This window comes from Saccopteryx leptura, chromosome 11 (assembly GCF_036850995.1).
Source record: "Saccopteryx leptura isolate mSacLep1 chromosome 11, mSacLep1_pri_phased_curated, whole genome shotgun sequence".
Classification (NCBI taxonomy): Eukaryota; Metazoa; Chordata; class Mammalia; order Chiroptera; family Emballonuridae; genus Saccopteryx; species Saccopteryx leptura.
In genome coordinates, this window is record NC_089513.1 from 36,148,791 (window position 1) to 36,214,176 (window position 65,386).

The window sequence follows — 65,386 nt, forward strand, 5'->3', positions numbered from 1 at the left end:
ATATTCTCTGATATATCTTGTGGTTTTTATTTTTATACCTTTTAAAATCCCTGTTAGACAAAATTCTACTTGGTCTACTTCAGATCTCATCATGTTCAAAAGCTTCCCTCACTCAGTCCCTTTTCTTGAAATTAATTATTCTTTTATTATTTTAACAGAATTTGGTGCCTCTGATACAGGAAAAGTAGTACTAATTTTGCTGCATTTAAATCCAATGGGAAGAGATAGTATTTAATTCTATAATTTACATGATATCTAGAACATATCTGAATATTATTCTATTGATTTATTAGTTTATAGCAAGCATTTAGTAATAAATAATAATTACATTGAGAAATTCTATTATTGATAAGTAAATAAATTATTCTAAATTTCAATTTACAAATGAATCCATGCTCCTGTATTATACATATAGTGATAAAAATGATATTCACCCAAAACACAATGGGAAGTTTTTTTTGATGTGCGGTTGTGTATGGAATATTACATTTACCAGAGAAAACAAAACAGTTTTTATCACATATTTTTTATTGAAGAAATATATAAAACATTGTTGCATTGGTAATACATTGAAATCAGAAGCATCTAATCCAAAATAAATTTTTTAAAATTATTTTTTATTTCTGAAACAAGTTTATAAATACTCTCTGTCTTCCTGAAGTCTTTCTTTCCCTTCACCTGATAAAACTTTTCTAAGACAACCCATTTATTCACATAATAATGCTATCCCCTCAAGTAAATATACGGGGCTGGAGCTATGACTCAAACTATATTCTATATTTATTTATTTATTAAATCTCATTTTCTGGGTTTCTGGGTTCATTTCTAAACCCGAACGTAAGTGCTATATCACCCTTATCTCTTAGGTAAATCCATACCCTAACTCTTGAGCAGTGAAGGGAAATCTTGCTTTACATTTTGTTTGAGATGATATTTATAAAATATCCTGATTTCGGCAGCTTAAGTCATATATAAATGATACTGCCAGTCTTGGAATGATGGAGGAGTTCCTCCTCATTGATAGTGGTGAGAGGAAAATGAAATGGACCTGGTCTTGTCTCCATGGACCGTGTGGAGGAAGGCATCCATCAGAGGGAGACTGCCCCTTTTGGAAGCACCCTGTCTTAGCATATTGATAGAAGAAAAGGTTCACAGAAAACTTTCCTTCCCTTTATCACAAATGGTTTTTACCATCTTTTAAAAATTTTAATCAATTACATGCTTAGTACTATTTTGTTCATCATTTCTCAAATTGAATAGTATTTATAGTTTTAATACCATTAGGGCCTTACGTTTAATTATTTACTAATTGCTTCACAATTCTTCAATTTACTGACCAAATAGAATGAAAACTTCAAGAAATAGTCACATCAGGAAATGCCACAGGGCTGAATGCATGCAAGATACTACATGGCTGTTTTTTTTTTTTTTTTCTTTTCTTTCTGAAGCTGGAAACGGGGAGAGACAGTCAGACAGACTCCCGCATGCGCCCAATGGGGATCCACCCGGCACGCCCACCAGGGGGCGAAGCTCTGCCCACCAGGGGCGATGCTCTGCCCCTCCGGGGCGTCGCTCTGTTGCAACCAGAGCCACTCTAGTGCCTGGGGCAGAGGCCAAGGAGCCATCCCCAGCGCCCGGGCCATCTTTGCTCCAATGGAGCCTTGGCTGTGGGAGGGGAAGAGAGAGACAGAGAGGAAGGAGGGGGAGGGGTGGAGAAGCAGATGGGGGCTTCTCCTGTGTGCCCTGGCTGGGAATCGAACCCGGGACCTCTGCACGCCAGGCTGATGCTCTACCACTGATACATGGCTGGTTTTGATTGTTAAAATGACCATGGCACCAATGCTCTATGGCTTTTCTACTTATTTTATCAAATTATAGATTAATGAAATATAGCAGAATCTTGGTTGTGAATGACTAAAGTAAGGAATTGCTATAATGACTAGCAATCCATATAATTTGGAAATGATTAGAAGACATGTATTATGTGTTCACTCCCACCCCCCCACCACCAAGTAGAGTCTTCATCCAATGTGTTGTAGAATTGGGCACCTGAAACCTGTATAATTATGTTAACCAGTGTCATCCTCCAACAAATTCAATTAAAAAAAGAAAAGAAAACATGTATATGACATGGAATTATACTAAATTATCCATTCTACAGCTAAACTTCACAAAACCTATTTTAGTTCTATGAGAGAGACTTTCTCTTCCAAGTAGGAAATAGAAAAGACCATGCAACAGAACAAATTAACCTTCTGTGTCTGATGAAGTTACAGTATTAAAAAGCACACTGGCCAGAGTACCTGAGCAATGGTTCAAGTTTTGTACCACAACTGGCTGGTGTGATCCTTTAACATCTCTGGTTCTAGATTCCTTTTCTGTAAAATGAGAGAATTGGGCAAAATATATGTGAGATGCCCCAAATTCTACAATAGTTTTATGTATAATGGAACAAAATAAAAGAAGTAGCACTAAACTTTTTCCTTCCAAAAGGAAAGATCCCTGAAAATAAGTTTATTTCATTGACATTATCTTATGAGTCATAGTGTAATTATTACTATATAGTTTACATATTTTACAGAATTAAATAAAACTATCTCACTAGAATTTCTTTTTTACAAGCCAGCTTTATGCATGCTAAAAATAAGCAATCTGTGCATGTTTTTCCATTCCAGTCATTCAATAGAAGTGGTAGTGTTAAAAGGAAAAACAGAATTTGGTAATGGACATAAATATTTTGTTAATATTCTTGGTAAGAACTTAACCTGTATCCTCAGAGTTTTATTTTAGGTCTAGATATGAATTAGAAGATCTATGAAGACAGGAGTCGTATCTGTCTCCCATATATTCACAGAGCCAAGACCAGCCCTCAACATATAGCAGCTTCTAAGTAAATAGTGTTGAATATATATACATAATTATAGATGTGCTTTTGGAGATGATCTGGTTGCCATATTAAAACTCTATACTCAGGTCAGTGACACTTATTAAATCATATTTCATCTGGTCTTCTGACTTAAGTAGCAAGAGTAAGGGAAAAATTCCCTGTAAGGGGGAGGAACTCTACTGCTTCCCCTAAGAACTGTTTCTACTGTAGTGTTGTCATATTTTCTTGCTATTTCAAATTAATTTACAGTTAATAATATAAATCAATAAAGTAAAACAAAAATTAATCCATATTGATTTATGTATGAATATGCATATTTATACATATATATGTATGATTCCCTTTGATAGACCATTTTCAGTGATGTGTTAGCTGGCAGACTCTTTCCCCATATTATCATATATTAAGCATGCCCTAAATATTTTGTATCTTGAGAAACCATTTGAAGAGACAAGTGACTTTTTTTTTCTATTGATATATGCTTCATCTTCCTTTTCAATTTTATTTCAGATATATATATATATTTATTCACTTTTTCAATTAAAAATATTTAATAGAGATAATTCTCTAAAGATACATATGACTAGTGAATGCAGACAAGACTTCTTTTACAGCCTCCCAGGACAAGGGTATCTTGGTTTGCATGACCAGTTCTACAGGCCTGAAGACCTTTAAGATTTGCCTTATGAGTTAGATGCTATTTATTAGACTGTATCAAAGGATGTTATACATTTGTTCAAGCTCTTTTGGTACATAATTTAAAATAAAAAAATTAAAAATGTCTTATCTAAAACACTCAGCATATTTCCCCCAAAAACATATAATCAAAGAATGCTATTAAATTTTTAAAATTTGAATTTTTTTACTATTAAAATGTTAAATATAGTACATTATACATCTTTGATGGATATGTTAGTGATTACAAGGTGCAAGGAATACTGACCATAACGCACTTACTGTTGGGAGTAATGTATATTACTATACCGTGTTACTCTGTGTCGAGATGTCATTGGGGATGTGGAACCAATGGTTTGGCTTATGTGAATATCTGGACTCATCATCTGTGTCACTTGAATTTCTGGGCCTACTAAAATACTGCCACTCATCACAGGTCCTACACAAGCATCAGTCATGTTACTATTCCTCATGTCAGACATACCAGGACTAGACAGTACTCTTTCAGTATAGATTACATTTTGTGCATTGGCTAACTCAGCAGGCACACAAATATTCCCTTGCACATCATAGACGGGTGCCATTACTGTTTCTGTTACCACAACATTGGGTGGAAGCTGCGGATCAAAAACAATTGTAGTGGGTTGCAAACATTGATCAGCAGTAGTATAAGTCTCAGTCACTACAATATCCCCATGGATCATGGGTTCAGGTATTGTCATTTCTGCCTGGAATTCAGCCTCTGAGAGAGTTAGTCCCGAAGATTCATTAACAAAGTAATTAGGCCCGAGCAAAGGGAGATCAGTACTAATAGGTATACAGGCTTCGTGTGAAGGAAATGGTTCAATTTCTGTGCCTAAGCAGATTTCAGCAAGAGTTCGAAATTTTGGATCTAAAGTTTCCATGCAGCTTTCATCTAAGTCATCCACAATCCAGCTGCAACAACCAATTGAGCCCACAGGTGACCCAAATCCCTCATGGTCATAAATGAGCAAGCAGTCATTGGCTGGTCGACCTTCATCTTCATCTGCATAAGCATATGCTTTCTAAAATTAAAAGAAAAGTGGAAAATTAGACGTTTCTTTTCCCTTAAAATAATCAGTACCTTAGAGGCATCTAGTTTAAGATTTCCTGGAATGAACGGAGAAAAACACTGATTCTTTGCTGTCTTTATGGAATTTTTATTGCTTCTTGGCCTGTTGGCTAAGGTCAAGTCTAACTGATTGGGGTTTTTAAGGAGCTCCCTGTGCATTTTAATGGTGCATAAAGTTTGCATAAATGTGTATTTCTCTTATTTGAAAACTAGAAAGTGATAATTTCTACATTTTATTCAGATTATGAATCAAAGACAATGTGTTAACCATTTGGCTTTGTAGTCTTTTGTTTCTGAGATCATGTAGAAATAACAAAATATATTGAGTTATGTTCAAAATATTATTTAAGGAGTTTGATCAACTTAGAATAAAAGCAAGTATAAAGATGTAAATCTCTCCAAGCTTCAGAGACTTATATCAGAATGTTCGGTGAAGTCCTGTGTGGCCTGAGAGAAAAAAACAGGGCTGTCTCTGGAGTTAGGCTAACAGGAGAAAGGCACTAAGAGTAATCTACTGTGATTCCCAAATTATTTTTAATGACAGGTCCTTTAAATGAAATGCCAGGTAGGAGCCCAACAAGTAGAAATGATAGAAGTGGAACTTCTCTGTTTGAAGGAGGGGGGGTTTGAAGACCTGCCACTGTCTTTCCCTTTCTCTCACCTGCTATGGCCATTGAGGGGGGGTCTCATGAAACCCCACAGGGCCTGCCCGGCACCATCTGAATCACCTGATATACTCTGACCCCTCTTAATTTCATAGATAAGGTAACAAAGGCCCAGGGAAGGAGAATGGCATGCCCCCAGACCAAATAACTATAGACTACCCCTTCAAATCCAACTTTTAAAGAAAAATATTACATTATGCTGCTTTCCCTCTGGTCTATACCAGAGTTTAAATTCTAATACTAGGAATGAATCATTTTATGTCTTCAGGTCTATTATTTATGAGGTTGGAATTCTTTTAAAACTTTGCTGTTTGATATTTTAAATGACAGCTTGGTGAGAGGAGACTCGTCCAGCATGGGGCCCGAGATGGCAGCTGTGGCGGGTGGTGCTGGTGTAGAAAGAGGCAGGGGAGCAGCACTCACTCTGCTCTTCAGAGGTCACGGCAGGGGGAGAGGCTGCGTCTTGTGACTGCTGAAATCTAGGGCCAGTCTTTAAATGTAAAGCTAAAATGTATGGGGAAGGATGACCGTGGTGCCCACAGAGAAAGGAGAATGCATTTTGCTTTCACTTGTCCTATAAAACACCAATTGCAACCATAGAAAAAAATGCCCAGTGCAAAGCTCCTTTAATATTAATGAGGTTTTATAAATGATTTGTTAAGATATTATTTCTATGACATTTCTATGACGCATATTATTTGTTCCCATTTGTGGAATGTATGATACATTGTAGTATTGATTACACATTTAAGTAATCAATACTACTTATGCACAGTCTGCAACGGTATTTGTAACCACCAATTTTAAAATATAGCTAACAATTACAGCAGCACCTTTAGCATTTCTTTCTTAAGAGGGGTGGTGAAATCGATGTATTATCATATGGGGAGTTAAACAGGCTAATTGAAATATGACATAAAATGGACTGCTAAATAAGTGAAATAAACATACTACATAGGAATTCACAAGAGAATTTATTGACCCTTTATGCTACCCCACTAGGCCAGTCCAATGCCCAAGGAGCTTTCCCTATGGAATGCTCATAGGTCCCTGATCCCTTCTCTAAGTGAGGGACACTTGGATGGGGCGCTGGCTAGAGATTAGGAGCCCTGTGTTCTAGGCCCTGATCTATCACCAAGTCATGGTGATGCCCTGTTCTTGAGTTGCAATTCTTCCTTCCCCAATCCTGGCTTTTAATTGATTTTTCCTCCTTTCTTTTGGAGGCACCTGCAGAGTAGTAAGGATATAGTAAAGAGAGGGCATAAATACGTGTTTCTTTTTCTTGACCAGGGCCTTGCTGCTTTGTGGTTGCTATGGGAACCAAAGTGGGAAAACTATAAGGAAACAGAAGACACAAAAGTGGAAAAAGGGAAGTAGAGAATGCTGAGGGATGGTAGCCTTTCTGACACTATTAAATGTTATGTCATTAAATATGAAATGCTTTACCAAATTGACTTTATGTATTTTAAGGAGAAATGATATATATATTTTCTTATTCTGGATTGGGATAAGGCTGAGAATAACTGAAGTTATTTCAGAAGAGCCTACTGCCATTGTTCTTATTATTATTCGGCGTCAAGGCTATTTGGTGTGTCACTGTGCAGGGGAATTACCTCTGTGAAGTAGCTGTCCAGGAAAGCCACGTTCAGGCTGGGGTCCGCATACTCCCTCTGGATTCCCAGCGTGGAGCCCCTCCTCCTCAGTGTTCCCACTGCACCGCCGGCTGCCAGGCCAGCGCCTGTCCCAAGGCCTGTGTTGAGTTCCACTCCTGATATGCCCCCTTCCACTGTTCCTCCGGCCGCGTAGGTGTTGGTGTAGATTTCTGTGGGGAGAGGGTGTTCAGGTAATAGTGCCTAAGTTGTCTTAAGTTGTCTGCATTGTTTATCAAGGAACCACTGGCAGCCGCTGTCTGCTGCCCATCATGACCACCACACACAGCAAGGTGGTACTGGAACATGAGGCAGGGAGGGGTTTAAATTACACCCACCATCTCAGGCTTGCTAATAGAAATAAGTATGGATAGAGCCACCTACCCGACATGACTGTCTCACATTTGCACAAACTTTGTCTCTGGACCTCAAGGTGTAGAACTAGCTAAGAGGAGTGGGCCCCCTGTGCCTGCACCAGTTCCTCCCAGTGTTGCCTCTGGCAAGCTCCCCAGGGTTGGTCTGAGGTTTACACCCATTCGAGAACCTTCCAAACTGAGGCCAGGGATGTGTTTGCAGAAACTGGACCTCCCAGTTCTCATTCACCCTGGTGTTGTATGGAGAGAGAGCTGGCTTTCACGAATGTTCAGTCTCCTTGGGCTCTCTGGATCCAAATCGTCTGGCTTGGGATACTATGGGACCATCTTGGAGAAATCTCATATCTGCTCTAGAATTGGGCAACTTCTCTACTTTGTTCAATCCTTGCCCAATAGCTGGGTATTTTTTAGTAGTCTTATGTGTGCATTGGCTTGGTAAGTTAGCAGAGTATAAGGCTTGAGGTCAATGCATGTGTGAATTTAAGAAAAGTTCTTCAGTGTGTTATTTAAAGAACATATTTGTTGATTTTTTTATTTTGTTTTTCTTTCTGTTTTTAACAACTTCTATTACAAATAATGACTACAGTAGCAATAAAAACATATATTAAAAATAAAGCCTCGTACAGTAAGTAGTGTACCAGGTATTATTGTAATGAATAGTTGTGACACACACACAAACATACATATACATATACCACATATATATTATAAATATATAATACATACTATATATAGTATGCATGATATATATATACATATACACACACATATATACATATGTATATATATGTTTATTTACTCCTCATAGTAACACTTTGAAGTAAGTACTAACATAAACCAAATGTCAATGGTAAGAAAATTGAGACCCAGAGCAGTTAAGACATTAAGTGTTTTTCCAGGCGCTTATTACTAAAAGGAGGCAGAGCTGGGAATCATATCCACATATTCTGGTTCCAAAGTTTGCCATTTTAATTGCTTCACCATACTTCACTGTCTGTAGTTTAAGACAGGAAAATACAGGGGGTCCTTGGGTTGTGACACTGTTCCGTTCCTATGACAAATTTTGGTATAAGTTGAAACACGCCCTAGCCTAAGTCACTTGCCTATTCTAACACAGTTGTAAAATCATAATCTAGAACAGTGGTCCCCAACCCCAGGGCCACGGACCGGTACCGGCCTGTGGGCCATTTGGTACTGGTCTGCAGAGAAAGAATATGTAACTTACATTATTTCTGTTTTATTTATATTTAAGTCTGAGCGATGTTTTATTTTTAAAAAATGACCAGATTCCCTCTGTTACATCCATCTAAGACTCACTCTTGACGCTTGTCTTGGTCACATGATACATTTATCCGTCTCACCCTAAAGGTCAGTCCGTGAAAATATTTTCTGACATTAAACTGGTCTATGGCCCGAAAAAGGTTGGGGACCACTGATCTAGAACATAAAAACATCTAAGTCACAGAAAAAGAATACTGCGTATTCTTCTGCTGCACACAACCAAACTAGTTCGCCCAGGTAGTCCGTAAGTATGATGCTAATGGCATAAGCCAAAACACTCATGTCTCAATTTTTTAAGTTTTTATGGGAGTGAGCGTTGTAAGCTTGGAAGGTCATATGTCAAGAATGTTGCAATCCAAGGACCCCCTGTAAGCCCTGGCCAGGTGGCTCAGGAGATAGAACCTTGTCCCAGTGCACTGAGGTCATGGGACTGATCCCTGGTCAGGGAAAATAAGAGATGCAACCAATAAGTGTACAACTAATGGAACAATTGAGTGGAACAGAACAATGAGTTGATGCTTCTCTCTCTCTCTCTCCCCCTCAACCCCCTTCCTCTCTCACAAATCAATGGAAAAAATTCTACTAACATTTAACCTCCCCTTTCATATACTATCAAACAAGGAAATCAACAGACAGGCTGTTTTTCTTAAGATACTTATATGTGAGGTTTATCTGGTTGAATAATTTTACTAATTTTAAAAAGAAAAACAGAATTTGATGTCCACTGACCGGAGGAATCCATGCGATCCTGGGTGTTAGAAGCTGTCACTGGTACACATATATTTGACACATCCTGAAAATTAAAAAACATATATATTAAAAATAAATGCTTTATGATAAACATTTAAAATTGACCCCTTTTTTTTTTCTGCGTGTTATATAATTGTCAAAACATGCTCAGTTTCTATTGAAACCCCGTGCTTCTCTGGAAAGTGACAGTGCACTCACCCTGTCCTCCGGATGGGCCCCTTCGATTCCCCAGGACTGAATCACTCCTTCTCCCCCCTCCGGCACAGGGGCAAACCTGGTCCCCAGGCCTTCTGGCTGTCTTCGTCTGCAGCAACAAAACAGCAGCAAGAGCGGTGCCACTGCCCAAAGGAAAAAGGGAGAGTTAGCACATATTGCTCCAGTTAGGAAGTCATTGATGGTGTCATTTGGGGAAAATGTGGCGTTATATTGAGAACCAGAGGGATACATACAAACCTAAGAAAGCATCAGTTTTCCCCTAAGGAACTGTGTATACATATTTATATTTATAAACACAAAACCACAAAATCACATAGACTTTTAGAGCTGGAATGAAGGGAGTTTGAGATCATGTAATCTGGGTTCATAACTGACAGATTAAGAAAGTAAGGTCCTGTCTTTCCTCTTGTCCAAGATTCCTGCTGGAATCACATTTGATGATTCTTAGTTCCCCATAAATGCATGCATATTTATATATGTGTATTTATTCAAATATAATCACCTGTGTATACATGTGTATTTGTAAGCTTAGCTGGTTGTTAAATTATTTGAATCCCTTCTATGGGCCATATACCATCATCCTTCTAAGAAAATCCTTAGCTTTTTAGGGCCTGGTATAAAGCCATTTCCACCAGAAAGACTTTCCTAACCTTCCCACTTGGACTTAATTGCTTCTGCCTCTCTCCTCTCAAGGTGCTCTTTTCACAACAAGATAGACTTTACTTTATCCTCTGCTATATTATACTTAGCATTTGCATGTGTTTCCCACCTTTATGACCTTCACTACTTCTAGATCTTTTTAGTTATCATTATTGAACAAGTACATGCCCTACCAGGCCCATTGTTTATTTCCAGATTTCCACAAAAAATTGCCCTAGGTGCCAAAAAGCAATGGCCCAATGAACCTAGCCTCCCAGTCAGCCTGGTTACATGTTTACTCTGAAGCACTGTTGAAAAGAGGGCTTTAACCCAGTACTTACAAAGCAGTAGTAAGAGGCCCAGAACGATCAGGCCGATCCCTGCTGGGCCAAGACCAACGTTCGAACGCTCAATTCGGTCATTAGGGACAGGCCCGTATGTGTCACTGGTAACGGAGCTTCCGCCCCCCGTGTAGATGCCTGGGGTGCCAGAGTGCAAGCACGTGTGGCCTTTATCACAGTCGCAGGCCTCTACTTTAACGGTCTGTGGCAGTTCACACTCCCTGCTGTAGCTGTCCTTCACTAGGATCGGGATTTGGTAAATTCCACCCGATAAAGGCTGCTCAGCTGTCAGGATTGCGGAGGTAGCTGAAAAGGAAAAGAGGAAAGAGAAAATAAATTAAGATCACTTGGCGGGTGACCCTTCCTAATACTCAGGACTAATTTAGGGCCTAATGTTTTTTATAATCCCTTAGTCATAGAGCTTCCTCTACACTTTTTAAAAAATTAATTTATAATGAATTGTTCAAGACTTCTTCCTGCTGGATTGTTATTTCTACAAATAAGACTGGGACCTGGCTACTTATTCCCAGAGCAGTAATGCTTGGCCTATAATATGAACTCAATAAATACTTGTCCAGTGAATGAAGAGTAGTGAGCTGAAAGAAAATACTAGAAGTCTTCTAATAGAATTACCATCAGCAAACATCCTCCCTAAGATTGTTCTTTATCTCTAATTCAAAATCGTTGCTCTTTCATTTAAAACTATTCCAATAACTATTATTTTCCTAATTCTTTGTGCTCTTATTGCACATTGATTTTTTTGTAGACACTATTGCTTAAATCAGGGGTCCCCAAACTTTTTACACAGGGGGCCAGTTCACTGTCCCTCAGACCGTTGGAGGGCCGGACTATAAAAAAAAACTATGAACAAATTCCTATGCACACTGCACATATTTTATTTTAAAGTAAAAAAACAAAACGGGAACAAATACAATATTTAAAATAAAGAACAAGTAAATTTAAATCAACAAACTGACCAGTATTTCAATGGGAACTATGCTCCTCTCACTGACCACCAATGAAAGAGGTGCCCCTTCTGGAAGTGCGGCGGGGGCCGGATAAATGGCCTCAGGGGGCCGCATGCGGCCCGCGGGCCGTAGTTTGGGGACCCTTGGCTTAAATATTAGTTGAAATTTATTGATCAACCCAAGGTAATTTAAAGATGATTACATTAATTAAATTTATACTTAAATCATGAATAGGAATTGATTAATCCATCAAACTCAACAATAATAATTATTGTTGTTTATTTCTTTCAGTTAGTTATCTGATAAACCAGGTTCCACCTAAATGTAACCTGGGCACAAAGTAAGAACTGACAGGGCTGTGGCCCAGCATGCTAAGGAGAGCTTCTTCTGTTTTTCAATCCCAACGTTGAAACAGGGCCCTGGGAATATTATCTCGTGTCATATACTTTTTTAAACTGGCAAATCTATAATATCATTTGAGTATCTTTACCAACCTTCATGTTAAACATTTTTCTTATATTTTTATTGATAACATTTAGCACTTGAATGAGAAAAAGTGGCTAGCAATTTTATTTAAGAATGGGCTATTGGACTTTGTAGGGAAAGGTAAATTCAGAGTTTCCTTGATTTTAATAGAATTGCTTTAATGTGCTTAGCTTTTTAAAAGGTTGAAGTAGTTACGTGGAAAAGAGCTAAAAGGTTTTATGGTGGAAACATTTCTTCCTTTGACTAAGTCCTTACTGGTGGTGTCCTCTACCTGTGGTTGGAGAAGCTTGGTGGCCTCAGAGAGGTGGGAAGTATTTCCCTCACCTTGGGAATGACCTCCATTCAACCCCCCTCTCCCCACAGTCTTTCCTGTTTTCCCAAATGAATGTGAGATCAGGGAGCAACCTCAGCTCAAATGGAGTCCTCTCATAGCATTCCACTTTCTAATAGACATTTAACATTTCAGGAAAAAGAAACTAAAGTATATTAAATGCTATGTTGCCTGAAATTTACTCTCAGTTTTTCTCAATGCCTTCATTTTATATAACAACAGAGCACACACGCACACACACACACACACACACACACACACACACACACACACACACACTGGGCTCTTACTTCACATACTTGGTTTATGCATTCCTTTGTATCTAAATGCTTCACATAATTCTAATTTTAATGCCGCATTGTTCTACATCTTAATAATATGTACCTTACTGTTTGCCTTACTGCTTTAATATTGTACAATTTTTTTAGATTTTATTTATTGATTTTTAGAGAGAGGGATGGTGGGGGAGAGAAGTGGGAAGTATCAACTCATAGTATATAGTTGCTTCCTGTATGTGCCTTGACCAGGCAAGCCCAGGGATTTGAACTGGTGACCTCAGCATTTGAGGTTGACACTTTATCCACTGTACCACCACAGGTCAGGCAATATTGTACAATTTGAATTTAAATTTTTACCCCTACAAAGAAGTCTGAGCTCATATCTTTTCATAAAAACAATTTCATTGATCTTATATGTTTCTAAGTGAGTAGAAAAGGTGTAAATCTAGATCTATGGCATAGCTGAGTCTTAGAGGCATTTATGTGACTTCCCTGAAATAATTTAGGATAGGGAATTGTGACATCTGGTGAGGTTGTCACGGGTTCTATTTATTTCAAATATCTGTGTAGCACCTCACCTATATAAAATGATGGCTAAACTGATATTTATATACTACTATTTTAAAATGCAGTATTGATAAAACAGTTTTACTTTTATTTCAGTTCGAAATTTTTCCAAATAGCCTGTGTGTATATGGAAGATTTTTAATTTAATATGAATATGGCAAAAACCATGGAAACAGATATAGAAAATATTACAACTTGACTAATTATTTGATAATTGATTTTGCTTTTGGTCTTTCACATATGAGCAAGTTTGTATTTCACTTACCATTTATTGATCTGATATTCCATAAGTCAGCTGTCCCTGGTGGCTGATCAACAACACAGAAGGTAAAAGGAGACCCATAAGAATAATGGTTGATGTCTCTCGCAGATATAAGGATTGATGGAGAGGCAATGCAGATTGTGCCACTTTCAGCAAAAATGACTGGACAGTAATCGTTGACTTCAGGAACTTCAATACATACGGTTCCTGTAGCTGTTTTCCCGGAGCCATCTGAAATGGCAAAGCATCATGGTGTTAGGGCAATGGTGTCAGGGAGAAATTTTTTTTCTCATATCCCATGATGATGTCACAGCACGTAGGAGCAGTCTGAGTGACTCCTGAGATGATGGTTCCTGCCTACTTCAACACCTCGAAGCCACTGTTGCTTTTGCTTGCAATTTTCCAGCCACACTGGCTTCCTCTTAGTTCTTCGAACAAGTTTCTTCCTAACTCAAGGCTCTTTCTCATCCTAGTCACTCTTTCTAAAATGCTTTTCACCTCCATTTTATTCTGTTAACTATTACACACCCTAAAATGCAAAATTAAATGTCCCTCCTTAAAGAAGGTTTCCTGCTTTCTATTCCGACCCTGTCCACATAAATGAGACCCCCAGACTAGCTCATAGCTTTTGATTCAAAATGCTTGTTGATTCCTGTGTTGTTGAAATTACCACAATTAAAATGAAATGATTGTTTGTCTATATTTTTTTCTATTTTGACTGTTTAATTCCATTCATTAGTCCTATTTCTCTTTGAAAAGGCATTTTTGAAAACAAATATAAAAATATTAGATTTTCCCCCCTAACCCTTTGGAACAAATTTTAGGTTAGTATAGTTTATTAGAAAAGGAAAAAAACAAGAAATAGTAGGCTGAGTTTTAGTTCATTTTTGTATTTTATTTTCTGTTACAATGAATACAGAATTATTTTGTTTTTAATGTGTAAAGGTTCTTAGTTTTATCATCTGTAAACTAGAACAATGTCATCTCTTGGTAATTTTACCAAGTCATTTTTGGGGAAGCTAGTAAACTTTTTTTAGAACTGATTTTTGCATACCTAAATGCTAGAGCCATTTAGTTAGTCAAATGATAATAAACTGGAAGCCTATACATATCCTACATAGATAGTTTTGTACAGTATATTTTCTTTATAAATTTTATTGAATTTATTGGGGTGACATTGGTCAATAAAATTATATAGGTTTCAGGCTTACAGTTCTATAATATCATCTGTATATGGTATCTTGTGCTCACCACCCCAAGTCAGGTCTCCTTCCATCACCATTTATCCTCCCTTTACCCTCTTCTACCTCCCCCACCCCCTTTCCCTCTGGTAATCCCCATACTGTTGTCTGAGTTTATGAGATTTTTTTCTTTGCTTAATCTCTTCACCTTTCTTTCATGCACCCCCCTGACCCCCCATCCTCTCTGACAGCTGTCAGCCTGTTCTCCATATCCAGGAGTCAGTTTCTATTTGTTTGTTAGTTTATTTAGTTCATTAGATTCTTTTTTTTTTTGCCAGAGAAAGAGAGAGAGTCAGAGAGAGGGACAGACAGACAGGAACGGAGAGAGATGAGAAGTATCAATTCTTCGTTGCAGCTCCTTAGTTGTTCAATGTTTGCTTTCTCATACATGCCTTGATGGGGGGGGCTACAGAAGAATGAGTGACCCCTTGCTCAAGCCAGCGACCTTGAGCTTCAAGCCAGCAACCTTTGGGCTCAAGCCGGTGACCATGGGGTCATGTCTATGATCCCACACTCAAGCCAGTGACCCCTCACTCAAGCTGGTGAGCCCGCTCTCAAGCTGGAGACCTTGGGGTTTTGAACCTAGGTCCTCTGCATCCCAGTCCAATGCTCTATCCACTGCACCACCACCTAGACAGGCTCATCATATTCATTTTTAGTACCCAATTCAACATTGGACTTCCTAGACTTAGGCTCTCATTAGAAAGACATATGATTATCCCATAAATTGTTTTCTGCATCATTTTCTGTTCCTCCAGAGCTTTCTTAGGGACTCTTGATGTGGAACACATAGCTCAAGTTATTGCTGACAGTATTTGCTCTAAGTGTCATTTGCTGTGTGACGAGCTGGTGATCCATTATTTTTGAGCAACCTTAGCTGACCCACTTGGCTGGCTCTGTGCCAGTGTGCTTAGGTGAATAAACTATGGCTCTTGTTTTTAGTTTTTTGTTAATACATTTAAATAGTGTTTGTTTTCTCTCTTTATTCACTTGAAATGACTAATTTTTATCCTAGTTTTTGAAGATTTTCACATATGATTAATGTACCAACATAGGCTCTGATTAACATGCTGAATCCATTTTAGAACAAGCTCTATAGAATACTGATAAAAAATAAGACTATATTGTTTATATTACTGACCCAGATGTTAAAAATGACACAGGATGAAGACCAGAATGTATGAATTGTAATTGCTTGGGTATTACCACGGTTTCTTTTATAATTTGATGCTGCCCATTTACCTTTCCTTTTGTTTGCTCTTGTAAAGCTCAGATATAAACTTAATGCAAACCTATGGTATTTATCTTCTATTAGGCATGTATCTGGGACAGCTATTTTCCTCCTTCTTTCCTGGTTATGTATGCCCTTTCTGTTGTTTTGTTCTGTAGTAGCTGGTTTCCTAGGCAGTACTCCAGAGAATCATTAACTATCAGTAGATAAACAAATTTCTGTTGCTACTCACCAAGAGGAAGGCTTGATAGATTTTCCCATATGAAACGCAGCTCAATTACAAGCTAATTTGGTGCATCTGTACTTACACCTTTTAATTTGGATCTTATATTTGGAATGACCTTGTGCTTCTTTGATTCTTAACATCTTGCTTTGGACAGCATGTCTAATCAAGCAACACTCACACAGGCCTCTCCATGTAGCTCAATTTTAGTGATTCTAAAATTACTCTTTGGGACATTGCCTCCCCTGCAGGACATTCCCAGATGAACTTTGTGCACATCTTGTAGCACTTGCTTTAAGTAAACATTCCTAACATATTCTACCGGTTAGATTAACTATCTCTAGAGATAAGACCATAACCAAAAAATAAATATATTTATACATTTTAACTTTTATGCTTTACACTGTATGTTACATGCCGTATTTCCCCAGGTATAAGATGCACCTGTTTTCAAAAAATTTGGGGTCTAAAATCTGGGTGCGTCTTACACAGTGGTTGTAGATTTTTTACTTGCATTTTCTGCTTTTTTGTGCTTGTTTTGTGCTCATTGCTGAAGACAGTGATTTGTCATCAGACACAGATGAGGACAAGCTAATGGATGGGAATTTAGACAATGATGAGTGTATGAATTTTATGGTGAATAAAACTTGAGTTCAATAAATTTATTAATTTTTTTTTCAAATTTTGGGCCCCAAAATTAAGGTGCATCTTATACATGGGAGCACCATATAAATGGGGAAATACGGTACAATTTTTTTTATAAGAAGTAGGTGAAATAAATTATGACTAATGTAAATTGTGGCTCTCAGTGTATTGAATTCAGTTCTTGGTCTAAGGTATATAGAACTCTCTATAAGTCTTGCAGACACCACTGAATGATATATTTTATTCTGCTATCAATATTAGAATCTTTATATTTAATACAATAATAATTTTATTAAAATATTGAAAATACATTTTCTTACCATCTATAGCCAAGATCTCTGCTTTGTAAATCCCATTGGTAATATATTTTGACTTCTTATCAAATTCCCTAGAGAGCTGTATCTCACCAGTCCGAGAGTCAACTTTTAACCAGCTGCCGGCATCATGTCCTGTGATATACCTGTTTTTAAATAAATAAATTCATCATTTGCTTTTATGAAAGTTAATCATTTTAGTCACCTACAATGTCTTAAACTTAGATATGGTGTTTGCATGCTTTACAGTAATACTTGCTTTGTATTATAAAATGTATATATATCAATAAAATTCTAGTATTGAACATATTAACATACAGGTTCACAAGAGAGTTTTAAAATTTCATAATGTTTACTCTTCTAGCTCTTTATGTAATTCAGGGGTCCCCAAACTTTTTACACAGGGGGCCAGTTCACTGTCCCTCAGACCGTTGGAGGGCCAGACTATAAAAAAAACTATGAACAAATCCCTATGCACACTGCACATATCTTATTTTAAAGTAAAAAAACAAAACGGGAACAAATACAATATTTAAAATAAAGAACAAGTAAATTTAAATCAAGAAACTGACCAGTATTTCAATGGGAATTACGCTCCTCTCACTGACCACCAATGAAAGAGGTGCCCCTTCCGGAAGTGCAGTGGGGGCCAGATAAATGGCCTCAGGGGGCCGCATGTGGCCCGCGGACCGTAATTGGGGACCCCTGATGTAATTGCTAATAAAATGTGTAAGTCTATTTCAGTTCTGTTTATTAAATCAGCAATATCAAGGAAGTATTCTTTATTCATTTCACATGGATGTACTTAGTCATTTCTCAGTTTTAAGGGATATTGGTTTTAAAGCATCTCACTGTTGTCCCTTTAGGGGCTATGGTATCACCTATATCACTTGTGTATATGGGTTTTGTGACATATAATGGATTCAAAGTGCTTGGACGAAGATCCTGTGTTCATACTAGGCACAATTTTAAGTGCCCAAGGTACTTTTCTGATATATTCTTTTCCTCTGTCCCATACTGACAGGCTTCATAATTTCTGTTGTCTGTTAATTTGTTAGCTAATTAAGTAACCAAAATTGTTGCTATCAACATACTTGTAAGCTAATAGACTGTTTACTCCAAAAAAATTGGGTGTAAGAAGACAGACAAGGGAAATAAAGAGTACTTGTATATTTCACTATAATTATTTCCAGAATATTTTATGTAGGTCTAATTCATGTCTACCTTTCTATTTTTCTAATTCTGACTCTCTACATTATCTGTAGCTTCTTCTATTATCTGTTTTTATTTTCTTTTAGGTTGAGTTGAAGGTTGAAAATAGCCCCAACGATATAGATAACACAGGTTTTAAAAAAACAAGGTGTGACTCATCTTTTATGATGTCTTACTGTTTACAATCTGACTTAGTCAGCCAGGTCCAGGGTGATTCTGACTGGCCAGGCTGCAGAAGATCAAAGAAACTCACAAAGTAACTGAAGGTGACTCTTTGATCTCACAATTGCTCCATGGACAAAATTACTCTTCCACCCAATTGGAGCCCTTACCACCTCTAAGACATTATTAATATTCTAAGAAAATGTCAATGCCACACTAGTCTTCTACAACAATAATAGATGAACTGAAAAAACAATACTCCAGAAATATTTCTACCGACATAGACCAGCACAAGTCCCATGAAGTAGCACTGGACAGAAGCATGCTTTATCAGTCTAACACGAACAAAGGATCAGCAGTACCTGATATTTGTTGCAGGATGTCCTGTGTCTAAATCTATAGCTGTATATTTGCCAAGAACATAATTCATTAAGGAATCTCCTCTTACTCCTTCTCGCACACTGAAAGTCATAGAATTTGGATCAAATGTGGGTCCTTCTTTTACATTCACAACCTGAATTCTCACAGGGGTTGAATGCATTCGGAATCGGGAAGCAACTGAGTGGTGAAATTCAGCTTGGTTCTTAACTCCAATACTAAGATAAATATTAGGCATTTGTTCATAATCCAGCATCTGAAATAACGGAAAGTAAAAAACTTTGAAACAGAAAATAAACTGTCTTTTGACAGAATACAAAGCCACAATAAGAATATAAACATACCAGAATAAAGTCCAGGAACTATGCAATTCAGACTTTGAGTTGATAAAATTTTATTCATTACTGCATGAGGCATTTCAGACATGTTATTCCCTTTATCTTTTAACATTATGAGGTGTATAGGTCATTTAGACCTGGGAATTTAAATTGAACTTATATTTGGAGTTTTGAACTTCTTATATAAAAACCCTGGAATAGAAAATGATCTTTCTTTCCAAATGAGGTGTTTATAAAAAATTAAATGAACAACTACTTAGAATGAAATTTAAAATGTCCACAACTATTAAATGAATGAATAAGCCTCAGTTTCCTTTGCAGAATTTGCATCAGAGAATTTATGAAAGTATAATCAATAGAATAAAGGAGCTAAATATATATGATGCAATGAACATGTAAATTAAAAAATATGTTGCAAATGAATTTTAAAGGAGAATTTATGATTGTTATAGTCAGCCCTAAACTGTAATTTAATTGTGCTGGGTATGATGGATAAGAAGACTTCTTCACAGACATACCTGGAGAATAAGTAAATACTATATCCAGAAAAAAACTTAACTTTGAGATGAGTTCCCTGGATAAAAGATGAATAGAATATTTTTATACAGAATGATTAATGGCAGAACCATGAAATGTCACAAATGAAAAAGCAGTTGTAAGAAAGGCAGTACTGGACAATATCTGTTTAGAAGTTTCTGGAAGCTAATGTAAAAAGCACATGCAACACATATGCCAATACCAGGGGTCAAGCTGTCAGTGCGTGCCATCAGCAAGATTCATAAATAAATCTCTGCCCCTCAGGGGAGTTCGGTGACATTATGAGTCTTTTCTTAGGTTTAAGTTAAATTCTTCACAAGGGCTGGCTCAACATGCCTCACTTAAATTTTAGGTAACACCGTCGAGATTGCTTCTGTACATCTGTTCCCCTCCCTGATCCACATAATGCCTTGAACAGAGCTGAATATGAATTGTGTACTCAGAACTGGATTTTCAACTGGAAGAGATTGCTCTTCTACAACCCAGTTTTTATTTTCTAGAATTCTGTTCTGTCTTTACATCTCTGGTAGTCAACCTGATCCCTACCGCCCACTAGTGGGCATTCCAGCTTTCATGGCGGGTGGTAGCGGAGCAACCAAAGTATAAATAAAAGATAGATTTAATTATAGTAAGTTGTTTTATAAAGATTTATTCTGCCAAACTTAGCGAAAATCCAACATAAAGTACTTGGTAAGTAATTATTATTACATGCTTTAACTTGCTGTAACTCTGCTTTATAAATTTTATAAAGTAAAGTTACTTCCCTACTTTATAAATCATCATTACTGTGGAACCGTTGGGCGGTTAGAAAATTTTACTACTAACGGAGATACAAAAGTGGGCGGTAGGTATAAAAAGGTTGATTAGCCCTGCTTTACATAAATAAAAAATCTGCGATCCTCTATTCTGATAAAGAAATCTTTGGTGGCTTTCTTGTACACACACATATGTGCTTTTTGTTTGTCAGAATAGTTTTCTCATTAAATAAGAGTGTGATGAAATAAATTAATATGAGCCTAAGGTTGAATCAATTATAGACATTCTCAAAATGTAGGAACAGGAAACTGGTTGAGAGCTCATTTTCCCTCTAACAAGAAAGATAAAAGAGAAAGGAAAGGCAGAAAATCCGCATTCTTTTCAACTGGGCTTTTATCAAGGATTTTCCAATTGTGCCTGGAGGTCAGGATTGTGCAAAGAGCAATGAAAACTGTTTACCACTGAGTCTCTCCTTGGAGATAGAATAGAGAGGCTGGAAAACTCAGTTTCTGCAGTTTCAGGCGTGTTTGAAGAGTAATGACTTACAAAGGATATGTAGGTATGTGTAGAAAAGTAGGGGGTCAGCCTTAAAAAAAATGATACTCGGGAAGGGCTCAGAGTGAAAAGAGCCCCTCCAGAAATAAGTCTGGCTTCTGGTGAGTTTTTTGCTTCTATAAAAGCTATAAGATTCTCACATTCAGGGTTTTTTTTTCTTTTTTCTTTTCTCTTTCTTATCTCTTCTTTTCTTTTCTTTTCTTTTTTCTTTTTTCTCTTCTCCCTTTCCCTCCCTTCCCCTTCTTTCTTTCTTTTCTTTTCTTTTTTTTTTGATATGATACTGCTAATTTTCAAGAAACATTGGTTCATTTTAGAATTAAATGTGAAACAGGAAGGAGATTGAGAGTTTCCAACCAAAAGAAGCAGTTTTCTGCCATCGAGGACTAAGGAAACAAATATCTTACTAGTTTGTAGTTTTGTTTCTAATTTATATTTTTAGATTATATTGCAGTCCATAAAGTATAAACAAAGTAATTTGAAAAAAATTAATCTTTGGCAAAAAAGCCATGCTCTGTGTTTGGTATTCAAGTTTCTCAGCAGACCAACTCCAACTCAACATCTCTATTCTTGAATCTCATTGCTGCTCTTAGTGGATACTCTGCTCCTGCTCCACGGTGTTGCTCCCCACGCCCTGAACATGCTTCACATTTTTATCAGCGCTGTATGTATGCTCATTACATTGACCACATTAGCAATCTCAGCTATAAGGTCCTGGTGAAACCATATTCCCTGCATGAAATCTTTTCAGACAAATCTAGCTCAGAAGTATACCACCTCTTATCCCACTAATTATATTTCATTCATTTGGAAATTAATTATGTGTAATATAACATCTATTTATTGTATTTTTAATGCTTATTTTTATTATCTTTTGGGAGTCCTTGCCTTGACTTCTCAACTAGACATTGGGCACTGTGAGAACAAAATAGCCTCCTTATGTTTCTTGCTAATAAATATTGTATTGCTTGGCCAGAAGTCTCAACCCAACACAGTAAGCATACTTAGGCTGCTCGTTCATGTAAACAGTATTCAAGGTTATGGATTGCTTTTGTAAGCAGATTCTGTCTCTAAGAGTATTTTAAAACTTCTTTAAAAAGAAAATGTTGCAGATCCCATACTGTACCTTGACAACTTTCAAAATGCCTTCATTGGTTCTTGGGTCAGTTTGAATATCGAACCAATTTCCATCATTTCCAGAGAGAATGAAATATTTTGCCAACCAATTTTCAGTGCCTTCTTCATCAAGATCAATTGCTTTTAATCGTATCAGTTCAGAATTTAAACAGTTCTCTTCAATGTTTGCTGAGTACTGAATGACATAGATCAATTTTATAATCAATGAATTTCCAAAAGAGGAAATACTTTCTAATACTTAATTATAATTTAAAATATTAACAACAAACTGTGTCAGTGATTTGCATCATTATTAAATGACATATCAGAAATCTAACAATAAAATGATTATAAAATAATAAAACTGATTTTCATGTGCTATCTATAAAAATCAAGGTCAAACTGGCATTTTGATTCATTTTTCTTGGTTATTTTTAATTTTCCATACCTTCCTTCTTTAAAGGGCCAGGTAACAAATCCATTAGGCTTTGTGGGCCCAAGAGTTAGTGTTGTACCTACTCATTTTTGCTGCCATAGCATGAAAGCAACTAGAGAGAACATGTAATAAATAAGCATGGCTGTGGTCCAATAATTTTCTTTTGTACCAAAACAAGTGGCAAGCCAGATTTGACTCTGTTGATTTTGATTTTATGCTTCTTTGTGTCTGAAGATGAAAGTGCAGGTTGAGAATGTCTGGGACTCTATTAGAATTAATTCAGTAAGTCAGCAGGCATATAAAGATACATCAATGTTGTTATATGATTCCCAGAATTATATTAATAAATTTCCACATTTCTGTGAGTGGAGGGTATGGAGAAGATGGTCTGTTGCTTTCATAAAGAAGATTTGCATGGAATAATGACTCAAAGGCCAATATACAATATTAAGATATAATATATATTATACGTAAGACATTTTAAGGTTTATATAGCAAAGCTGAGTACATACATACATGTGAAAGAACCAGGTTCACCAACTAGTGGGGAAATAAATCGATTCTTGACATTTATGTAAAAAGGATTATAAAGGTAACAACTTACAGAAGTTTTCTCCAAGGTGGGGAAATTATCATTGACATCTAACACTTTGATTCTACAGGCGCACTCAGAAGACAGTCCGTCTACGGCTCCATCTCGATCTGAGCCCCTCACAAGCAGGTTATACATGCCGTGTTCCTTAATTCAGATGCAAAAGAATTGTGAGACTGAGGTCTGGTTCTGAATAAAATCCAACATCTGATGTCATTATTCTGCATTTCTTTTATAATATTATACAATATTTTAATATTATTTTTCTTCTATATAATTTTCATTGAAAATAATGGTTGGGTTATTTTTCCTCCCCTCCTTTACATTGGGAGAAGGGCATACATAGATTATTTCATCTTTGTATTTTCACAATTGAAAATCTTTTTTTCACATCTTTATTTCCTCTTATTCATTCATAAAGAAGGCTTTACCTCTCTGTCAAGGAAACTGGACATCGTGCGGACCTCTCCAGTGTACCTGTTCAGGATGAACATTGGTGGACCTACTGGCTCCTGAGAGATGATCTTGTAGGCGATTTTAGAGTTTAGGTGATTGTCTTCATCTGCATCCGTGGCACTTAACTTTACTACCAATGTGTCTAGAAATGGAGATGGAGATGGAGAATGTTTGGAACTTCGTTAAAATTGATTCAGTAAATCATCAGGCAAAGGAAGAAAACATGGTTGGCCTTCTCCGGTGTTCTCTCTCTTCTAGTTATCCATGAGACTATACAAGGCAGGGCAGAAGTAGGTGTACCATTGTGTGTATGAAAAATAATACAATAATTAATAAATAATAATACAAGAATAAACTCTGTGTTTCACAAACTGACAACATAAACCTACTTTGCCCCACTGTGTATGTCATAACTTTAGCTACACTGTTGATTACAAAAATAACAGTGGTTTCCTTTATAAAATCCTTTACTGTTAGTACTTGCTCTCCTTAAACGATTAAATGGTAAATCAGTAGCAGAATATAGTGACTTTTAATGTATGCAAAAGAAGTTCTGTGTACTCTATCATAAAGCTATTTTAAAAAAGAAATGTTATATTGTTTTTGCCACTGTCTTCTGAAATTATTTTAAAATGCTTAATTAAAAAAGATGATAGCAGCCCTGGCTGGTTGGCTCAGTGGTAGAATGTCAGCCAGGCACGTGGATGTCCCAGGTTTGATTCCCAGTCAGGGCACACAGGAGAAACAACCATCTGCTTCTCCACCCTTCCCTTTTCTCTCTCTCTCTTCCCCTCCCACTTGATTGTTTCCAGTGAGTTGGCCTTGGGTGCTGAGGATAGCTCCATGGCCTTTGCCTCAGGCCTAAAAAAATGGCTTGGTTGCTGAGCAATGGAGCAGTGCCCCAGATGGGTAGAGCATCACCCCCTAGTGGGCTTGCAGGGTGGATCTTGGTTGGGGTGCATTCAGGAGTCTGTTTCTTTGCCTCCCCTCTTTTCACAAATAATAGAATAGAATAGAATAAAAGTTAAGAAATAATAATTCAACATTGCAATTATTTAGTGAGCAACTGCATCCTTTTTTGTTGCTCATCCAGGGAGCAGAGAATTACTATTTATTGCCTTGAAAGATAATAGTACCGTATTTCCCCATGTATAAATGTACCCTTTTTTGAAAAATTTGGTGTCTAAAAACTGGGTGTATCTTGTGTAGTGGTTGTATATATTTTTAACTTGCATTTCCCACTTTTTTGCACTTGTTTTGCACTCATTGTTGAAGACAGTGATTCGTCATCACAGATGAGGACAAACTAATGGATGAGAGTTTTGACAGTGATGAGGAGTTGTATGAATTTTATGATGAATAAAACTTGAGTTCAATAACTTTATGGAATACATTTTTTCCCAAGTTTTGGACCCCCAAATTAAGTGCGTTTTATACATGGGGAAATAGGATACTTTACTGCACAGTCAAAATCTATAATTATTGAAAAGAAAATTTGTTCACAGGAATATCAGTTCTTAATTATTCATAGCAACAAAGCACCAACACTCTAAGTCAATACCCAAGGACTGATGTCCTCTAAGCCAAGGACATCAGCCCACAGGGCAGATTTTCCAGAGTTGTCCGTTTCCTGATGTTTCTGTGCTTCCCAGCTTGGCTTTAAAGTGAAAAATCCTTGCACAGACAGAGATCCAGGGACACCTTGAATAGATAGAGCCAAGTTTGAAGGAGGTCATAGTTTATGGAAATATGCTTTGGCCCTGTGGGTAACTCTCCTCATATAAGGAAGCATTAACAAGGATGCTAATCAGCGAGGGAGTGGAGATGAATGTGGTTTCGCCTTCTCTTCCTTCACCAAGCTTGTCCTCAGTGTGTTAGTGAGGAAACAGTGACAGGCTATGGAGACACTTTTTGTTTGTTTTGCCTTTCTATATTCTCCCATCCTGTTTTCAGCATCACTTTTTTTAGGGCATCTGAAGAAGTTCTCCTGATACTCCCCTTGACCCCCACCTTTTGTTATTTCTTTTTCTCCCCCATCATTTTTTATCCCTTTTCTCCCCCAGACTTCTCCACCCTTCTTCCATGGACTCTGCATTGTTACCTCTAACTTCCTTTCTTATCCCCTTTTTATTCTGAAATTTCTTTTTTCTATTCTCTTTTTTCATTTTTTTTTGTAAGTGAGAGAAGGGGAGATGCAGAGACAGAGTCCTGCATGCACCCTGACCAGGATCCACCTGGTGACCCAGTCTGGGGTTGATGCTCTGCCCATCTGGGGCCATGCTTGTAACGGAGCTATTTTTAGCACCTGAGGCAGAGGCTCCATAGAGCCATCCTCAGTGCCTGGGGCCAATGCAGCCATAGCTGTGAGAGAGAAATAGAGAAAGAAAGAGAGAGAGAAGTGGAAGGGGGAGGGGGTGGAGAAACAGATGGTCACTTCTCCTGTGTGCCCTGACTGGTACTCAAACCCAGAACATCTACATGCCAGGTTGTTGCTGTACCGCTGAGCCAACCGGCCAGGGCCCTACATTTTACTTAGAGGCAGAAGTGCAAATAAAAATGTGAAATGAAAAGGAATATTAGAGGACTGAAGGAAGAAAGAGGCAGAAAGCAAAGATGGAAAAGAGAGAGTAGCAACATAGGAAAAGTGTAAGTGTGGAAAGGAAGTGCAGGAGAAGTGATTGAGGGAAAAAGAAGAGAGTATTAGAGTTGGAGATGGGATTAAACAGGATAGAAAGGTGAAAAAAAAGAGAGAATGTAATGTAACTTGCTGTGTAGACTGTGAAGAGCCATACTTATCCTTCGTGAATGATCTGATGGGTACTGTTAGGGAGAGAAGTCCCCCTTAAAATTGGCTGAAGATGAGATTAACAGGAGTAAAAAAAAAAGTCCAATTTGTTATGTACACATGGGAGAATAATAAATAATGCTCTAAGAAGTGATGGACCAGCCAACAATTTATACTTTCTAGACAAAATAAAAATAAGTTTTTGAAGAGCTGAGAGGGAAAAAAAAGTGCTCATTAGAAGGGAATTTAAGCAAGGTTTGGGTATTCCTTACTGAGAAATCTAAATGAAGTTTGGGCAGGAAATTAATACACAGGCAACAAGGTTTATTTAGACAGGTTCTTTGGCTCTGTATTCCTTAACACTGGCTATATGGGTGTTTCCAGGTGCAGGCAGGGGACCTTTTGCATGAGGCATGTGTCTCCTGATTTCAAGGGTTGGGGGAGGAGGGGGATAGTGGGGGGAGATCAGCATGTTCTTCTTGCATGGGCAATTTCTTAAGTAATTTTGATTCAAAATAATCAGTATGCATTGTGGGATACCTTGGGGCAGCTGACCCTGGGTCCCAACTGCACAGTTGCAGAAGTAACCTTCATCATTTCCCATCTGGTGTGGTTTAGCCCAGATTTTGGGGACTAGAACAGAACAGGGCCCTTATCTACATTCATGGTTTTATTTCAGTTCATACATTTGGATTACATTAATTGTGAGCTGAGCACCAATCTCTGAAGAAGGCACTAAGCCCCTGCTAAATCACATCTATAAGAACCCTTCACAAAAAAGAAGATATTTAACATTTTAGACCTGATTTTTTTTTCTAGCTCAATTTTAAGTTAGAATTTGTGGGGTTTCTTCAAAATACAAGTCTGATATTTTCTGATCTTTAAATTACTTGCATTTCAATCTCCTAAAGCTTTTGAGCAAGAGATATATTCAATAGTTATGGTATAATGCAGAGAAGGAGAACCATTCTACTCACTGGCGTCGCTGTTTTCTTCAATGCTGGCTGTGTACACATTTTGTGTAAAGACCGGAGGGTTATCATTTATGTCCATAACTTTGACTCTAAGCTCAAGAGGGCGTTCTAAATCTTCACCCCGGGAATTCAGAGCCCGGCAATAAATCTGTAGAAAGTTGGAAAAAAAACTCTTTCTCCACCAAAAGAAATTAAGTGGCATGCTTGAAAATATAGAAGGAAATGGGCAAGAAAACAATTCTCTGAGTAAATTCAGACTTATTTTTCTAGTCTAGTAGTTTAAATATTTTCCAGATATTTGATGACATGCATATACAACCCACTAGAGAATGCTGAACCATAAACGTTTTTCCTACTCTTTCCATCTCCTCACGCCCTTTATTTGATTTCATTCTACTGTATTTTATCAAAAGTAGGAATCAGTCATGAGATGATGTATTTTTAAAAAGGGAAGAAAAATAATATGTACAAATCAAGACATATTACTGTGACGTACCAAGAAAAGTGGTGTTATTTCTCTGTCCACTACGGAGGTGATGTTAATTTCCCCGGTCTGAGGGTTAATGGTGAACACTCCATATGGCGGTCGGTCAATCCCTGCGCCAGAGATGCGGTATGTAATCTTCTGGTTTGCTTCGCAGTCTGATCGTATCTATGAGGAAAATGGCTAGGGTTTAGGGCCGATCATGAACTTTACAGTTTAGTGGAATGTGAAGGGAATGGTTTTATAGCCAGATGGGTCTTGCATTGAAACCCGGTATCACAACATAGGCCTACGTGACCTTGGAAAATTCACTTATCTTGGCCGAGCACTAGTTTATAATGGGGCAATACCACTTATATTCTGGGTTTGTTATGGGGATTGTATGAGGTAATATATATACACTATACCCAAATGATTGACATATGGCATAGTTACGCTTGAAGCTAGATTTGTTATTGTTAACATTATATTGTTCACTTCTCTGATTTTTTATGTAGAGAAAGAGTTTGACAGAAAAAATCAGAATCTTTCTGATTGTGTATAAATTGTGTCCTGTTAAGTACACTGATTAGACTCTGTTTGAAATTTAATCAAAATGGTAGATAATTTAAATTAAGAAAATCAAAAGTGAATACAATGTTTAAAGATATTTGCAATGATTTTATTAATCAAAACTTGTATCACTCATCTGCCAGATAGATTTATGACACATATTCTGCTGTCTAGATTACATTTTCATAGTTTTATGTCTATGGGTCATAAATTTAAACAAAGGTAGTTTAAATTTTGAAATCTAACGTATATACTAAATATGAGAACACTCAGTAAAATACTAAGATTTGGTTCCCAAATACCTATAATTAAGTAAAGACAACTAGAATACAAATTGGATGAGCTCCAGTCCAGTCCAAAGAATTTATTTATATAGATGAAAATCCAGAAATCCCTCAAATGCAAATATAAGAAAAGAGCATAAAATGCAAATGCGAAACATAAGGCTATAATTGGGAATTGAATGGAAACAATAACAATTTAAAAGCTTTTCAAAAATTTGATTACATTTGAGAGAGAATAAATCTCTTTCCTTGAGCTGGGACTATATCTATAATATCATTGCTGATACTTACTATATTTTTAATATAAAGCTCTAAGGAAAAAATTCTGGTAAATCACTACTCTTGTTTTCATCAGTGGCCCAAGGTCAAGATGCCTGAAAAAAGCTAATGAATGCTCCTTTCTTATTGAGACCCATTAATTTGAAATACCTTTCTTTTGGCACGTGTTTTTTAAATTTATTTTTTAATTGATTGCGTTGACATGGTTGTAAGTGTCCCATATTTTTGGGTCTAGGAGTCTAGTGAGAACTTCTGACCTTATTCTTACTTTCTTGGAGACAATTATTTAAGCTTTGGATTTGGAGAGCGCTAGTCAGAAGAATAGTAGTACATGTGTAAATTTCCTAAAACGTGCAGGCGATGGTAAGCAGAAGACAGAAGGACAGACAAAGCCCACTAGGGCTGGAGGCACAAGTTTCTCTTCTAGGGTCATTCAAGGACATTCTGCTCTGTAGCAGCTCCCAGGATGTGATGATCAACATGGTGCCTCAGCAACAGGAACTGAACAAATGACTACATGTCACCCATCTTTCCAAGTCACTATGAAATAGTGAAGACTGCAAACCCTTAAAATGTTTGAGGGCTTTTGTGCCCTTCAGAAGCCTTTGTTATCAGCACAGGACACTCCTGTTCTTTCATCACTTACTCTGGCGATCGGATTCCTCTTGGAGTTGTCCTCTCCTTCTCGACACGCCGCTGCAAACTTGATCCACTCCCGCTTTTGTCTTCTGACAGTTTGCCATTTTGTAGTGCCATTTTCAATGTCTAATTCTTTCACCTTAAGCAAGAATCATTCACAGTTCACAGTGTCAGAGTAATTTTAATCAGTAAGGACATTTATTCAACACTGCAAGGTACACCCAAAGAAGCAATGGTACTGAATTTGAGGAACAAAAATGTTTTTACTAATGACAACTCTAGATATAGCTTGGTCAACCTTACCAGCTACTTCTTTTGGAATCATCTCACTGCTAATTATATGAATCTAGTGAAAGAAATCTTATAACTATGCAGAGAGCTTATAATGTGCTATATTGGATAATATGGTATATGTAGTTATTCTTCTTTTAATCTGTGCTCACCAGTTAGCAGACATTTGATTCTATCTGAACATCCATAGGAATATTTGGTTCATGCCAAAAGGTCCTTGATATTTGATCTTGTTCAGAAATGTTTATGGAGGTTTCTAAGCTGACTTACCTTCTTAACCTCATGTGCCATTACCAGCTGGGCTACCAGGGCAAGAAGGGTTATTACTGGCTATACAGCCACAATATAGTAATTGGATTAATAAAATAGGATAGTATTTTTAGGTATTAATTCTGTAAACCAAAATTATAAAAAAAGTGTATAGGATGTTTTGGACAGGACCAAATATCACGGACCATTTGGCATGGATCAACCACGTTTAATGATGTTTTGAATAAGATCAAATTTTAGAAACATTTTCGTTTGGACCAGATGTTTCACCAGGTAGAGACCTTGCCCACCGTACCCTTCATTGAGCTCTGACCAGGCTTTCTGGTCTCCAGAGTTTAAAAGATTGCTGGTGTTCCAGATGAGTGCATCCCTTGCAAAAGGAAAGTTGTGCAGTGAGTGTACTCCCCTAAAATAGGGGGAAGGCTTTTCTTTTCTGTTGATAAGGACACCACTCTGGCTATGCATCCAGATACTTGACTGCAGGGTTAGAAGACTATTTTAACTGAAATGATGGTAACTGCCATAATCCCATGGACACCTCTGTGGATTCTCAATGCCATCCATTTGTATCTCTGCTTGTTATGTTTTCTCTTTATAGTCTAATTTACTATTGTTGAAGGGTGTTTAAGAATTTTATACTATTAAAGACTTTAGAAAAGTTACTACATCCATAAACATTTGTTTACATGTGTAAACATACACATATATATATATGTATTTTGTAACTCCTAATGGACTTGTTGAGACATAGATAATTGTATGTTTATTCAAGCTAAGACTTCATTTAATTACCACTTTGGGGGAAGGAGGCGTTCCATGTGAATGGAGCTTATATTTTCAAGAACCAAAACTTTTATGTTTTTTCTCATTTTGATGCAACTTCCTAAAATTTACTTTAGTTTTAAAACTTATCTTTAATTTTTTTCCAATAGAGATTACAAAAGTATTATATTTTCTTCAATTATTTGATATTATCATAATGAAAATTCAACTACTATGATAAAGCCTGCCAGGGAGGATAGCAGCTTTTATTTCCTGAGTCCCATTCTAAATGGCACAGAATTCTCTGTTGTTTTATTTAGTTTTGATTACAGATTTTTTTTGTATTTTTTCGTCATTGGTTGACCATCTAATTGTCTTTTTTGCTGATGTAACTGTCTAAAAACCCTCTTCCCTTTCCAGCTTGTTGCTTTGCTTCTATTGAGTGCCTTCAGATTGGGAAACAGAAATAAACTATTAGTATAGTTTGATAAGTAAGAGTTATTGTGACATTGAGCTGTTGCAAACCATGCCTAAAAGCGTGGAAACGTAAAATTATGGGTTTTTCTGTTGTTATTTTCAAATATTCTGATTTTTTGACATATGATGCATTTAACAATTCACTTTCTTTCAATTTTAAATTGAGAAAATAGTTTTAATAATTATACATTACCTCGACAATAAATTCACTGTTTACTTCCAGCAACACCTATTATAAAAGGTACAACATTAGCATAGGTTAGCATAATTTAAAGGAAACAGTGTTATAAAACTATGGACAATGTTCTCTGATTAATTCATTTCTTAAACATACATTTTGCTAATAATATGGAATAAACATGGGTAATACAAAATTAATAATACAGGCTTTTTGCCCCCAAAGGCTTTTATACTTTTAAAGAAGACAAATACAGAACTACAGGAAGGAAAGTTAGAGTATGTACTTCAACAGAGGAACCCACGGGCGCACTAGAAGGGAAAAGCAGACAATGCAAGTTAGCAAGTGAGTTCTAGGAAGGCCTCATAGGAGAGCAAGATTTGAAAGGATTCTGCAAGATGAAACTGCTTTGATAAGAGAAATTGATGGGGGAAATAATTTTTAGCCAGAGTAAAACTGAGCGCAGGTGTAAAGGTACTAAGTTTCAGAGGATGCTCCAGGAATGCTAAATAATATTATTAGCTGGAAGGCAGAGGAAATAGCAAGGAGATATAGGAGACAAGTTTAGGAATGTCAGTTTGGAGGCAGGTCATGAAGTGCTTTGTACAGCAAACTAAGGAGTTTGGGCTTGCTTGGATGAGATAACTGGGATTGACAAACCACTTTTTAAAAAACATATCATTGATATGAAGGAAAGATTACAAGGGAAATGCACTTGAAGTCAAGACACTTAAGAATGAGCAATTGCTTGGGTAGGATCGTTAGAAGAACGTGAGCACGGGCGCTGATGTGGCACTGGAGAGAGCAGTGGAGGCATTTCCAGAGATGACAGGGCTTTAGACAGTGGGCGCAAGGGGACGACATGTCAGATGATTTTGGTGATTTCAATTGTGTGTGTTTTTTTTGAGTAGGGGGCCATCAGGGCACTTTTAATAACAATGGAAGATTCAACAGGACAGTATCACTAAAGGGAGATGGTGAATGAAGATTGTTCTATTTCTATTTATTTTCTCTGTGTGTGTGTGTGTGTGTGTGTGTGTGTGTGTGTGTGTGTGACAGATACAGAGAGAGACAGAGAGAGGGACAGACATGAAGGGAGAGAGAGATGAGAAGCATCAATTCTTCATAGCAGTTCCTTAATTTTTTGTTGATTTCTTTCTTATATGTGCCTTGACTGGGAGGCTCTAGCAGAGCGAGTGACTTCTTGCTCAAGCCAGTGACCTTGGGCTCAAACCAGCGACTTGGGCTTCAAGCCAGCAACCATGGGGTCATATCTATGATCCCACACTCAAGCCAGCTACCCCGTGCTCAAGCTGGTGAGTCCGTGCTCAAGCTGAATGAGCCTGCGCTCAAGCTGGTGACCTCGGGGTTTCAAACTGGGGTCCTCTGCATCCCAGTCCGGTGCTCTATTCACGGTGCCACCACCTGGTTAGGCTGTTCTATTTATTTCCAATATGCTGCTAAAATTTGAGATAGACATAAAACTGAAGAAGTGGAATTTATCTAAATAGAAATGCTATTTTAAGTTGCAGGAAATGAGGATATTATATTAAAATAATCAGTGAAGTAAGCAAAGAAGAGAATCTTATAGGAGATGCATATATTTGGGTATGGGACAGAAGGAAGAAGTCTAAAAGCAATATTAGAGAGGCCAAGGGAGCAGGTTTGTGGGTGCAGATTCTGTCAACACGAAAATGGCCAGAAGTGGCAGTGGTTGTGATGGTTGTGGTTTTGATGGAGGGTTAGTAAGCAAGTTGAGTTCAGAAAGAAGAGATTGGATAAGGAGAAGAGGAAGTAGACAGGAAAAAGGCATAATTAGTGGAGTCCATTGATATGAAATTAGACAAGAGGAACTATTTTATGGTTCATGTCTCACTGCAAGGTAAAAGATTGGGAACTGAGAAGGTCTTGGGGTCTTAAAGAGACAGTTATTGTGACTTTTGCAAGTGGCATAAGTCAGTTTACTGGCATCAAGGAACAAGTTGAGAAAGTAGAAATAGCAATCATAGATCCTTTTTTCAAGTTAGGAGATAAAGAACATGTGAGGGGTATGATGCAATTTGAGGACGTAATTAGATCAAGACATTTTTTTAGGTGAGATTCATGACCAAATACATGGTCTACAGGGAGTGGGAAAGGGCATTTGTGAAGAAAGAGTGACAGGAGGAGAAAAAGGAGAAAGGGATGGGGAGAAGGGGGCAAAAGTCAAGAAATTAGAATTGTAACTAAGAGAGAATAGAAATGATGAATCAAAAAGCAGGGAAAAGAAACCTGACAATGAGGAAGACAGTTTCTTCCTTTGAATGGAAAGCCAGAAGAATACTATGAAGAAAGAAAATCATCTTGAGGTGTAAGAGCAGTAGAATTTTTTACATAGCTTTCCGGAGTTGGAGTGAACAGGAATGGAGGGGGGTGGGCTAGAGGAGACTTGTCAAGAGGGAGGTGACAGGAACCAACAAAATGCTGCAAATCAGAGAGAACCAATAGGCCCACTTAGAATTCTTGAGTTATGGAACACTTGAGCACAGAAAATTAGAAATAGAGAAAATAAACTATTATTACATAGCAGATGAAGAGTTTGAAGACTGATTGACATTAGGAAGCAAGAGTATGATGCACAGCCCTTCATTTTGTGCCTCCTCTAATTAGAACTTGGCAACCTAGCCAAGTGTGAGGATGGAACGTAAGGGCTGCCCCAGAGTTGGAGATTGTTATCAAGGCAGAGTGGGGTCTGGGGAAGTGATAAAGTACTACTGTGAACTCCAGAGAGGCAGGGAGCAGAGTGAAATGAGGGAACTCCTGTGAACCGAGATGAGAGTCTGGATGCAAAGCAGATTTTGCAAAAGTGAAGGAGGAATATTAGGAAGTGCAGGTTGTGTTTGGGGATTTGGAGTAACAACTGAGTTCTGAAGGGGAAAACCAGAAATAAGAAATGTGGCAACAGTGTGTAGAGTTTTGTCTTAACTTACTTTCTCCCTTACTTGTAATTTTATTAGACATTAGTGAAATATTTAGACCTGGGAAAAAAGTTTAATATTTAATAGAAAATGGTCTCATTTGGTTGCATAGGACATTTTATTTTATAATAAATATTGCCTTTGGGGGTTAGATTTTTGTTGTTGTTGTTATAAAAGTAGATGATTCTGGAAAACATAAGGAAAAGTAAAAATCACACAGACTCTGATTAGTTGGAGATTACTTACCATTGTTAATATTTGGAGAAATTCTTTGACTTTTCATTTTTATTTTACAAAAACATATTTTGACAAATTGTAATTTTTATATCAAAAGAAAGTTATATTATACACACTCTTTAGTAAATTTTTTCATTTAACAATTATGGTAAAGTTTCATGTCACTGAATACATGTAGACATCATACATTTTTATGGTTGCCTTCTTAGTGTATCTCTTACGTTTTGGTGATGGGGGCACTAGGATAATAGAGGGCCATTCAACTCAGGGCTGCAGACGCAACTTTGCTGGGACTCTGAAGCACTGTCCTCCACCAGGAGGTTAACAGGAAGGCTCCCTGAGGGGATGCCAGAAGGTTGTTGAGCTTGGCAAGTGAACCTGTATTTGATTAGAAGCTCTCTCTCCTATCTTCAGCTTCCCACTTGTCTCTCTTTTTTCCCCTCTCCTCCATTTCTCCTCTTCTCTTCTTCCTTCCTTTCTTTCTTTCTTTCTTTCTTTCTTTCTTTCTTTCTTTCTTTCTTTCTTTCTTTCTTTCTTTCTTTCTTTCTTTCTCTCTCTCTCTCTCTCTCTCTCTCTCTTTCTTTCTTTCTTTCTTTCTTTCTTTCTTTCTTTCTTTCTTTCTTTCTTTCTTTCTTTCTTTCTCTTTCTTTCTTTCTTTCTTTCTTTCTCTCTCTCTCTCTCTCTTTCTTTCTTTCTTTCTTTCTTTCTCTTTCTTTCTTTCTTTCTTTCTTTCTCTTTCTTTCTTTCTTTCTTTCTTTCTTTCTTTCTTTCTTTCTTTCTTTCTTTCTTTCTTCTCTGTTTTTCTTGCCCTTTTTGATCTTGTCGTAGGCTTGATCAAGACTCAGGATAGCCTCATTATGCTGCTTACCCTCAGAATTATAATCAACCCAATAACCTGATTGTAATTGGGATATAGTGAGAATCCTAGCTGGGGTTCTGTTCATAATGCAAAAATATGTATATGAATAAAAATTTTATTTTATTGTTATTTCTATAATTGTGAGGACCTAGGTGTTAAAAATCAATTTCTTCTAGATTAAATTAGCTTTATAATGATTATTAGCAGCACAACCGATTTCTAGGAAATATGGAAATTTTGATACAATATCATTGAATATAGAAACTAAAATTTTATCAGAAGCTTATTATAAAGATATGGATGAAGCTTTAAAAAATCAGTCATGAACAAATATTACTGCTAGAATTAAACAAATTCCAGCATCACCTCTATCTTGTTTTGTTTTTCAGTTGTAAGTATGGGAAAAAACTTGTTCAAGTAATTGAATAGATGATAGTGGGGATTTCTTTTTTTAGTGCCAGTCATTAATTCTCTAAACTTATTTTGATTTAATCACTTAAATCTACAACTTAATTGTTAAACATGATTTTAAATGACATATTAGCTGACAACTCTAGTACATCCTCTTTTAATTTTGTTGAAAATGTATAATTGAAAAATCACATGACTTGTCAAAAGATTCATTATAAGCTTTAAAGTCAGATCTCTTTCTCAATACTGACATCAATATTTTCAATTATCCCTAAGTTTAGTGTCCAAGATACTTTTACAATTTACTGCAGTGTAACATGGTAATATTTGCATTGAGTGAGAGGTGTCACTTTTTAAAAAGGAGAATTTGGGAGAAGAAAACCTGCTTGATACCCCAGGCACAGGTGCATGTTTAGCCGAATGACTTAAGGAAAGAATATACGTGTGGAAACTGACAATCCAGTACATGATTCTTTTAAAACTATCTGTGCATTTGTACCCTTTAAAGTGCTTATGTATCTCAGGGATATCTATGCTCCAATTTGAAGAGTATTGTCTTTTTTTTTTTTTTTTTTTTTTTTTTTTTTTTTTTTTTTTTAGGTGAGAGGAGGAGAGATAGTGAGGCAAACTCCGGCATACACCCCAACCAGGATCACCTGGTAATCACACCTGGGGCCAATACTTGCCTACCAAGCTATTTTTAGTGCCTGAGGCTGCTGCTCAGACCAACCAAGCTATCCTCAGTGCCTGGGGCCATACTCAAACCAACTGAGCCACTGGCTGTGGAAAGGGAAGAGAGAAGGAGGAGAAGGGGAGGAGAAGCAGATGGTCACTTCTCCTGTGTGCCTTCACTGGGAATCGAGCCCAGGATGTCCATATGTTGGACCAATGCTCTATCCACTGAGCCACTGGCCAGGACCAAAGATTATTTTTATAGTAGGAATGAAGCTATCAGAATTTTTAAGTCAGTGTATATTTTTAAGTTAAATAATTTATATCTTAAAGTGGCTATGTAGCCCTAACTTATAGATTAGCTTCATTAAAAGCAATGTGGTATAGACACAAGTACTTTAGGCTTGGAAGCAGAAGAAATGAGTATGAGCCTTGAGTCTGTTTATAAGATGTGACTGGATAAATCCCGTATCCTCTCTCTGATTCAAGTTCTGATCTAAATAGAGTACAAATGTGAAAGAAGTAGGCTCAGTGCACTTATAAAGAGGAAAGAACAGTGAAAGAAGCGTTTCCCTCTGTGCTTCAGAGGGTGTTCTCACAGCATATTCTAACATATAAAAAGAACCAGTCCATCATTTTTAAAGACTTGGAATTAGAAACAACACTTCCAGAAGGAAGGGGGAAATGGAAAGATGGGTGAAAAAGGTGAAGGGGAATATAGTCAATAATAATGTGATAACTTTGCACAGTGACAGGTGGTTACTAGACTTAGTATGCTGAGCACATGGTAAGACAGAAATGTTAAAACATTGTGTTGCACACCTGAAACTAATATAATATTGTATGCCAACTATACTTTAATTAAAAAAATAATAATTAAATGATTCTGCCTGGAGGGGGGGGGAAGAAAGAAATTAACCACATCAAATAGATGAGTCTTAAAGGAAGTGTTTTGAGTTCATTTTACCTTACTCTTGTCCTCTCTACAGGACTCAAACCAACAGAAGAATAAGAACATTTCCATATAACCCTAAGAACCCTTGAATCTAAGATCTTTCTTGTCCTTCTGCTACCCCTTTTAGGTTGGGGCAGTTGCAATTAGACCCCAGGGTTCTTATCTAGCAGAACTTACATTGTGCCTGATGTGTCTGTCCTCTGTGGTATTCTTCTGGTATTTCTGCATTCTGCTAGCTGGCTCTACTGCTGAAGGCAGCAGCCAAGCCCTCCTCTTATCCTCCCATTCTGTGCAGGTCTCACTGCAGAAACTTGGAAGATTTTATTCTCAGGTGCTACGAAATCATAAGCCCTGTCAGGAAGCTCCTCGCCTTCCAGAAAACACTTGTGAACAGGTGGTTTGGAAGAAACATAAAGCGCAATCATCTTCCTAAATTGCATGTAGCATAACTGCATGAACTTCAATTAAACCGTGAAGAATAGTTGTGGGTTCCTGGATAATTATAGAAATTTCTTGCCTACAAAAGTCACCTTTTAGAGCTTACGTAGGTCATGTTTCATCTAAGGATAGGGTTTGGCCCGAAAGCCTGGCTAAAGCATAGAACACAAAATGGAGATGGGTGAGCCAGTGACCATGGCAGTGGAGGACGAGGGAGAGAGAGAGAGAAACCTGCAGTCGAGGGGGTAAAAACAATCCAGAGACATGTTTGGTATCTTGAATGTGTTACAGTCTCTGTGGCCTAGTTGGTAAGAGAGTTTATTCCTGCCTCCCCCTCCCTTTTTTGGATATCCTTACAATAAAATGCATTAACTAAAGTAACCTGCATAGGACTTTTCCTGGCAATATAAAAGCGTCTATGAAGCTAAAATGTATGTGTGCTGATCTCTGAGGATATGATGAAGACTAAGACAGAGAACCTCCCCAGGAAGGGATCACATGTCAAAGGAGGGAGGAAAGCAGGTAAACAAGAAAAGATGTTAGAATGTTAGAAACGTTGCAAGAGAAGCACAAACAGGATGCAAAGTTGGCCCCAAGGGGAAAGGAGTCGATTCTGGAACAATGGATAGAGTTGGACATGGAGTATTGGATTTAAATTCTGACTGTACCGTGTATGGGCTGTCAGCATCATTTAGGCCTTGAAAGTTTCTTTATTTGTAAAATAGGGATACATCTATTTACCTTTCAGAAGTTTTACATGAGTGAAAAACTTTGTTAACTATAAAATGTTTTGCTTGTGTGGTGTGAAATGGGAAGCCAATGACAGATGGAATACCAGAGATTGTTCTACATCCTTCAGGAAAGAAGAGGGAGAACCGACTCCTTCATTGTTTCAGTTTTCAGCCCTCAAGCTCACTTGAAAGTTCACTGTTCACATTAAAGTTGCCTATGAATGTGTAGATGGGAAATATGGCGAAGTGACTTGATAAGAGAGATAAATTGAAGACAAAATCCATTCATTTATTCAAAAATTTCATTGATAAAATATTATGTGTCTTTTGTGTACAAGATAAATTCTGACATGTTATGATACATATACATTCTAGGCAAAATAATTAGATAGTCAATATTCTATAGCCATCCATCTTTTGACAGATTGCTAAAATTTTTGTGGGCCTAGTTTTCTTTTTTAATATATATTTTCTCCTAGAGAGCATATGATGATTTTAGATGAGAAATGTAGAATCTAAATCATTACATACACTATTGTAATATTAGAATATGTATTATTCTCTTATAGACTGAGTGTATTTAAAGTAGTAGCTACTGAACAAGCCTATTTTTCATCTCTATGACTTACCTTTTTGAAGTCAGTTTTCACAGTCCTTTGCACACCTAGTACCTTATTAATAAGCGGTTCTCTCCTGAATAATACTTGTGGAAATAATTGAGTAAAGCAATTGCTATCCTCATAGGACTATGGTAGAGATGCCAAGTTCAAGCCTAATTACAGTATACCACTTTTGTTCATAATTGAAAGTATATCAATTAGTGGCAATTTTGTTTGTGAGCTGTGTAATTTGCTGTGTAAAAAGGAAGGGCAAACATTTCTCATGCAGGTAATATCTGAACATTTCACCAGTCATTCCTTTCACACACCCTGTCATCAGAGCTGCTCTTGTGAGTGAGGAATTCCACTGCCATCCCTCTTGGGGAAGGGAAAGGAAGGGACATAGCTGCAACTCAAACAAGAGATTCATTGCTTTAGAAGGAACTCCTCCCTGGATACTCCATGAAGGAGTCATAAGACCATTTACTAAGGATCAAGAAGTTCTCTGAAAAAAAAAAAAAAAACCTTAAAAAGAAGAAAAGAACACACCTACAGTCCTGAAAGCCATGAAATGGTTTTAGAACAGGATTTTTATCCTACAATTCTATAAACAAATATTATTATCAAGAGTGTATTAAAGTTATAAGTGACATGATAGTAATACTGAGCATCTGTTGGCATATAAGACTTATTTTAGTCCCTCGTGGGCTCTGCAGGAATTTGAAGGCAGCACTATAAATTTATTCACTTGGTTTAAAATATATTTTGTAGTTCCTTAGTCACTTATACCAACAAAGAATTAACAGAGGTGAGATTTACTTCTATATAATCTTTGGTGTGATGAGGACATCCGTAATTTCTGTGACAAGCAATGTTGGACCCAGTCATTTAATGCTACCTAAGGTATTCTCTTTAGTACAAATAAAAAACCAGATCAGATAAGATTGTTGTTCATCAGCCTCTACTTCTAGAGATTTGCCTGATAGTGAAATTTCTGTGTCACATGTCAGAATCACATTGTTTTATGTGAGGACTAAACCGATAAGTGACTGGGTGAGTTCTAAATATGCTGATCAATTTAGCATTTCAACTTATCATGAGATAGTATCTATATGTTTAGCTCCTACCTTCTTTATTTTCCAAGAATTAAAATGTTTAATTGAAATGTTAGCATCTTATATGTAGCATGAATGATCACCAGATATGCACAAAAAAATCTTACCTGGTGGCCCTGGCCGGTTGGCTCAGTGGTAGAGCGTCGGCCTGGCGTGTAGAAGTCCCGGGTTCGATTCCCAGCCAGGGCACACAGGAGAAGCGCCCATCTGCTTCTCCACCTCTCCCCCTCTCCTTCCTCTCTGTCTCTCCCTTCCCCTCCCGCAGCTGAGGCTCCACTGGAGCGAAGATGGCCCGGGTGCTGCGGATGGCTCCTTGGCCTCTGCCCCAGGCGCTAGAGTGGCTCTGGTCGCAACAGAGCGATGCCCCGGAGGGGCAGAGCATCGCCCCCTGGTGGGCAGAGCATCGCCTCTGGTGGGCGTGCCAGGTGGATCCCGGTCAGGCGCATGCAGGAGTCTGTCTGACTGTCTCTCCCCATTTCCAGCTTCAGAAAAATACCAAAAAAAAAAAAAAAAAAAAAAAATACCTGGTAAAAGAAAGCTACATGGCTGTATTTTATGACCTTATCAACTAAAAAAAAAAAAAAAAAAAAAAAGGCTTCTCACAGCTATTAATTGTTCTGCCTTAAGTAAAATTTATACACTCCATAGCATTACTTAAATCTTTAGATTCCCCAACCAAAATTATAAAAAGAATATTTGGCTGTCAGACATGAACTTTGATACTACTTAACTATTTAATAGAGACAATGATAGAATCTCAGAGTTTCTGCATTAGAAGAAACTTAGTGACATCATGTCTGACACACATTATCCCATGGGCACAGTGAGGCCTTGAGGAGTTAGGTATCTTAGCCAAAGTGATGCAACCCCTTGAGGGGAATCTGTGGCTTAAACTTGGGGCTTCCAAGTCTTGGTGTAGTGTTGACAGTACCTCGCCACCCTGATGTGTTTTACAGCATAAGAACATGAAGAACGTACTTGGGAAGGAGATGCTGAAAGACTCACATGATAAGATGAAATGCCGATTGTAGCTTAAAGTTTGGGTAGCTTTTATAGGTTAAGTCAGTCAGAGCCTTGTTTAAAGCATTCTTTGTGGTTAAATATAGATGACACAGAGTACCTGTAAGTCTCAGAGAGGCTGCCACACCCTTATTGGTGTAAGCTGCAATGATGCCCCAAAGAGCCTTTGATTTAGTTAATGAAAAAGGGGAAGAGTTGAAGTTCAGGATATAAAAGATAAGCAGGAGAACCCATCTTCTAAAACATTTGTAATAGTATATTGATTCCTCCTATACATTGCTGCATTTGTCTCAATCCTGAATCATGCTGCAAGTCTCTACTTTCTAACTGCAAACATTATTAGTTGATATCTTAAGAGCTCTATTAAAAACACACACACACACAAACACTTTAAGTCTATCACAATTACCATGAGATGTAAAACACAAATACTTTAGTGTCTGTGGGGAGAATTTAACTTTCAAAACAATAAAATGATAAAGGATAATAAATTAATACTCCTAAAAAGAGATTCTAAGCATCTGAAATATAATACTTTTTCAAGATCAAGTCAAAGAAAATTCATTGTTTAATTAATATTGTCATAAAATGTACCTGAGCAGAGAGGAATAGGAGGCAAAATTTAGTACACAGAAGTTGCCTCAAAGCGCTTACTCTTACAATAAGAAAACAAAAGGTTTATCTGAGTCAAGGCATGAAGATAGCCCAGAGAAATGTAGTAAGAGTTATATACTGATAATTCTTGAGTTTTATTAAAGATAAAATCACATTCTTCCCTCTTCCTTCAGTAATGTAACTAAATGATGATCATTATAACAAGGCATTGCACATCTATTTGGACTGTTTCATTTATAAATATTTCTCAATAATGGTTTTGTTTAATAATCAGTCTCTCAAGCTCAGAGAATGGAATGTTCTATCACTGTTTTTTTCCAAGCCTGGGCTGTGTGCCTTTGGCAACATTAGGTTCCTACACTACTTTTGGAGTTCTTAAACTTGAACTCTCGAATGGTACCTGCTAGACCAACTGGACATGGTGTATTCCCACGTCTGTCCAGCTTCAGCTGCCCTCTGCCCTTGTAGAACCAATGCTCAGGTGTAGTCTATATAATGCCACCCTAATCATAAGGTGGAAATCACTTCCCAAACTTATGTTGTAGCACCACTGTGGACATTTCTGGGAGACTGAGGTGTAGCCAATTATAGGTTATTTACCTTTATTTGCTTTGAAAAAAAAGTACAATTTCTTAATAATTCAATCCTCTTATCTTTTCACTTATTTTTAACTGTTTTTTAAAATATAAGGAATATTTTATTCATTTTTTTTTTGTCTCCAGTACCTAGCATAGCATCCAACACAAAATGAGTGGCTATGAAATAGCTATTTATTATGTAGACAGGAGATAAATATTTGGTTTACTTTAAAAATTGCAAAGAAGGAAAAAGGAAACGCATTTTTTGTATCATGTTCACTGGTACCAAAAGTTGATGAGTAGATTTATGAATTGGGGTATTAAACAGTTATTTCTACCTTGGGATATTCAAGAAGTAAATTTAGAGATCGACAAATCAGATTGAATTGTTCTGTCATTTGACCATCAAAAGACTTAACTCTAATCTAATGTAACTCAGCTTAGTTAATTCTTTAAATAGACTTTTCTAATTGAATTGGCCAAACTGGTCTTTGTTCCTCTAAGGACCTTGTATTAGGAGTTGTCTTACCTCCTTTAAGGATAGGACACCCAGTATGCATAATGCCTATCTAGAAAACACTCATGCCTTGGGCACCAAGAGATTGGAAGAAAGTAATTTAATATACAGAATGTCATGTTTACTGTAAAGAAACATCATCTAAATGTTTCCTTCTTGAACTATAGAAATGCTTTAATAATTTCAGAAGTTTTTTATTGATAGCTTGATTTTCTTTATTTTTCTTTTGCCACTTCTGACCAGAAAAATACTCATATGACTTAAATATTTCATAGTTAGTTGCTATGTAATTGGACCTAGCTAACATTTATCCACATTGAAAGAAACGCACAGGGAAATAACTATTTAAAAGAGATAGGCTTGATCCACTTAATTCCCTACAAGTTTAGAACCCATTTGCACTGGAAATTTTGACAGTGACCTTCTGATTTAAGTATAAGAAATATAGTTAATAAAATAGAAAAATTATTTTATTTCTGATTATAAATTTTAGAATTGTTCTGGCATGTAATCTGAAATAGATTGTGTCTCTGACGCTAGTTAACTCTAATGCAGCTAGATTCTCACTCTGCTTCTCCACAGCCTTAAATCTCTTAAGTGTGGAGAGTCCTTTGAAATCACAAGATGGTGAACTTGAACTGTCTTTGCCAGAAGGGGTTTAAAAATAAATTAATCCCATGTAGGAGGTCTAAAAACAGTCAGAGCAAACAAGGCTTCAGGGCTGTATCTCCCTCCCTAGTCTTTAAATTCTACTTACCATTAAAATGCAAATGTTCTTGAAAAGGAGCCAATCCATTCCTTTGGGTTTGTCTTGCACACAAATCCAGATGAGATTCGATTTTAGTAGTAGTCCTCTGGGTCCTGAATTCAGCTGTGCACCAAGACGTGCTTCGAGATGCCCTTTTAGGAAGGCATGGGTGCTTACCCTGGTTCTCTCTGGTCAGAGGAATGAAGATGTTCTATAATGACTCTGATTCCCCACCCTAAACTCCTCGGCCAGTCTGGAAGGCTGGCATTGTTTGGGCTCTGGGGAAGAACATGGACACACCTTGATTCTTATTGCAATGAAACCCTTTGTTGGACACCAAAGAAAAATCTTACAGAGTGAAGACAAGATTTACAGGGAAGATACCCAATGAATAATAAATTACTCACAACATGAAAAATAATTAAAATGCTAGGGCCTATCATCATGCTGAATAAAATTAGTAGGCTTCTTCTTGCTGCCAACATTGTAAAAGCAAAATTACATATACTGACAGCGAGCGCATACACACACACACACACACACACACACACACAGACACACTCACATGTCCACTACCAAACCAACTTCAAGGAATGACTCTGTGAGCAGAAGTGAAAAGTAGCAGGCTTGCAGTATAGTGTAGGGAGAAAGAGACAGTAATGAAACTCCCATCTCTTAATTCAGGTTATTCCTGCCTCCCTCCAAAACAAGTATTTTAATGAAACTGCATTCTTTAATTTTAAAGATGTTCCGATTTCACTATGTTTGTTTTAGCAGCTCTTTTTCCTGAGTATACAGTCAAATTTATATAACATTAACTACCTTGTTCTAAGGTAACCACAATACAGTGCTTGCTCACTCTTCATGGCATTTCCACTGGTTAAAAAAAAAAAAAGAGGCCCTGGCCGGTTGGCTCAATGGTAGAGGGTCAGCCTGGCATGCAGGAGTCCCAGGTTTGATTCCCGGCCAGGGCACACAGGAGAACTACCCATCTGGTTCTCCACCCCTCCCCCTCTCCTTCCTCTCTCTCTCTTCCCCTCCGGCAGCCAAGGCTCTATTGGAGCAAAGTGGGCCCGGGCACTGAGGATGGCTCCATGGCCTCTGCCTCAGGTGCTAGAATGGCTCTGGTTGCAACAGAGCAACAACCCAGATGGGCAGAGCATCGCCCCCTGGAGGGCATGCCCGGTGGATTCCGGCCGCGCGCATGCGGGAATCTGTCTGACTACCTCCCTGTTTCCAACTTCAGAAAAAAAAAAAAAGAAAGAAAGTACATACAGTGGGAACATGTTTTAAGCCATTATAAAGCTTTATTAAGAAGAAACTGAAATGAGAAACCAGAGATTTTAAGGGAAAGAAACTAGAGCAGCATCTGAATATTTCTGAAATTCATTTCCCTGTTTAATTTCTCTCCTGTCCTTTGTTAGTATAGGTCTAGAATAAGATATAATTTCCTCATGAAAAAAATTATAGACTGGCAGCAACCTCAACAAACACACAAAGAAAATGTAGTTAAATGTTCTCTCCAATCATTAATATGGGTTGTCTGGATAATTCTAAAGGGAGACTGTATCTTTTTCTCACTGCCCCATCACTGCAATTCAGAAACAAGGCGGGCTCTATTTCCAGCAATGGAATGTATTCCAAATAGCACTTAGTGTCTTGAGAACCTTAGTTTAGCATTTTGGGCAGCATAGAAAGAGTCAAGGCAATTAGAGGGCTGACATAGTACCCTGAAATAAAGAGAAATGAATTATATGTTGAGATATTTATGAGAGAGCAGGAAATTATATACAAGCAACAAGAAACAATGAATTGTTACAAAAGGGTAGCATAGGGATATACCTGCCCAAGCCAAATCTTATGTATTGGGGCATATCTGCCTAATTCAAAAATATCTAACCTGACCAGATAAAGTATGTGCATCATGTTTAAATTTTGTCTCTAGGTAGTTCTCAAGATTGTCTAGAATGCTAACAGACCTATATTCACTGGATGGTTTATTAACCCACTATTTCGTTATGTTTTAGATAGAACTTTAAACCAAGAGGTATGGAAAGCTACGCTTGAGTATATAAGCGTTTAAAAAAATTCTGTAACTTTTATATCCAACTGAGCTTTTGTCATTTTTTATTTTCATGAATTTTTGCCCAGCACTTTGAAATGTGACAATTGTATTAATAATAGAAAATTTGTCTTTTTTATCTAGGTCAGAATAGCATGAATTATTTTTGCCCTTGAGAGATTATATATATATATATATATATATATATATATATATATATATATATATATATATATATATATCTCCTCTAACAATAGTGCGAGTGAGCTTCAGGCTTTTGGAGTGGAGCAGTCTTTTCCTGTTGCTTCTCTGTGTATGAGAAGTACAAATAGTGCTGCTGCAAGAGACAGGGTGGTGAGAAGTGGATCTCTCCTGCCAGCTTACCAAAGACCTTCTTATTGGCTATAACTGCGTTGTGACCTTTGGTTTTTATTGTTCTATAAAACCGTTTACTTATTTTACAATAAAGAAGGACTATAAACCTGACCAGGCAGTGGTGCAGTGGATGGAGCATTGGACTGGGATGCGGAGGACCCAGGCTCTAAGCCCCGAGGTCACCGGCTTGAGCGTGGGCTCATCTGGTTTTAGCACAGCTCACCAGCTTGAGCCCAAGGTCGCTGGCTTGAGCAAGGGGTCACTGGGTCTGCTGTAGCCCCCTGGTCAAGGCACGTATGAGAAAGCAATCAATGAATAAATAACTAAGGTGCCACAACAAAGAATTGATGCTTCTCATCTCTTTCTCTTCCTGTCTGTCTTTCCCTCTCTCAACCTCTCTCTGTCTCTGTCACAATAAATAAATATGTATAAATAAATAAATAAATAAATAAATAAATAAATAATAAAAGAATTTGCACTGGATTGGTGAATGAGGATATTCTTTGGCTAACTGTATATATTTCCTATCTCTAGAAACATACCACAAAGAACTCTGGAGATGGTTTGTGTCTTGTGGAAATTTAATGTGTAATGCTGTTTAAGATTTGAATGATAGAAACATGGGGAAAATACAAAGTATCTCAAATAAAAGGCTTAAAAATAACTGGCTGATATCCTCTTTCTATGTTCCACCCAGTTTATCATATACATAAAATTCTTTTTGGAATATGAGAGGATGGTAGAAGTTTCAGTATTTCTAGGTCTATGCTCTGGGCCATCAAGGAGAAATAAATGTGAGAGACCTTTGATTGCTATGGTAGTCACTGCAGAACAGTAAAGAATGGGTGAATCCAACAGGGATTCTTTAGTAGATTCATGGCTATAAACAATGGGTCATTCAGAACTGAAGAAAAGACTAAGGGATCTGGGAGAAGTCAGTGACTCTCATGATGGTTTTATTTCCATAACGACTTCCAAGCAAGGCTGTGAGGCAACCTCTAATAGTGTATTACACTAAGATACATTGTATGGACAGTTGACCATTGTTTATTAAGCTGAAGAAAATTATTTTTGTTTTATTTCAGTTAATGTGGAATTAGAATAATTTAATTAGGCTAAGGGAATAATAAAACTGGTGTAAATTACTATATGTTATTGTTTTTCACAAGGGGAAAATAATATTCTTCATCTGCTGCATCTGATGGAGATATTTTATAAGTGTTTCCACTCTTTTTGTTTATATGTGGTTGGTTTATTATCAATACTTTTGAAATATAAAAATTTTAGTCTACATGAGTTACTATTCTTAGCATGAATCTCAAAGAAAAGAAACAACAAACAATAGAAATAGGTGCTAAATCATTTAGGTGATTCCTCCAGATTTCCCCATAAGTCCTGAGTTCACGGTCCCTAGAATTTGAATCTGGAGACTACCATAATGAGGAGATATCGACAGTCTGCAATGACTGAGAAGTGGCCTCCTGATGCCCTGGCACCTCATTTGTGCCTACAACTTGAGACAGTTGGAGGGATGATCTCAAAGTAGAATCCTCAAAGGATTTTAATTTAAACCCTCTTTAAACTTGATCACAGTTCTGAGCTTAGATAGATAGGTAAATAGCAACTACTTCAGTTTCTCTTGTGGGGTACCAGCCAGTGTAGAAGCAGAGCATGAAATTGAAATTGGAATGCTTAAACATACCCTAGAGATAATCAAATCCAATCTTTTCCTCTCTAACTTCTTTCCTATGCATGTTATAGGTATAGATACAGTTTATTAGTGCTAAAGATAGGGAAAGAGTTCTACCTCCTGATTTATAGTCAATGTATGTAAGTATCAAACCACTAGAAAGTATTGGCTAGATATTTGAAGGAAAAATAGAAAATATTTGATGACTGAACATTATCTTAAAAAAATGGTACATATTTTATAGTTTACCTAATTACTGAGCTTAATAACTGGCTCTGCAAGCAAAATTTTATCCTATTGTTTATGTTTGTCCTATTTATGTTTGATATCAAACCAATAGCATTTCATTTGCTTTTGTGAAAGTGTACATTGAATTTCAGGGATACTCGTGATATTTAATTATTGTTCTTGCGCTTCTGTAATACTGTCTCATATTGTTTTCAAAGTAGTGAACCATTTTCATGCTCTACATTGTATCTATCTAAAACATAGTAAGTGCCCTAACACATATTTTGAAAGAAATGTCATAGAAAACAGATAATTCAATGTATTGCAGTATAGATTCTTTTCGGGAAAAAAAATGTAATATGTACAGGCCAAATAGTATGAAAATGATTTTAGGGCAAAGTTTTTCATCAAATTATGGTTTAGGGCTAATGGCAGATATTATTTAAGTATAAAGGGCAGTTCTATTTCTTGAAAACAGGTATTAGAGGAAGGGAAATTTTAAAAATGTTTATGGTCCTAAACTATGTTTGCCAAATACAGTAGGCAAGTGGGTTCTATAGTTGACTCAGACAAAAAGATTTTCATTGGCATGAGACTTGGGAGATGGACAAAAGGTAAACAAGACTTGCCTTGGCTTTGACCTAGAGCAGTCACTGTGAATACATGCCTGACTGTTCGCCTTAAGATAATGGCACTGAAGATAAACAACCTGCCTCCTCATTAAAGCCAATTTATGTATAGCGACAAGGGTGCCAACAAACCAGGTTATTTAGTGTGGTGTTAAAAATCATGGAGATTAAATGTCAGTTTCCTAAAGAGTTATGTCAATACCATAAGGATGATGTTAGTTGACACCCTAAAATCATACACCCTGACAGAGTGCCTTGTTGATTCTCTGTGACTCCATGTCCTTGATATGGGAGTCATTCAAACATGTGCACAAAAAAATCACTTGGCTTTATTTAATTTTATTTTATTTTAATTCAAGTGTATTACTTACATACTTATTACATACTTGCTGCATACTTATCCCCCAAAATGTCATCTTAGTGTGTCCCCTGACTCTTGGTCATGACCTCAGTGGCAGCAGTTCCATAATGTGATAATTACTAAGATGTTACTCTGGCTACTTTGATGGCTGTGGCAGTGCCCCTCTTTGGCAAAATGCTTCTGGCAGACTCTGAGTGAGCTGGGCTGAAGTTTGGGACTGAGAGAGTCAAGAGCTAGGCAGTGCCTTTTGAAATATATTTTTTGGACCACGTGCACCAAAAATCCTATGGTTCAATTTGCAGAAGATGCAAATTCTTCACCCCAGAGTTGCTGAGTCAGAATTTCTGGGGTTGGAACAGAATTAATTCATTTTTACTGTGCTTTCTGGCGAAGTCTGAGATTGCAGGTGGAAGCTTAAGAACTACTGCCAGGGATATTAACCTCGGCCTATGGGTGGCCCACGGAGAAATGGCAACAGGTAAACACTGGCTCTTTACAAACTATGATAAGATTAGCATCTCATCATGGGGGAGAAGGTTCCGTCTTTGTGCCTTTTGGTGGAACACTCCCTTTACCCCACTGTGTCACTGATGTCTTTATCATTGATTTATAAACACTGTTTGTATGTAAGAGAAATTAACCTCTGTCTTATAAGTGGCAGCTATTTTCTACTTAATTTTTTTTCAGTTGAGAATGATTATATTTTTTACATAAAACAGGCTATTATAAATAATCCTGCTATCTCTTAGCTCTTTATTACTGTGGTAACATATTGTTAAAAACCTAGTGACTGAAAACAACACAAGTTCATCATCTTATAGTTCTGAAAGTTTGAAGTCTAAAATGAGGCTAGCCTGCATTCTTGCTCAATAACACTGACCCCCAAAGTACTCTCAAACTTGGCCCTGGCCAGTTGGCTCAGCGGTAGAGCGTCAGCCTGGTGTGCGGGGGACCCGGGTTCAGTTCCCGGCCAGGGCACATAGGAGAAGCGCCCATTTGCTTCTCCACCCACTCCCTCCTTCCTCTCTGTCTCTCTCTTCCCCTCCCGAAGCTGAGGCTCCACTGGAGCAAAGATGGCCCAGGCGTGGCTCCTTGGCCTCTGCCCCAGGCGCTGGAGTGGTTCTGGTCGCGACAGAGCGACCCCCCGGAAGGGCAGAGCATCGCCCCCTGGTGGGCAGAGCGTAGCCCCTGGTGGGCGTGCCGGGTGGATCCCGGTGGGGCGCATGCGGGAGTCTGTCTGACTGTCTCTCCCCGTTTCCAGCTTCAGAACGAAAAAAAAAAAAGTACTCTCAAACTTTAAATTTTAGCCATTTTGTAGGATAAGTAATTGTACCTTATATTCATTTTCCTGATTATTTTGGGCTGAATATCTTTTTTTTTTTTTTTTTACAGAGACAGAGAGAGAGAGAGAGTCAGAAAGAGGGACAGATAGTGACAGACAGGCAGGAACAAAGAGAGATGAGAAGCATCAATGATCAGGTTTTCGTTGGGACACCTTAGTTGTTCATTGATGGCTTTCTCATATGTGCCTTGACCATGAGGCTACAGCAGACCAAGTAACCCCTTGCTCGAGCCAGCAACCTTGGGTCCAAGCTGACGAGGTTTTTGCTCAAACCAGATGAGCCTGCGCTCAAGCTGGCGACCTCGGGGTCTCGAACCTGGGTCCTTCACATCTCAGTTTGACGCTCTATCCACTGTGCCACCACCCAGTCTGGGCTCAATATCTTTGCATATATTTATTGACGATTTGGATATTTTTCTTTTATTAAATGCACATTGGAGTCTTTTCCCATTTTTAATTAGATTGTTCTCTTTAAAAATAATTAGTTTGCAGTTCTTTATGGCATACATATCTATGTGTTGTTGGATAAATGCATTGCAAATATTTTCACTCACTGTGTAGCCTGTCCTCTTTTAAAAATGATCTTAAAAGAAATAGAAATTCTTATTTTTTAAATAGTCAAGTTTATTATCATTTTTTATTTTTTTATTTTAATTTATTGTGTTTACATAGATTCAAGTGTCCCATCAAATATAGCTCCCCCACCCCATGTTCCCCTTGATAGCCCCTTTGCCCCCTCCCCCCCAATGTCCTACCCTCTTCTCTCCAAGATTTGCTGTCCTGTTCTGTCTCTGTGTTATGTTTATATAATTTCACTAATCCCTTTCCCTTCTCTGATCCCATCCTCTCTTCTTCTTTCCCTCTGGTCCCTTTGATCCCACCTCTGCCTCTATTCTGTTCCTTAGTTCACATTGTTCATTAGATTCCTCATATGAATAGGGTCATATAATATTTTTCTTTCTCTGCCTGACTTATTTCACTTAACATAGTAGTCTCCAGGTCCATCTATGTTGTCACAAAAGCTAAAATTGCCTTTTTCATGGCTGTGTAGTAATCCATTCTGTATATGTACCGCAGCTTTTTAATCCACTCATCCACTGATGAGTGGGCTGTTTCCAGATCTTGGCTATTGTAAACAATGCTGCCATAAACATGGGGTTGCATTTCTTCTTTTGAATCAGTGATTTGATATTCTTAGGATATATTCCTAAAAGTGGGATAGCTGGGTCAAACAGCACATCCATTTTTAATTTCCTGATGAAACTCCATATTGTTTTTCCAGTGGCTGTACAAGTCTGGATTCCTACCAGCAGTGCAGGAGGGTTCCCTTTTCTCCACACCCTAACCAGCACTTATTGTGTGTTGATTTGTTAATGAGCACCATTCTGACAGCGTGAGGTGATATCTCATTGTGCTTTTAATTTTCATTTCTCTGATGATTAGTGATGTTGAACATTTTTTCATATGCCTATTGGCTATTTGAATATCCTTTTTGGAGGAGAGTCTATTTATTTCTTTTGCCCATTTTTTGATTGGATTATTTATCTTCCTGATGTTGAGTTTTACAAGTTCTTTATAAATTTTGGTTATTAACCCCTTATCAGGTGTATTGTTGAATATGTTCTCCCATTGTGTGGGTTATCTTTTTATTTTGTTATAGTGTCTTTAGCTGTGCAAAGCTTTTTAGTGTGATATAGTCCCATTTGTTCATCCTATCCTTTATTTCACTTGCCCTTGGAGATAAATCAGCAAATATATTGCTGTGAGAGATGTTGAAGAGCCTACTGTCTATGTGTTCTTCCAAGATGTTTATGGTTTCATGACTTACATTTAAGTCTTTTATCCATTTTGAGTTTATTTTTGTGAATGGTGTAAGTTGGTGGTCTAGTTTCATTTTCTTTGCAGGTAGCTGTCCAATTTTCCCAACACCATTTGTTAAAGAGGCTGTCTTTACTCCATTGCATGCTCTTACCATCTTTGCCAAATATCAAATGACCATAAAGGCGTGAGTTTATTTCTGGGTTTTCTGTTCTGTTCTGTTGATCTGTATGCCTGTTCTTATGCCAGTACCAAGCTGTTTTAAGTACAATGGCCTTGTGGTATAACTTGATATAAGGAAGTGTGGTACCACCCACTTTATTCTTCATTTTCAAGATTGCAGAGGCTACTCATGTTCTTTTTTTGGTTCCATATACATTTTTGGAATATTTGTTCTATATCTTTGAAGTATGCCATTGGTATTTTAATAGGAATTGCATTGAATTTATAGATTGCTTTAGGCAATATAGATATTTTAATGATGTTTGTTTTTCTTATCCCTGAACACAGTATATGCTTCCACTTGTTTATATCTTCCTTGATTTCTTTTATCAATGTTTTATAAATTTCTGAGTACAAGTTCTTTACCTCCTTGGTTAAATTTACTCCTAGATTCTTTCTTTCTTTATTTTTTTTGTTGCAAGAGTGAAGGAGATAGTTTCCTTAATTTCTCTTTCAAACAATTTATTGTTGGTGTATAAAAATGCCTCTGATTTCTGAATATTAATTTTTATATCCTGCCACCTTGCTGAATTCATTTATTAGGACTAGTAGTTTTTTGACTGAGACTTTAGGGATTTCTATGTACAGTATCATGTCATCAGCAAATAATGATAGTTTTACTTCTTCTTTTCCAGTTTGGATGCCTTTTATTTCTTCTTTTTCTCTGATTGCTGCAGCTAGAACTTCCAGAATTATGTTGAATAAGAGTGGTGAAAGGGGGCTGCCTTATTCCTGATCTTAAGGTGATATCTTTTAATTGTTGCCCATTGAATTTGATGTTGGCTGTGGGTTTGTCATAGATGACCTTTATCATGTTGAGGAGTGATCCCTGTATTCCCACTTTGCTGAGAGTTTTGATCATAAATGGGTGATGGATTTTATCAAATGCCTTTTTTGCATCTATTGATATTATCATGTGATTTTTCTCCTTCCTTTTGTTTATGTAATGAATCACATTGATTGATTTGCGAATATTGTACCAGCATTGCCTCCCCAGAATAAATCCCACATGATCATGATGTATGATTTTTTTCATGTATTGCTAGATCCAGTTTGCTAATATTTCATTGAGAATTTTAGCATCTAAAGTCATCAGGAATATTGGCCTATAATTTTCTTTCTTTGTAGTGTCTTTGCCTGGTTTTGGAAAGAGGATTATGCTCGCCTCACCAAAGGAGCTTGGAAGTCTTCCTTCCTCTTTAATTTTTTGAAATAGCTTGAGAAGGATAAGAATTAGTTCTTCCTTGAATATTTGGTAAAATTCACCTGTGAAGCCATCTGGCCCAGGACTTTTGTTTGTTGGGAGTTTTTTGATAACTGTTTAAATCTCGTTTGTTGTAATCAGTCTGTTTAGGTTTTCTGATTCTTCCATATTGATTTTTGAAAGATTATATGTTTCAAGAAATTTGTCCATTTCATCTAGGTTGTCTAATTTTTTTGGTGTACAGTTCTTCATATTATTTTCAATCCTTTGTATTTCATTTTTTCTTTTATGGTTAATGCTCAGATGTCTTATTTTAAAGAAGTTTTCATATTTATAAAATATTGCCATTGCCCTTCACAGTTTCTAAGTCATCTAGATTTAATTTTTGTGAATGGCATAGGATCAATTTTATCTTTAATTTTTATATATGGCCTTTATTTTCTGGTATATTCAATGGAAAAAGTATGTTTCTGAACTGCTTTCTGCACTGTCAATTATAGGAAATTTGAATGTGTGCATCAAATCAATGGTATACAAATAAGATATTAAAAAAATAAAGTATGCATAATAGTGGGTATCTGATTTTAGTATCTCTCTCTCCTTTTGTGTATTTGTTTATTCTTATGTTAGTCCTAAGCTGTTTTAATTGCGTAGCTTTACTATAAATCTTGCTATCGATAGAGCAAGTTCTTCCTCTTTGTTCTTTTTTAGAGTGCTTTGACTATTCTTGGCCAATAGTATTTCCTGTACATTTTAAAATCTGTTTCACAAGCAAACTGAGAATTTGATTAAGATTGCACAATATTTTTAAATAAACTGGAAGAATTGTCAGAATTCCAATTTTGAGCCATGTATTGGAATGTGTGAACAAGGAACATCTTTTTGTATTTTAATATTTATTTAATAAAGTTTTATTTCACTGTTGAAGGTCTTACAAAGACCTTTTTGAGGCTTATTCTTTAGTACTAGTATAAATGACGTTTTCTTTAATTGTAGTTTCTAACATTTATTTTCTTTCATATAGAAATACAATTGACTTTGACTTTTGATCTTGGTATACAGCAATTTTATTAAACCCAGACATTAAATTAAAAATAAGGGTTTAGCCAAATAAACAAACACTACAGACAAACAAAAACTCATAGTCACAGACAACAGTACGGTGATTGTAGAAGAAGTTTAATGGAAGAGGAGTAAGGTAAAAACGGGTAAAGAGCGTCAAATGAAAGGTAACAAAAGACTTGATTTTAGGTGGTAAACATACGATGCAATATATAGATAATGTATTACAGAATTGTACACTTGGAACCTATATATAAACTTATTAACCAATAAATTTAATAAAATTAAAAAAAATATATTGGTTTAACAAAATTGTTGTAACTATGCAATTACTTAATTTATTTTTTTTCTTTCTTTCCAATTTCTATAAGCTTTTCCCTCTACCTTTGAATGGTTAGTAAAATATTAAATGCAACTTTGATAATGAACATTATTATTTTAAATCTCTACTTAATAGAGAAAGCTTTTAATATTGCACCATTGAGAATGATATTTCTTTTTTGAATTTTCTAGTTTGTATAAACTTAAGAAAGTCTACTCATAATTTAGTGAGAATATTTATCACGAACATACGTTTTACTAAACATGTTCTAGTCTTTGAGAAGAGACACTGTTGTGCCAAAGAAAATTCAGAAAAAGAAGTTTTATTGGAATGGTGGGAATTAGATAAGCAATGTGATAGAATCTGGGGGCTCAGTTCTCACACAGACTATCAATGCAAGGATGGATTTTAGAAATATTGAGTAGTGAATCAGTAGCATTTATCTATGTATTCAAGAAATAATTATTGAGTGTTTGCTTGTCACTGTGCTGACCTCTGTGCATTACACATTAATTCAAAATTTACTATTTAATTACTTCTGTATCCAACTAATTACAAGAGAATTTTTGAATGTACCTTTATAAATAAGCTAGGTGCAAGAGCATGTCTTAGAGACTGAGTGAATTGTCATGGTATTGTTAGAAATATGTTATTAAATTTTGGGCTTACGTCTACAAAACATGATGACTTTGATTCATAGCTCTTCTTTCTGGAAGTAAATAGACATGAAAACCAATTCTCTATTAAGGTCACTCCTAACTGTGTAACAGTAAAACTAAATTATGTATCATAGGAGAATATGTCTAAACACTCTATGGGTATAAGCATCTAGTTAACATAAATGACACAATACATAAAGGTTTATTATTAATTATAAGGGGGACCTAAGACTTTCTTATTTTATACCATTAGGTTTTATTAACCAATCTGGCAATATTTTAGCTTATGTCTGTGAAATGTTCAAAAAAGGCCTGCCAAATCAGAAAACTCTGATGTTTCTTGCGGCATATTTGACCACAGAGTGCTGCAGAATATGCCAATGATTGTGACAGACCTGAGGGTGCTCTCTCCATATTTCACCCTTATCATTTCTGTGCCAACATACCCAAATCCTGTCAATGCTTGTGTACCTTTGCTTCACTGGTGCCATAGCCACTTTGCCCACCTGTACAGAAGTAACAAGGAATTCTGTCCCCAGAGGCAGCCCCTAGCTATTAATTGGTGGTGGCTGGTGTCTAAATACACCATTTCCTTCTATCCTGGGATGGTTTAACTCTACAGTGCCTGAGATAAACTATACTGGTTCCCAGGGTTTCCCCCAGGAGGACTGATCTTCACTTGCTCATGGTGATAGCTGGCTGATAGTACATTTCTTTCCTTCTTTTTTTATTTATTTTTTAAGTGAGAGTAGGGGAGATAGAGAGACAGACTCCCACATGTGCCCCAACCGATATCCACCTGGCAAACCCTGTCTGGGGCTGATGCTCTACCCATCTGGGGCCATGCTCGCAACCACGCTAGTTTTAGCATCTGAGGTATAGGCTCCATGGAGCCATCCTCAGTGTCCATGAAAGCTGGGTACAAACCAGAAGAGCCATGGCTGTGGGGGGGGGGGGGGGAGAGAAGCCTTTCTTTTGTGCCTTAGCAGCAACCGAATCTGGGACTTCCATGTGCCAGCTCGATGCTCTACTGCTGAGACAACTGGCCAGGGCCTGATCACAATTTGATTGGCTGCTTTCCCTTTCCTGTCCTACTTCCCCAGTCCCTCCCAGTGGTGTCTTCGCCTGCCCTCTGCCTCTGTGTTGTCCTCCAAGTCTGTCTCAGAGTCTACCTCTGGGTGAACCCCATTTAAAATGTGAGCAAAAGAAACTGAGAAACCCAGGTCAGTGACTTATCAAGCAGAAACTGGCATTCATTTTAGAAGTGATATCTACTAATGTGAATGCAGTATTTTCCTTTGAAAGATGTGACACATTACATTCTGGGTCCAACCAGACATGAGCCTAGATAAGAATTGACACTAGACATTGTAAGCTGTCTGGGAAAGCTCTTGAGTCAGGGACCATCCTAGGTTTTATATGAGGGAAGATGACTGGGACACAGGCATGGCACAGACTGGGATATACTGAGTTTGTCATAATTAAGCTGTGTTTGTAAAAATTAGGAAAAGTAAGTCCTAGGGGACAGCTGAAATTTGTCTTATTTGAACTCAATCACCAGGCACATGCTCATAAACTGTTATGAATTTCAAACTTTTTGACTAATACAATGTCCTCCATTTGTCTTTATGATACTTGAGTTTTTTCAAGACATTTTATAACGAGATTTGAATTTAGTCTATTGCTTAGTGCTCGTTTTCCAATTTCTTTTTATTTTTTTTAAATTTTTAAAAATTTTTTGTATTTTTCTGAAGCTGGAAACGGGGAGAGACAGTCAGACAGACTCCTGCATGCGCCCGACCGGGATCCACCTGGCACGCCCACCAGGGGCGCTGGTCTGCCCACCAGGGGGCGATGCTCTGCCCCTCTGGGGCGTCGCTCTGCCGCGACCAGAGCCACTCTAGCGCCTGGGGCAGAGGCCAAGGAGCCATCCCCAGCGCCCGGGCCATCTTTGCTCCAATGGAGCCTTAGCTGCGGGAGGGGAAGAGAGAGACAGAGAGGAAGGAGGGGGGCGGGGTGGAGAAGCAAATGGGCGCTTCTCCTATGTGCCCTGGCCTGGAATCGAACCCGGGTCCCCCACACGCCAGGCCAACGCTCTACCGCTGAGCCAACCGGCCGGGGCCTCCAATTTCTTTTTAAATGTTGTTTTTTTAAATTGCTTAGAATTTTTTGTTTTCTTTTTGTCACTTGTTTTGCTACCAACCTTTTGTGGTCAAACCAGATAATAGGAGACCCTCATTAATATGGTTAACTGTAGGTTATCAACAGCCACTCACTCACCTGGATCATTGCCTCAGCTTTCTAATTAATCCTAATTCCATGATTTTTTTCCAAGAATTTTAGCACTATAGATAATCATTTAAAAATACAACTCTGAGCCTGACTAGGCGGTGGCGCAGTGGATAGAACATCAGACTGGGATGCAGAGGACCCAGGTTCGAGACCCCGAGGTTGCCAGCTTGAGCGCGGGCTCATCTGGTTTGAGCAAAATTCCACCAGCTTGAGCCCAAGGTTGCTGGCTCCAGCAAGGGGTTACTCAGTCTGCTGAAGGCCCATGGTCAAGGCACATATAAGAAAGCAATCAATGAACAACAACGCACAATGAAAAACTAATGATTGATGCTTCTCATTTCTCTTCCTTCCTGTCTGTCTGTCCCTGTCTATCCCTCTCTCTGACTCACTCTCTGTCTCTGTAAAAAATAAATAAGTTAAAAAAATACAACTCTGAGAAAAAGCACTTCTCTGCCTAAGCTTTCCTGTGGCTCTCCATTTCATGCAGAGCGAGGCAGGGTTCTCTCAGTGGCCTCCAATGTCAAACACAATCTCAACCCTTGTTATCTTTCAGACTTCATTTCGTACTGCTTACCTTCCTACACTCTTTTCAACCACATGGGTCTCCTTCTTTCTTGGATACCCCAAGCATGTGCCTGCCCCAGAATTTCTGCAATTTTATAGTTCCCTTTGCCTGAAGTGTCCAGTAACCAGACTACCACATGTCTTGTTCCCTTAATGATCTTCAGGAGTCTGCTCAAATATTATAACAGAACCTTGCCTCATCTACCTTATATCCTGCCTCTCTATCCTAAGTTGTCCTAGTTTATTTCCTCTTGACCATTTACTGCCATCTAATTCACTATATATTTACTTTTTTATTGTCAGACCTCTTCCAGCCCCTCCTTGTCCTGAACATAAACTCCATGACAAGAGTACTGTTTCGTTCGCTGTCATATCATTGCTGCTTGGCACAAGTACTAGTCATTCATCTGTGGGGTGAGTAAGTAAATGATGAATTAATGAGCAAGTTTGTCAAGGACAGAATTTCTGAGGAAATGATACTTAAATTGCTACCTAAAAGATAAAAGGAGGTAATCATATAAAAATGGGGGGGGGGGGAATGTGCCATGCAGAGTGAATATCAGTTGCAAAGATCAAAGCAGTTCTTTAACCTATTTCTTTTCTCCTCTTTTATGACTATTCTAGTCCAAACTACCATCATCTTGCCATTATCATCTTTCATGCCAGATCAGGCAGGCCCCAGTAAGCTATTCTATGATGTGCAGTGACAATCCATGAAAATTCTTAAAATACAGAATTTACTTAATCTAATTCATATTTTAGAAAGTCAAACCTGGCTCATATGTCAACAATTGTTTGAAGAGATCTGTGTGGGAATAGAGATACTACTGAAGAGGCAGTTCTGATAAGGTGGTGGCAGATGGGAGTGAAAATTATTCGGTGGATTGAGATATATTTTGGTTATAGAATCAATAAGACTTAATAGATCAAGTGTAAGGGGTGAGAGAAAGGATAAAAACTTAGGGGAGTACTTAGTTTCTGACATGAGCAATGGGTCAATGGGTCAGATTTACTGGGATGTAGAATATTTTGGTAGTAAAATTATGTCAAATTTTTAACATTTTATAGAGAAGCTTGGATGAGGTCTTATAGAGACAGTGCAGGGTGTCCCCCAAACTTTAGGAGAACATCACCATTTAAAGTTTGAGTAGGTGAAGAACAAACAACAAAGAATAAGAGAGGATAGTGTTATAAAAGCCAAGAAATAAGTGTTTCAAGGAAGAGAGAATAGTTTTTATTTCCCAGACTTCCCAGAAGTTATGAAAGAGAAGGACAGAAAAGTGGGTCTTGTATTTGGCAACGTATAGGTCTTAGATAGACCTGACAAGTCCATTCTGAAGGACTGATAGGCGAGGGCCAAAGTCTGATGGGGCACGAGAAGGAAAAGAAAGCATATGTACATGAGTCTTAAAAAGTTTTGTGAAACAAAAAGTCAGATAGTAGGTACAAGGAGGATGCTGATAAAAGTGCTTCCGGTGGGGGAAGGGGTAGAGCTCAGGCATAGGAAAGAGACTATTACAGAAGGTGCAAAGTCCTCGAGCACAAATGGAGATTGTCTTTTATATGAGTAGGACACTAACTCTATTGTAATAGGTGGGTGGAGAATCTGGGTGCACATGCAGGTGGATGTGTAGGTTTGGCAGAAGAAGATGAGTGGATTTGATACTGATGGCTTGTTTTCTCAAGAAACAATAGGATTAAATCACCAAGAATAAGGAGGAAAGAGGAGGTGTGGGAAGTGGGAGGACAGAGAGGTATGGAATAGTAATCTAGTCCATTAGATCTGAGACGGGAATTCTGTGAAAGAATCAGGATTGTAAAGAGGCAGTAGTTTTTACTCTATAATTTGAGAGTGAATATTTAAAATGAACAAGTCAACCCACCTAAATCATCTGTTTAACTGTTTGTGTGCAGACAGAGATGGAGTGTAAAAGATTAGAATAGGTAAGTAAGATAGCAGATCAAGTGGTATATATAACACTTTGGAAATTACAAACTAACTTAAAACAGCCAACAGCTGACCAAGCAAGAAACTAGCACAAAAATAGTCCATGAACTTTATATATTGAAACTTAAGAAAATGCACCTTGTTTTAAGCATTACCAAAGATGACTGTTAGTGTTTACAAATACTTGTAAAATAGCAGAAGAAATATAAGTTAGGTTGAATACAGTTTAATGATAAAGTGTTTACTAATTCTAATATAAATAAATGAAGGGACTGTAGGCAAACAATAGATTATTGTTTTAAAATTATCTGATGGATGACAGGTTGATTCATTCATGCTTTTGTCCTAACATAAGTTAAATAATCAAAAACTGGAAAACAGATTCTATTTCATGGCAACTAGTAATGTGGACTCTTGTGTTCCATTGCAATATTAGGTAGGTCTTAAAAATATTAATAAGAATTCCCCAAAGGTTGGAATTTATTATATAAGCATAAGAAAATGTGGCAATTTTTTTAAAAGTTTGTTTTGGGTATCAAATGTCTTTCCCAAATAGCTATAGCCATTTTACCCAGTGATTATAGCACCTTTAAACTCCTACTAAAGTCAAAGGGTGTCATATGTTATAGCCTGGCTGATATTCAAATGTTGATGTAAATTCAGAAATGAATTGTGTATATAATTTAAAATTCAGTTATAGTTAATATGTAATTTTTGAAGCTATATAATTAAAATTCCATCAGAACATTACATTAAATGCATATTATGAACTTTATACATTAATATAAAACAGATGTTCAGATGAAGGCTTACAAATAACCCTAAATATATACTTTTTTCTGTAAATATTTCAGTGCAACATAAATAGAGGTTAATAATAGGTAGCAGATATATCAGGAATTCAATGTCAAAATTAGCTCAAGATGGTATTTTGATTGATATTAAATAATAAAATAAATATTTATAATGCACTAATGTTTGCCCCCTAGTACTACTCATTAACAGTCAAATGCCTTATTAACATTCAACACTGTTTCAAACTATGTACTTATTAACATTTAAGTCATTATTTTTTCTTTCTTAAGACAAGTTGATCTGAGATTCAGCTTGAAAATGTGCATTTGAATGATAATTATACACTTATAAAATAATTTCTTATCTTAGGTCTATGGAACCTAGAACCTAGAACCTAAGGTCTATGAATTAGAGTAAAGCACTTGAGGAGGATTAAATTCTCCCCAAAGCCTGTTCACTGAAAAATAACATGACTTCACATTTCTGTTAGAAGGGTCTTAAAAGGTAATTTTAAAATTTAGGAATAAAGCATTAGAATATTAATGTTTAATTCTAAAAAAGACCCCAATTTATTTTTAAAGTATATTTCTAGATTGATTGATAATATCGCTATTTTTTTCTTATATTTCCCATAGTTCTATGTAACTAATGGGTCTTAATATTAACAGTTACTAAATATGGTCACTCTGCCATTTGTCAGACAATCTAAAAAATATATCTGAAAGATATCAGGAGTCTCAAGTAAACATTTTCAATGATATGTCATATCAAAGTGACAAGTAAATTGTGGTCAGATATCATTCCCTTTAATTAATTAACTAATACTTTATTACTAATTTCTGTCTTTTCAAACTCCTGGACCGAAGCATACTCAAGTATATTTTAACAAATACCCTTTGACTTTATTTCTGGAAAGATTACCCATCATTAATGGAATCCTACATGGGAGAAAGAAATAAAAGAAACATTTTCTGTGAATTGCTTTATTTACACCTCTGTGTTTTGGCATGCTACAGAACATCACACTTTTACATAGGCTACAGAGTTAAAATACGATGTATATCTAAAAATATTGACATCATCTGATACATAGCTTTTGGTAAAATAATTCATACCCCAGCTCCTTCTTTGACAAGTGTTGAAAGTTGAAGAATTATTCTTTGTTCTTATAATACACTGGGAAATTTAGTAATTGAGGTAGTAATCTTGGAAAGATTTTGCCATATCCAATTTTACATTTGCGAGCTCATATTAACACAGAATTAAGAAAAGATAAAATAAATTCCTCCATCATGCAATAGTAAATTTCCCTCTGGCTAAGAATGCTTTGATTCTATTTATATACTTTTTAACCAGGCAACTCCACATAGCAAACACACAGAAATGGAATATTATAAATATATATTACTAAATTCTGAAGCTAGAAAAATATATCATGTGATATAGTATAAATTGCAGCATGTATAAGCCAAAAATATACTGACAAATAAAGTCAGGATGTAAAATTCATGCTGGTGAGGAAATTCAGTTGGGAGAAGGTTAGAATAAGGAAACGGGTTGTCTAGCACAATTTCATTTGGATAGTGCAATATCATCAACTGTATTACCCATTGGAATGCCAGGTACAGGGATGGTGGTCATCTAAAAGATAAAAAAGAACACTTTCCCATTTGTAATGACTCTTTTCTTTTTATAATTATACATATTCTGTTAGTTTTCAAATTATCTCAGATTTTCTGAAAGAATTCTACTTAGGGAAGTTTTGAAATCCATTTAAAACAGGAACCTCATTCAGAAAGCCTTCCTACTTTCTTTCATCTATTTTTGATGTACCTCTGACTTCTCTTTATTTTACCCATTGGCTAGCCCAGAACAAATAAGAGTATAGACTGTGAGTGATTACAAACATCTTGTTTCATGTTCAGGAGAATAAGATTGGGTGACCACCACAGGCCACTTTTTACGCTGGGTTATTACCCCATGTGTAGACAGTGGTCCTTCTACTGCCCATGAATGAATTCCTCCATCTGAACATTCAGGAACAGGCTCAAAGCCGACTCCACCACCTGGAGCACCTCCGCAACCACAGCAGATCAACACAAATGGGACCAGAAAGGATGAAGACATAGAAATATTGAAATTAGCAGTGGGGCCATATTGAAACAAAATAACTTGCTGTTTGTGATTCAGCCTGAATCCCTATACAACTCATTAGATCCTGAAATTGTTACAATGTTTTCAGAAAATAAACTGAATAATGGTGAGACATTAAAATCAATGTGATCTTCAGTATGCTAGATTACAATCAATTTAAATTTGTTATATCAAATTCAGATTAAAAATAATATTATACTATTGAAACAGATGGATCTTCTGTCATTACTTAAGAAAATGGTAAAAGAGAGAGAGAAAAGAAAGCTGGAAAGGCCAGTCCATATGGCTGAGTTTTTGTGTTTCCTCGTCCATGTCTTTATTTTTCTCCTTTCACACACGCCTGCCTCTTTATTTCAACAGTAACATCTTATTCATGCTTCAAGCAATTGTATTCAACGAGACTATTATTTGGCCCTAGATGTATCTTTTCTCCACATTACTCATGCACAAATAGAGAACATCACCCTGCTTGACAATGTCTTTTTTTTTTAATTAATCAACAGGACTTTTCTTGTTCATCTGTAACACTTTCTAGTCCAGAGCTTTTTACATAATATAATCTTAATGATTTGGAATGAACGGATGAATGAAAGAAAGGATGTGCAAATTTTTACTTTTTTTTTTTTTTCTTTTTTAAATTTTTACAGAGACAGAGAGAGAGTCAGAGAGAGGGATAGACAAGGACAGACAGGAACAGAGAGAGATGAGAAGCATCAATCATTAGTTTTTCATTGCTCATTGCGATACCTTAGTTGTTCATTGATTGCTTTCTCATATGTGCCTTGACTGTGGGCCTTCAGCAGACCAAGTAACCCCTTGCTCGAGCCAGCGATCTTGGGTTCAAGCTGGTGAGATTTGCTCAAACCAGATGAGCCCGCGTTCAAGCTGGTGACTTCAGGGTCTCGAACCTGGGTCCTCCGCATCCCAGTCCGATGCTCTATCCACTGCGCCACCACCTGGTCAGGCAGGATGTGCAAATTTTTAAGAGAGTGAGGAAGGAGAAAAAGAAAAAAGAAGAAAGCAAGGGAGAAAGGGAGGAACATAGTAAGGATAGTGATAAGAGAGAGGGGATTCCCGAAAAACAAGGGAAAGTGAGTGCACTGTTCCTGCTCCCTGCCTGCACCTCTCCACCTTCTCTCCTGGAGGACTATGTTGTGCTCCAAATGTATTCATAGGACAAGGTGTTGATGAAAAGCCTTCGTGAGATTATGCTGCCAAGAAAGAGTACAGACAGCTCTGATTGTAATTAGTGGTAGAAAGGTGTCTACAATCCACTGTGGTGCCACTGACTGACAGCTGAACTCAGGCTGCTCCCCATCCTCCCTGCTTCCTGCTTACAGGGCCCACAGGCTGCAGCGGGGAGCAGGTGCTACCTCAGACTGCCAACAGTGCCTGCTGCTTGTCTGTTGGGATACAGACATCTGTGTTTTAAAACGGAAAAGCATTTCCCAGACTATCATTCATTGCAGTTACTAAGATGGAAACGTCACTCACGCCATCACATGACAACCCTTCTGAAACAGCAGTGACCTGGGCAGCTCTGTCAGAGTGGGAACCTGCGCTGAGCACTGGGAAGGGATG

The 65,386-nt window shown here is 37.2% G+C and overlaps 1 protein-coding gene across 1 annotated transcript; it reads right to left on the reverse strand.

Moving 5' to 3' along the window:
• Window positions 1-3,840: 3,840 nt before the first annotated feature.
• DSG4 (desmoglein 4) lies at window positions 3,841-44,234 on the reverse strand. The gene is made up of 16 exons (XM_066352899.1): window positions 44,088-44,234; window positions 31,642-31,677; window positions 29,656-29,787; window positions 27,907-28,062; window positions 27,414-27,558; window positions 23,627-23,793; window positions 23,208-23,342; window positions 22,178-22,363; window positions 18,853-19,124; window positions 17,123-17,262; window positions 13,466-13,693; window positions 10,571-10,876; window positions 9,573-9,712; window positions 9,354-9,417; window positions 6,934-7,142; window positions 3,841-4,608 (listed from the first exon to the last, which is right to left on the reverse strand). The coding sequence occupies exons 1-16, from the start codon at window positions 44,124-44,126 to the stop codon at window positions 3,841-3,843; spliced, it is 3,123 nt and encodes a 1,040-aa protein (XP_066208996.1). The 5' UTR covers window positions 44,127-44,234.
• Between the last annotated feature and the right edge of the window lie 21,152 nt (window positions 44,235-65,386).

What these genes read in the sequence shown, in the direction of transcription:
- DSG4 (XM_066352899.1), bottom strand. Translation starts at nt 44,126, where the DNA reads ATGGATTGGCTCCTTTTCAAGAACATTTGCATTTTAATG. An exon ending in TGAAGAAAACAGCGACGCCA is followed by an intron (nt 23,794 to 27,413) that starts GTGAGTAGAATG and finishes CTCCATTTCTAG; the next exon opens with ACACATTGGTAGTAAAGTTA. An exon ending in GGGCCCATCCGGAGGACAGG is followed by an intron (nt 9,418 to 9,572) that starts GTGAGTGCACTG and finishes TTTAATTTTCAG; the next exon opens with GATGTGTCAAATATATGTGT.